The sequence below is a fragment of the Phoxinus phoxinus genome (genome assembly GCF_949152265.1).
Source record: "Phoxinus phoxinus genome assembly, chromosome: 17".
Lineage (NCBI taxonomy): Eukaryota > Metazoa > Chordata > Actinopteri > Cypriniformes > Leuciscidae > Phoxinus > Phoxinus phoxinus.
In genome coordinates, this window is record NC_136892.1 from 23776550 (window position 1) to 23833437 (window position 56888).

The window sequence follows — 56888 nt, forward strand, 5'->3', positions numbered from 1 at the left end:
GCTCCATGATTCCTTTACGGAGCCTCTGTCATATTCTTCCAAAGCCTTGTAGTTGTTGCCATACTTCTGTGCAGCATATTGGAGTATGTCATTTTTAATTTCGCATCTGACACAGTCAAGTTTTGACATTGCTTTGGGTCGCCCAATCTGTTGTGCAAATACTCTTTGTCAGTCTAAATAATGTCACCAACTGGCTTGTCACATGTGTCTCTTCTGAATTCCATCCAATCGTGTACTTCATTATACCGCACTGATGGCAACAGATGTGAAATATAATCTGTGTGATAGTGAGTGGGTTTATCTCCAAATAATAACTATCTATCTGTCCGTCCGTCCGTCTATCTATCTATCTGTATGTTTGTCTGTCACAATACATTTTTTTCATTCTTGTTTCCTTCTTTAGATGTTAAGATGCAATTCAGAATATGCATATATGTGTCAACAGACCCTGAAGCAAAGTCGGTCTTCTCGAAAGTCACACCCATCCACAATAAGTCAATCACAATCAGTCATCAGGTGCATGTCAAATAAAAACAGCGTGGGTCAAATTATTCAGCTGAAATAAACTACAGGCAGCACTTTGCATCCATTGCTCAAGATGATGCCTGGAAAACAACAAGCAGGCAGGCATGATAAAGTGCATTGGATTTGACACTTTATAAGTTGATCGATAGCACACAAAAAAGGGCAGATAGGTGGATAAAGAAAGAGGGAAAGGGGAAACCAAAATTGTTGTACCTTTTATTTTCTGTTCTTTTAATATCTGCATCTGCCCTGTACAATTATCTCAGTTGGTGATCACACAAAAATTTAGACTTTTCGAAAGTGTATTAGCCTGTCTGGTTTAAGTTTGAACAAATGTCTCTGGATCAAAGATACTCAAAAGATTTTCTCCCTATGTGTTTCTCTATGTGCACATTTTTCCAATATAAATAATGATTGTGTTTGATATATATTCCAGCTAAAACAACGTAGACAGATTGTATATGCGTATTTTGTCATCTGTTATACAAAGTGACCCACAAAAGACTTTGTTGTTCACAAGTAAATGAATGTGAAAAGAAGTTTAACAGCAGTCTCTCTTACCTCAGAACAGAAAAAAAAACAGGTTTTTAAGATGTCTGGAGTAGATAATATACAATAGCATCTGTCAAAAATGATTGATGGCTTTTTCATTATTGAGATATTTTTCTTTAAAAACAAATCTGACGGACAGGAAGTCATGAGGGTTATTTTTCTTTAAAAACAAATCTGACATACATGCTTCATCCACATTCCAGAGCACAGATTGAACAGTGGAACTGTGAATAAGAAGTTTTCTAATAATTACATATATTTCACACTAAAGTTGAAAAAAACATTCTGTTCTTTAAACGAAATGTAAACGAAATGCTTATAAAATAAAATATATAATATTAAATAAATATCTTACTAAAAATCTACTCATCCAATTATTTTAGTTTTAGATAAACAAAAATAAATAAAATCATCTTACATTTTTAGAGAGTTGAACAAGTAGCTCCTAACATACACCGTATGAATGGGTTTACAAAAATGCACTGAGTTTAAATTTGTAATACAAAAGATCCTGAGTGTTTTCCTGAAGTGTTTCTCTCTCACACCATCGTTTGACCGTCATGAGACGTTGCAAATGTTTTGTTAGTGCTACATTTATTTCAAAGTATAATCTTAAAAGTTTAAATTATATATTGACTTGACTTGACCTTAAAGTATATTTTTTATTTATCAGGGTGCATGTAAAGAACTTTGAAATTTGGGGGTCTCACAAGTCATCTCACACATTGTGTGAAATGTTCAATAATTTCTCAAGTAGTATCTGTGAGAAAATCACCACATAGGCCTACCTTTAGTGAGAGAGCAACAATGAAGACATTTAGAATATGTCCTTCCGATCACCACCACATCTTCAGAGAAATACGATACTTGACAATAATGTTAGCTTCAGGATATAGGGTGACAGACCAGATGAGCCTCTGTGCATCACGTAATGTTAGTCTGCTAATGCCTTTCCAGAGCGAAAGTTTTGTTAGACTAAATTTATTTCAAAGCATAACCATAAAAGTTTAAATATGAAGGGCTATTACACAACTTTACATCTAAATAGCATTTGAAATCATTTAATATTTTTACAAGATTAAATATTTCAAAGACCCTTGCGCTACATTCAATGTCCACTTACCGCCCCAAAATATAATTATAGTAATAAACTAGGATAATATACTATTTAAATGACTCATGTAGAAATATTGTGGTTTAATGCATATCAAGTGTTGTATACAAGCAAAGAGATGCCGAGAACACCAAGAGCTTGCTAGCATCACGCCGAAATGTAGGAACCATAGTTTTCCTGACAAAGTGGGGAGGGGAGACGACAAAGGCAAATATTCTCTCTCAATCCAGTAATGATATTTTGATTAAAGATTATTTAATTGTTTAAAATTAAAGGGGTGAATTGTTTGCAATACGTTCCGTAAAAAGCATTTAGAAAGTAGCTAGGACGTATTTCATTTCGTGCTGGCTTTAAGTTAACTTTTACCAAATATTAAGATGTTAAAGTTCAGTTATAGAGTTCAGTAGATTTTTACAGAACATAATGTTTTTTCAACTTTAGTGTGAAATATACGTCGTTATTAGAAAACCTCTTATTCACACTTCCACTGTTCAATCCCCTGTGCTCTGGAATGCGGATGAAGCATGTATGTCAGATTTGTTTTTAAAGAAAAATAACCCTCATGACTTCCTGTCCGTCAAAGTTCAAAAATCAATACCATTATACTCACAAGGTCATAATCCTATTATACTATTATCCTATTATCCATTTACACACAAGGTCACCGCCGGGGCAAGGTCATCGAGAGGGCAAGGGCAGGTCAAGGACATGGCAAGGTCAACCCAAGGGCAAGGGCATCTGTCAAACCCACCAATCATCATTAATTAAAAAGCCATCAATCATTTTTGACAGATGCTATAGTATATTAACTACTATCAGGAACCAATGCAGGAGAAATGCACTGGCATTCTGTCTTCCTGAGAAATACAGTATTCAGCATTAGTAAGAGGTTGGTTATTTCAAAATAATAAAATTAACTTATTTTCATTGTCCTATATGTAAAAATCAACTGCTCACCATCATAACCGATAAAGGGACGTGTATTGGAGCAGTATGCATACCATATCCCATTACAGGTGCTGGTCATATAATTAGAATATCATGAAAAAGTTGATTTAATTCAGTAATTTTATTAAAAAAGTGAAACTTGTATATTATATTCTTTCATTACACACATACTGATATATTTCAAATGTTTACTTCTTTTAATTTTGATGATTATAACTGACAACTAATGAAAATCCCAGCACTCAATACTTAGTTGTGGCTCCTTTTGCCTGAATTACTGCAGCAATGCGGCGTGGCATGGAGTCGGTCAGTCTGTGGCACTGCTCAGGTGTTATGAGAGCCCATTGCTCTGATAGTGGCCTTCAGCTCTTCTGCATTGTTGGGTCTGGCGTATCATCTTCCTTTACACAATACCCCATAGGTTTTCTATAGGGTTAAGGTCAGGTGAGTTTGCTGGCCAATTAAGTACAGGGATACCATGGTCCTTAAACCAGGTACTGGTAGCGTTGGCACTGTGTGCAGGTGCCAAGTCCTGTTGGAAAATGAAATCTGCATCTCCATAAAGTTGGTCAGCAGCAGGAAGCATGAAGTGCTCTAAAACTTCCTGGTAGACGGCTGCGTTGACCTTGGACCTTAAATCCAGAGTCAACGCAGCTGTCTACCAGGACATTTTCAGAGCACTTTATGCTTCCTTCATTTTCCAGCAGGATTTGCAACTGCCCACACTGCCAGAAGAACCAAAATCTGGTTCAATGACCATGGTATTACTGTGTAATCACTGTGTGATTTTATGTAATATTCGAATTTTCTGGGATTTTGATTTCGTGGGTTTCATAGGCTATAAGCCATAATCATGAAAATTATAACAAATAAAGGCTTGAAATATCTCACTTTGCATGTAATGAGTCTATATAATATATTAGTTTCACCTGTTGAGTTGAATTCTTGAAATAAATCAACTTTTTGATGATATTCGAATTATATGACCAGCACCTGTATACATATACACACACGTTGTCCTCCATAATTCATCCCTGGGTTATACCAGTTCCTGAAGTCTTTCTCTTCCCCCTTGAATAAATCACTGTCCTCTGGAGTCCAGTTCCGACTGTTCAGATCATCATAGAGTCCAATCAAGGCCAAATCAATGAAATCGTCATTCACTGTGTCCAATAACTAGACCGTCTGTTGTTCATTCTCAATGGAGACCTGATCAGTGTATTTATACAGTATCTCTGAGCTTCTGCTCAAGTCTTGGATTCATTCAGAAAGACATACTGACGTGTGCCACTAAAGGTGAAGGTGATAAAACCTGTTTAAGAGGCACATTTAACATATTATTTAACATGATGAATGTGTTAGACTGTATTTTTTAGACTATGGAAATAAAACATTTTACCACCAGAAGCCCAACAAAAGCCAAATCATGCTTTTAGAGTATAGCAAGCTGTGATGATGAAACACTTTATGAAAATGTTTGGCTACCAGATAATATAATCAGTGGAAACATAGCTGTGAAGTAAGATATATACGTTTTATACAATATACATATTGTAGTACAAAATACTTTTTTATATGATTCCTTGTGTAGGTTTGTATAAAGCATCTAGTAGATGGATACATTTAAAAGTACAATAATAATAATACATATTCTTTAATAATCTTTTATATAATAATAAAATGTATTATTCCAAAATGTATCATCCAAGTGGATGCTGCACATTGGTGGTGGTTGAGGAGATTCCCCCCTTCTATGTAAAGCGCTTTGAGTGTCCAGAAAGGCGCTATATAAATGTAATGAATTATTATTATTATTATTATTATATTTTGTCTGTTTTCTGGCCAGATTACGTCACTGTCTTTAAATTTATAATGGTTTGCAAAGAAGGGGTGGATTATTTCTTTGAACACTCATGACATCATGAAACTTGGATCACAAAGCTGCCCTATCAAATGTACTCCTTGAGAACATTGTGAGTCTACAGTAACAATGGTTAAAGAGGCTTAGTGGATGTTCCGTTCCAGTTCAAACTGGTTACCGGTATATCTTATACAGTAATGAAAAGGATTTATATTTTTATCCATGCAGTTGCCTACATCAAACTATGTGATTTACATGTATTTGGAACTTCTGGATCTGTGGTTGCACAAAATTGACCTTCTTGAATATTCAAATCGATATCAGACAATGATTAAATAAACGGCAGACAATAGACTCCATCAGTGCTAATCAATACAAGTTAACAGTTTTCAGGATGCACCAAATTTCCAGCTGTAGATACTCAATACCAAAATGTTTGACAAAAAATAAAGCTGCATACAGTATGTGTAATGATCCAGATTTCATGTGATTTAATGTCTTGCCGTGTGTGAAAAACAGTTCCATAATCTCCAGATCCACAGATTAACAAATGCGCATGGGAGTCCTGAAATACATGCACCAGATCCTACTGAACGATTTCATGTTTTTGAATAAATTGGTTGAGTAAATGATTCAATAACGCATTCACAATGGAAATCATATATTTCATTACTGAATTATGTTGAATATGAGAATGTGCATTAAAAATTGCGCTCATCTGAGTCGAATAGATTTTTTATCTGATAAGAAAACATGCGCGTAAATTATAATATAAACACATTTACTAGGGATGACCAGAACTGAAAATTCTCGATGCTCTTGGCCGAAAACCCAAACCGAAAATGCTTTTTAAAAATGAGCTTTTTTGTATAATTGTATTAATATTAGACTTTTTAATGAAATTCTGTAGTTTTAAACATACTGAATACAATCCAATTAAAAAAAATACAATCCAATTAAATAAAGTAACCACACTTTTAATGAAAGTAACACAATACAATTGGAAAGAAAATAGGCTTCATGTTGAATATTATTAAAAGCAGTGACGGGCTGTGCATTTCACACCTAGGCCTTCAGTGATGTCCACCCTGAATTAATAACTTTTAATAGTGTTGCAGCGCACGCACATATATGGCGTAAGTGTTATTGTATATATGGCTCTGGTTATTGTACGCCTGCTAGATGGCCCTGGTGCAGTCAACTCGAAATCTGATTGGCTGATTAAATCTGACTGATTATCTGATTGGTTAAAGCAACAGTTTCATTGCCATTCATTTTAAGCTACAGGCGCCCGCACTATCCATTCTGAAGGCCTCGAGGCAGATATATATGACCCTGGCAACACATGATGGCTGAAATATGATTGGATAAAAGCGCTAAAATAAATATACACTACTGGAAGCAGCGCAACCAAGAGAAAAGCTATGAAATTAAGAGAACGGACTATTGGGAATAATTTAATACTCATTCATAAAAAAATATATATTAAAGTGCAAATCAGTGATTCTGATAGTGTTTAGGCCAGCAGAGAAGGCCTTGCTGGCCCTGACGGCGCACCACTGATTAAAAGGTTATGCAACAGAATTAGATTTAACATATTTATTTTTTGACCAATTATTCAAACAATGCATAGTAATATAAAGCTAAGCTATAGGTATTATCAGAGCATGTGAGCTGAGCGTAGCAAGGAGTGGATCATTCAACAAAAGGGTACAGCATGGCTATACCAGGACAATTGCAAACAGAAATAAGTATATACTACATAGAAATTTCATGTTGGCACGTTGTTTGAGCAGACTTTTCCATTTTCTACTGTAAACCTTTCCTTGATCAACCCCAGTGGACTTTAGAGGTCCATAACTAAGAAATAAACTATTTTTTTTTTGTGATTATTTATTGTTGTGATAAACCTGTAAATAGTACCATATAATATCACATTACCATGTGATGTGTAAATCACGTCAGATGTCTGTTTTCATGTGGTTGTTCCACTGTATGTTGTTGTACTGTATCATTCACTGTACTGTATTGTGCTGACAACAAAGACCAATACAACTGTATCCCTGAGGTGGCAAAACATTTTTATTTATTATTATGCTTGGTTGGTGACTAATAAATTAACAAGTACATTTTATCAGACAGATTAATTAATCCAACCATCTATTCTCTAAATTGATTGTTCTATGTAGGGTCACTGAAGCCTATCCCTGTGTCTCGGGCCAAATCAACAAATCATTGCAAGACAAAATGACACAAAATGTTTGATTGGTTTGATTATATATTTTAAAAAAAGTTCTGACAGTATGAGTACAAGCAACCTAATCATTTTTTAGTAAAAAAACACGGTAACACTTTACAATAAGGTTCATTAGTTAACATTAGTTAACTACATTAGTTAACGTTAACTAATAATGAACTGCACTTATACAGCATTTATTCATCTTTGTTAATGTTAATTTCGACATTTACTAATACTTTATTAAAATCTTGTTAACATTAGTTAATGCACTGTGAACTAACATGAACAAACAATGAACAGCTTTATTCATATTAACTAACATTAACAAAGATTCATAAATACTGCAACAAATGTATTGTTCATGTTAGTTAATACATTAAATAATGTTTAATAAATGAACCTTATTGTAAAGTGTTACCAAAAACACATTATACAATACAAGAGAATCATGTGACATTCAAAATGTATATAATCAATAGGACAAAGAACATGCAAAATGTAGAAACACAAACCCTAAAACCATGTTCGTGTGTGCACAAATTCTGTTGTTCTCTCTCATGGTTTGATTTTACGATAGTTTCTCAAATGCATTGTGAAGTTGCTGGGAAGTCCTCGTCTGATAAATTCTTCCTGGAGCTGAAACATGGGATATATTTTCTGTGAGATATTTTTGAGCTAAATATATTACAAATATCTGTAAATAATAATTATTATTATTATTGTTATTATTATTTCTGTCAGGATCACAATTAGCATACAGTTTGGATTGGCGATATGGTTCTATTCTGGGCAAGAACTCCCTGCGCATCCCTGCAGCCTATAGCATGGATAAGAGCAGGGAGAGCAGCAATAACAGCAATAATAATAAATTAATGTGCAGATAGTTGCAGATATCATTAATTCAAGATTTGAAGGTACAACATAATTCGAGAATTTAGTCTGATTCAAAGGGTAATCAGAATGCCAAATCCTGACTGACGAGAGGTGGAGCTGGGGATGGAGGAGGGTAATTCACTCCTGATAAACCACGAAAGCTGCTGATAATTCTGAAGGAGCTTGTATATAGGCTTCGTATTCAGGTAGATGTGGATTATTGTGCTGTATTTGTGAAGTTGTTCTAAAGTAATTTATTTATTTTGCATGTGTTTATTGTTTCTTTTTGTGCAACAAAAACTATAAGCATTATGAGTGTTTTGAACTGTTTCTTACCTGTATAATCACAAGCTCTTCAATCTGAGACTCTGACAGATTTTCCGCACTTGTAAGTTCCACTCTCAGTCCCGTCACTGATCAGTAAAAACAAAACAAAAAAAGAACACTGGTCAGTAGTGCATGAATACAAACAATACAATCTGGTAATGTTGATGTATGTTGAAAAACACTCATTTTGGATTGAAAACAGCACATATCTCCACAAACATACCATATACATCTGAATTGATGGGTCAATATGATGATCATCATGTTCACCAGAAAGCAAATAGAAGACAGAGCTAGCATTAGCATAAAAGTTTGTGAATTAGACACATAATAATAGCATATTAACATCAACAATTTATTGTAATAAATTTGCTTGTTTTTTCCCCTGATGCTTATTATTTTATTTAATTACAGAAGGTACATTTGCTTACCACTGTAACAGAAGAAAGGCAAACTGGCAAAGCATCCTTCATCCGTCCACTGACCAGAGTATTTTAAAGACACAGCTGTGCAGTGTTGATTTCCCCGCTGTCCTTGGACATTTGCACCATTATCTGGTTGTGCAACATCACCTGGTGTATATGGCAGCCAATATGTGAAGGAAGAGCTGCTCTGATCTGACCACAGTCTGTTTCTGTGCAGACCAATCCATACATTATATCCATTATAACCATTACCATAACCATAATAATAACGTGTAACATTCAGTATCTGTTGACGCTCTGTCTCATTTCTCACACTGGCCAGGTCAGTGTATCTCTCTCTGCAGTAGCTCTGAGCTCCAGTCCAGGTCCTTCTCTCAGTTACCAAAACATACTTCTGAGAGGCGTTTTCTCTGCCTAAGATGAAAATATACATTTAAAATTCAGTCAGTTCATTTGTTAATTAGTCAACCTTAAATGCATACAGTTATATCTACAATCAATTTACATTTAGAATTTTAATATTACAGTATAGGCTACTTGGGTTTTGATCCAAGCCAACTAAGCTAAGACTGTTCTAAAGATCTTACCACTATACTGACAGTAACATTTGAGACTTTGACTTAGTGATTAAGGAAGGAAACTAAATGTATTTATATCAAAATAAATGTTCAATTGGAATGTCTTACCATCATAGCAGACAAATGTGTTATAATTTTCACATGATGAATCATACCAGTTTCCATTAGTATCCATGTAAACACACTGTTCAATCCCAGCATTATTTGGTTCATGATACCAGTTCCTGAAATCTCTCTCTCCTTCCTGATAGAAATCATTGTTCTGCAATGACCATCTCCAGCTGTTCACATCATCATACTGTCCAATCCAGGCTGAGCCATTGTAACTCCCATTAACTGTGTTTATCAGACTGTTCATTTCCTCCATGTTATCAATGGTGGCCAGATCAGTGTAATTCTGTTTACAGTATCTCTGAGCTTCAGTCCAGGTCTTAGACTCATTCACAAAGTGATACTCCCGGGATGATGCTAATGCTGGTAAGGTGGGAAAAAAGGGTGAGGATAAAAGTTAAGTGCATCATAAAGATTACTAGTAAGGACATTTTGGATTAGAAATTAATTAACTTTTGTAGAATGTTTGTTGACTAAATAAGAGTATCCAACTAACTTTGGTAACACTTTACAATCAAGTGCCATTAGTTATGTCATGTTTGCATTAACTAACATTTGTTAACATCAACAGTATTGATCTTTGTTTACGTTAACTATATGTAACTAACGTTAACATAGATCAATACATTAATGCTAGCTCAGGTTCATTGAAATATATTTTTTATAATAATATTTTTTTTAATAAATGTTGAAATTAACATGAACTAAATGCTTTAGAAGTATTTTTCATTGTTAGTTCATGTTAACTAATGTAGTTAACTAATGTTAACAAATGCAATCTTTTTGTAAAGTGTTACACATATTTTCGAAAAATATTTTCGATAAATCTGGCAATGTTGAATAATATTTCTAAATCAATTCAAGTCTGTCTGCCAGAAAGTGGTGTACACTTAAAAGTAATAGTATTATTACGGTAATACTCACCACTGTAGCAAATGAAAGCTAATGCAATATTGCAGTTTTCATCTGTCCAGTTCCCAGAGTCTCTGAATGACACTGCAGTGCAGTTTTCACTGTTTCCAGCATTATCTGGCTGTCCTGTCTTCCAGTTACTGAATGAAGAGTTGCTCTGATCTGACCAAGATCTGGTTCTGTACAGTCCAATCCAAATATCGGAATAATACCCAAATAATGACCGAAGTTTGAGGTTTTCAGTCTCATTCCTGATACTGATGAGGTCTGTGTGATTTTCTCTGCAGTAATTCTGAGCTTCAGGCCAGGTTTTGTACTGGTTAACAAACACGTAACTTGTACTAGCATTCACTCTTCCTGCGGAGGAATAAATGTGTATGTGATATATCATGGTATCATAAATATATTGTTCTAAAAACTTAAAAAAGCCAACAGGAGTTCTCACCATCATAGCAAATAAATTGACGTGTATTGTAGCAAGGGATTTCACGCCATACTCCTGAATAATATGACATGTACACACACAGACTCTGTCCACCTGAGTTCACTGGTTGCTCGACATACCAGCTTTTAAATCCTCCCAATGATGTTGCATTATCCAGAGACCATTTCCAGTTGTTCAGATCATCATAGAGACCAATCCAAGCTTTGCCATAGTAAGTCCTACGCAGTGTTTTAAAGAGCCTGTTCATTTCCCCCATGTTATCAATGGTGGCCAGATCAGTGTAATTCTGTCTGCAGTATCTCTGAGCTTCAGTCCAGGTCTTGGATTCATTTACAAAATGATACTGATGGGTGCATGAAGATTGTGTGCAGGTTCCTGTAAGTTTAAAATAAACAGAGAAATACATTTGATTATTCTTTACAATCACCAATATATCATGAAACTACTGTATTACAGTTTTTTACAATAGCTATGACAGTTTTTTCAATACATTTAACAAGTTTCCTAAACTCTTAACACGGTTAGCACAACATCCATCTTTGTAGGCTATACAACACATGTCTTGTTGTTTTGACACAATCAGCATACAGTTAACACAAATCGCCACCTTGGAATTATAAGGTTCTATCTGCATTCTGACTGGTTTTGAGATATTGAGCTTTAAAGTTTTTGCATTCCATTCGACTGTGTAGAAATAAACTTTTTATTTTCTAAATAAAAAGTTCCAAATTGTACACAACTTAAAAAACAACATCACATAATGTAAAGAAGTGGTCACAGAATAACAATATGTGAATAACTACATTTTTACAAAAATGTCAGATAGAACCTTATAATTCCAAGGGGACAAAATTTAAAATGCTTGAATTTCTTTTACACAATACAATATACAGTCTATTATATAAGGGAGACCTGACACATAACATAATGCAGTTTCTGTAATTTCAGCTGTTTTTTTGTCATTGTGTTATGATTGACTAAATGTTCCTGTTGGAAGAGAACATGTGTTAGTGTTTTGAATAATTATTTGATTTTGAAACATATTTGCAGTGTTTTAGACATAGTGTATTATTGTATTTTGAAAATTAGTTTTGGAGTTTAGTTTACAATGTGTGATTTTGAGCATGAAATTAACCGTTTGCCAATTGTGTGTTTTAGGTGTGTTGGTGCGTTAAGAGTTTAGGAAAATTGTTAAATGTATTGAAAAAACTGTCATAGCGATCGTAAAAAAATGTAAAATGCATGGTTTTATTGTGGAGGTTTTTCCAAATGTAATAAAATATATATGTATATATTATATTAACTGGAAAAACAGCGTTTGCATGGTGACAATTAAAATATCCATGTGGTAAGTTATTGTTTCAAAATCTATATAAAATATAATATAAATAATATACATTACAAAATAAAATATTCAGATTAAATACATTGACTTCTAATAACACTTTTTGTAATGTCTATTAAAGTTTTGGCCTGCGTAAAAAGAAGAGTAAAAATAAACTCACTGTTGTAGCAGATGAAAGGCAGGCTGGATAAGCAGTTCTCATCAGTCCATCGGCCTACATGGCTGAATGATACTGCAGTACATTGCTGAGAAAACCATGGATAATAATAATAATATTGACCATTATCTGGTTGCTGTGGAGAATATGGAATTTGTGGCCTCCAGTCTTCATATTTGGTAATCTGACCGTTTGACCAAACCCTGTTTCTGTACAGGCCGATCCAGGCTCCTCCACCTGCTGTCTCAAGGATCCTCTGGTTCTCAGTCTGATTTCTCACATTGGCGAGATCTGTGTAAAGATCTCTGCAGTATCTACGAGCCTCTGACCAGTTTCTCCCATCAGTGATTCTGATGTAACTCTGTGTGGCATTCACTCTACCTGTGATTTTAAATATACGACACATTTAATACAGAATACTCAGAACTACTCTTCGCACAGAAATACTCACACACACAAAAAAAGTCCTTACCATCATAGCAAACGAATTGCCGTGTGTAGTCACATGACAAATCATACCATTTTCCATTATTTTCCATGTAAACACACAGATCCTTCCCCCCACTGTTGTCTGGTTCATGAAAGAAGTTCCTGAAATCTCTCTCTCCTTCCTGATAGAAATCATTGTTTTCCAATGACCATCTCCAGCTGTTCACATCATCATACTGTCCAATCCAGGCTGAGCCATTGTAACTCCCATTAACTGTGTTAATCAGACTGTTCATTTCCTCCATGTTATCAATGGTGGCCAGATCAGTGTAATTCTGTCTGCAGTATCTCTGAGCTTCAGTCCAGGTCTTAGACTCATTCACAAAGTGATACTGACGTGATGATGTCAAAGATGACACTGTGGATAAAGTGTCAGATTTATAGCATTAAAATTTGTTGACAGTATTGGTCATTAAGACAGATTTCTACTCACCAAGGTAGCAAATGAAAGGAAATGTATAGTTGCAGTTTTCATCTGCCCATTTCCCAGAGTCATTGAATGAGACTACAGTGCAGGATCCTGCAGTATCTGGCTGTCCTGTCGTCCAGTTACTGAATGAAGAGTTGCTCTGATCTGACCAAGATCTGGTTATGTACAGTCCAATCCAAGCATTATAATAATAATAATAATTCTGGGATAAAAACTGGATCTTCTGGTTTTCAGTCTCGTTCCTGATACTGACGAGGTCTGTGTGATGTTCTCTGCAGTAACTCTGAGCCTCAGTCCAGGTTTTGTACATGTAAACCCAAACATAACTAGCACTGGCATTCTGTCTTCCTAAAACATTTAAGTAAATCAATGAGCATTAGTGAGAGCTGATTATTTCAGAATGATGAAATATAATCACTTTTTTTTTATTGTCCTACATACATATTAATGAAACTGCTCACCATCATAGCAGATAAAAGGACGTCTATTTGAGCAGTAATCTGTATTCCATATCCCACTGTACATATACACACACAGACTTTGTCCTCCATAATTGCTTGGTCCTGGGTTATACCAGTTCCTGAAGTCTTTCCCTCCTTCCTTGAAGAAATCACTGCCTTCTAGAGTCCAGTTCCAACTGTTCTGATCTTCATAGAGTCCAATCCAGGCCAAATCAATGGAACCGTCATTCACTGTGTCCAATAACTGGACCGTCTGTTGTTCATTCTCAATGGAGGCCAGGTCAGTGTATTTATCTCTACAGTATCTCTGAGCTTCTGCCCAAGTCTTGGATTCATTCACAAAGACATACTGAGGGACACTCAAGGTAAAGGTGATAAAACCTGTTAAAGACAAGTTTATTTTTCAAAGGAGAAAAGAAGGACCAAATGGGTCAGTGCAATCTGTATTCTGACTGTATTCTCTGACAGTGTACTCTATTCTCAAAATAAAATAAAAATTACTGCATTATCAGTCGCCAGACAAATGCTAAATCACACTCTGATACAAAATGTCAATTTACGATGTTGATATAAAATATATTATGGAAATCTTTGTCTTACCGGATAACAGAAGCAATGGAAACATGGCTGTGGAAACATATTAAGCACATTTAAAACATGTGATAAATAAAACAATCAATTAAATGATTTGTTCTGTTTTCACTATTTATTTATTTATTATACTTTAATGTTTTAAATGTCGGGACAACAGTTTACCTTTTTGATTTGAAGCCTCTTCCTTTGTCTTGCTCTTGCTGTTTCTGTTTAGAATACCTGACTGTCTTAATACTTATAGCTTATGGGAGGATCACTTTTCTAAACTCATGTGACACAAAGAAACCTGTTGAGTCACATAGGTGCCATTATAAATGTACTCTATGAGAATCTTCAACATGTTATTACATGAAACTAGTGCTTTAACAACCGTTGTTGTTTAGCAACATCTTGGTTGGTTTGTGGACATAATATATCAACAAAATATGTGATGCACTGCAACACTTAGCTATGAAAATATATTTTAGTGTTTGATAAAACTGCACACAGTGTCAAAGTATTTCTCATTATCATTTTTAAACCATAAAGCAAAAGAACAAAATTAAATGTCTAAATACCTAAAAACTCAAGACTAAATAATTTATTCCTGCAACTCATGTTTTGATCAAGGCGAAGAACATGTGAAAAAAGAGCCTATTCCTGAATTCACAGTGAGCTTATTCATCAAACAGTAGAATAGACAACATGCAACATTCACTTAACACAGTTTGTCAACAATACTTAAGAGTTCAGTGATAGTACAAAGAAAAACTAAAACAATGTATAACAAAAACCAAACCATCGTCCAGGAATGCTGTCCGTCCCACTTAATGGACTGGAGTTCGTCATTTATCGTTAGGTTTTTAACGTGCCCAGTCAAGTTAAAAATATGTATTTTAAAGATTTAAAATAACTGATCTAAAGATGTAACGTTAGCGGTCTTTTCCATCCATTTGTACTTTGTTTGTATTGCGCGCTCTCTAGAGTGAATGCAGCCGTGTCTCTGAGCTGCCTATTCAAAATTGGCGCGTCCAGCTAACATTATCATAGTAGCTTACGTTATGCTGAGCGTCAACGAAAATCATACCATAACAAACGACCAGTACGCATGCGTAACAGCCCGTCTTAGACATTTTGAGTAATTTTACTTAAATTACGCTAGTTATGGGAGCTATATTTTCGAATATTTCAGCAACAATAGAACATTTTTAGTAAACTCAACATTTTGGCTAAAATCAAGTAAACTTACTAGTATTTTTATAGTAAGGAATACTATTTGATTTTACAGTAGTACAAAGAAAAACTAAAACAATGTACAACAAAAACCAAACCATCGTCCAGGAATGCTGTCCGTCCCACTTAATGGACTGGTTTTATGAAATGCATTGTAAAGTTGCCGGGAAGACCTCACCTTATAAATTCTTTCAGGAGATGAAATGTGATTTGTTTCACTTTACACATTTTCTCAACACTTCACGGTTGAGTGATAGTATAAAAATAAAACAATGTGTAACAAATAACATATCCCAGGAATACTGTCCATTCTTTATGGACTGGTTTTATGAAATGCATTGAGTTGCCGGGAAGACCTAATGTGATAAATTCTTTCTGGAGATGTGATTTGTTGTTGTAAGAAAATTCTATCTTCAACTTCTTTTTTTAAAAACACTGCAGTGTTGAGCTCCCTGCTGTCCTGGTAGAGTTAAACCATTACCTGTTTGTGCAACATCACCTTGAGTACATGGCAGACAATATAACCAAAAGGCTGCTCTGTTCTGACCACAGTCTATATCTGTGCAGACCAATCCATACTTTATTACCATAATAATAACACTATCTGTTGACACTCACATATCTCACACCATGTCTGATCTCACTCATGGTCCAGATGACTGATGTCATTTCATCTCAGTTCAAATGATTTGAATGTCACAGTATGGAAGAACTTGAGGCTGATGTGTGATCAGACTTTGGTGTAGATTAAATGAGACATTCGTTTTTACAGTCGCTAGGACACATTTCTCAATACTTAAGTCACTTTTTCAAAACTCTTCACACAGTTCTTCTAACCAACTTTCAGCTTGGCACAGCAGTTCATTTCACATTCAAAATGCACCAAAAACTACCAAATCACTTCATACATGTCTCAGATCAACACATTCTTCCATAACACTAGCAAAGGTTGACAGACAACAAACACACTTTATCACCCACAAAACAATGACCTAAAAAATACTAACAACATAGTGCATTCAATGACTACATCTTTCATATTACATTAATTATTTTCTCACTTCGACACAACAACCGCCAAAACTCTGTGTACCTACAGGCCAATTTGCACATGCTTACATACTGATTTCAAAACTGTTACAGTTTTTTTTTCAACTGCTTACACACATTTTCAAAACTATGTCACCTTTTTTTCAAAACTCCACACACAATTCCCAAAACTACACACACAAATTGCAAAATGCATCACATCTCCTTCAAAATGTAACACTGCATTCAAAATGCCATAAATGCATGTTAGAATGAAGCATTTGCATCAAATGGCAAACATTTTTTTCATGAATAATAGTACATTTTTGGATATACCATGTAAACACTGTTGTTCTAAATCTAAAGCTCTTGGTCTTTCATAGGCTTATATCTACATTTCAATACAATGTTCTACTCGTGAAAGTAATCTACTGAGAGGGATAACAAGTATCACTGTAAACACCAATGCAATGTAGAAACAGAAAATATGTATTAGGCCAAACATTACTGTTGTAGCATACAACAAAACCATAAACATATGTAAACCAAAAGTATATTCTTTAAAATACAGTAAAGAACACAATTGTGTGGGGGGGGGGGGGGGGGGGGGGGTCTATGTCCATTGTTGGCATCCATTGTTCAAAACAGGAAATCTGACCTTTGACCTATTTATAGGCCTATACTACAGTAAAGCAGTGATTGGTTAGTGATCAGTAAAGCAATTAGTGTTTGCACATGTAAGGAGTGTGTGTGTGTGTGTGTGTGACCTGGTGAATAAGTATAGCATTTTGATTGGTTGTGTTTGGAAAAGGAAAGCAAGTTAGTTCCTGTTAGATTTTTGTGTTTTATCCAATCCGATCCAATCCAATCCAATCCAACTTTATTTCTGTAGCACATTTCATAAACAGAAGGTTTCCAAAGTGCTTCACAGAAGGTTCCACATACAGATCAATTTTAGGTAGAGAATTGTGTGTAGTGTTTCGAAATAAGTGTTCTATGCAATTGAAAACTGAGTCAAAGGCTGAGAAATAGCTTATGGTTTTGGAGATTTGGTGTGTCGTTTTGCACTTTGAGTGAGAGGTTTCAAAAATCGTGTGACATGAAAAGATTTTGTGTGTAAGCAGTTGGAAAAAACTGTAAACTTAAGTTCAAAACAATAACATAATACAAAACTGTATACGACAGCATTTTGCCACATTTCTACAGTATATTGTAATGAAATATATTTAGAATCTAAAAATTAAATGGTATAAAAACAATTGGACCAACCACAACTGATTCCTGTATCTGTGTCGGTGGATGGTGTGTAGACAAATGTTTGTACTTTGGAATTTTGAATTTTTTTGCATATAAAAAAAATACATATAATATAGAAAGTATTGAAGCATATGCATCATGTCTGATTCATTCTAGTAACATTATATTGCAGTGAATTCTAAACAGTAGAGAGGTAGAAGAAAGAAAGCATTTACAGCAGAAAACATTGTATAATGCTCCTGTTGTTCGTGTTTTTTAGGTCATTGTTTTGTGGGTGATAAAGTGTGTTTGTTGGCTGTCAACCTTTGCTAGTGTTATGAAAGAATATGTTGATCTGAGACATGTATGAAGTGATTTGGTAGTTTTGGTGCATTTTGAATGTGAAATGAACTGCTGTGCCGAGCTGAAAGTTGGTTAGGAGAACTGTGTGAAGAGTTTTGAAAAAGTGACCTAAGTATTGAGAAATGTGTCCTAGCGACTGTAAAAAACTGTAATAAAGAGGAACTGTAGGAGCATATAATAATGAGGAACTCCTTAGCCTTTATGGCATAAAGGCTAAGGCGACTTCAAATAAATCATCATATTTCATTCATTCTTCACATTTCATATGTCACAGGGGACTGAGCATGGGAATGTGCACACACAACAAACTGTTTCCACCATTACACATACACACAAACTAAATGCCTTCAAAATATACCATCCTTATGTAGTTGTATGTGTGTAGCCCTGATTTTTGTGTTGTAACATCCTATCAATTGTCCCATGTTGTTAGTTTCATTGTTTTGTCTGTTGTGTTTAATGCTGTGATGTGATTAAGGGCCCTATTTTTAACGATCTAAAACGCAAGTATCAAATGCGTAACGCAAGTAACTTTGTGGGCGGATCCCGGGCGCTGTTGCTATTATACCGGCAGGATAAATGACTCTTGTGCCCGACACAAATCTAAAAGGGGTTGGTCTGAAGTAGCTTCATTACTCATAGGTGTGGTTTGGGCGTAACGTGAAATAAACCAATTAGAGCGTCCTCTCACATTTCCTTTAAGAGCAGGCGCGCTTGTTCCATGGCGGATTGCTATTATAACGGCGAATTTGCCAGCGCACGCCAGGAGCGGTTCACAGCCGAGGAGACCGACGTTCTCGTCAGGACCGTAAAAGACAGAGAAGTGACAATGTATGGGGATGGGAGAAACCCACCCAAGTTAGCTTCGGTTAAACAGGCGTATAATAATTTGGGAAAATGAGTAATCTAGATTTATGCCTATTTTTTCACATCTTCATGGACACAACAATGATTTCCCTCGTGTTTTAATATTTTTCCTTGCAACAATGTATGATTTGCAAAAATGAAAACTGCTGCATCCGTTTAGATTAGAGAATCAAAGTGTATGCGTGTTGTTCACACGCTACATAATGGCCAAGCATGAGCCCTTAAAATAGCATATGACTATCGCGCAACTGTCTTTAGACTAGGTTTTACGCTGCACGTCAGCTGGGACTCTGGAACGCTGGACAACACGAGCTCTGGGCTGAAGAGAGGTTGAAGAGGGGAATGGTGTCGGGGCCCATATCGGCCACGTCCTCTCTTGCGGCCTCCACGGGTCCCAGGGAATATGGCTAGGTGGGTTCCCTCAAAGGATTGCTTGTAGACGGGGGTATCTGCTGAACAGGGATCCGTTCTGCTGACGAACGGGAGTTCAGGGGAGCTTCTAGAAACATTACTGGATCTTTCCCTTCCAGCTTGACGGCTGGCTGCTATGGTCTTCTCAGTCCTTCGAGCACACATGGCAAAATACTCGAACAAGGTCACATAAGTCCCTGACTCTCCTTCAGGTAGAGAAACATCAAGACTGGGAGAAGCAGGCAAAGGGGCAGGCCGGACAACAGACAGGCTGGTGGGTAAGTCATTAAGAAAACAATCTAACCTATCCTTGATAACATCAAGGTGGGGTACAAAATGGCTCACCCAAGGTCTCTCTTTAAACCAGCGCTGCTGTGTTGAAATGCTCTCCAGGATTGGAGCATGCTGATCAGGTGTAGAGGTAGCCAAACATGCCACAGTCTGATCAAACTGTGCAACCCTCTCGGAAAAAAGACGCCTCTCTGCTGGGTCCATGATGTTCAGGTCATTCTGTCACGAATTCAGAGAGTGTGGTCCCAAATGCAGAGATGGAAGGCGATGTGATGAGCTTGAATATTTATTAAACAAAAATCCATGTATAAAAATCCATTTATCCAACAAAAATCCATCCACCAAAAGGTGTCCAAAAACAGCAGGCAAGGTTATCCAAAAAACAAAGGAACCACGGGAATAGGCAAAAACAGGCAGACTAATACACAGCACTCCGACAGAAAATATAATGACCTGACAACAGACAAGGGGAACACAGACACTAAATAAATGAATGGCGAATAAGCTCTCTGTGCATGATGTTCTTCGTCAGATCATTGATCAAGATTCTAGTGACGAGGATGAAAATAGTTCCCTTTCGAGAACGGTCACTTAGTATTGCGTAGCTAATTCACAGTGGGGAAACTCCCTTCCTCAGATTTATTGAAGCTTTTATGTAGAACACATTGCTGCACAGCGAGCACAGAGAGTGACTGGCTCACTCATTGGCTGTGCTGCAGCAACGGCAGAAGTAGCCCGAGAAAAGGAAGAGCAAGAGGGGTAGCATCGCCATCTATAGAGAGAGCTAGCCGTGTCTGCAGCACCGAAACAGGCATGCTCTCGCAGAGATGCGAGAGCACTTCCAATACAGTGAAGGCGCAGTCTGCTCTGTGATGGCTCGTTCTGGCAGAATAAGGCTTGTTTAGCGATAGCTTCAATGTTTCCTGAGGATATAGGGACGTGAAGTGTCGCTGAAGAAGAGAAAATCTGCTATAATGGTGAATACGGGCTCCCTTTATAGACGCAGCCACGCCCAATTCGGCAGTCTCTGACATGTGTTGAAAGAGACCGCCGAATTGGGCGTGGCTGCGCCTATAAAGGGAGCCTGAATTCGCCATTATAGAAGATTTTCTCTTTTTTTGATTGACTAATGCTGCGTTCACACCAAACGCGAATATGCGTCAAAATTCGCGCCTGCCGCGTCTGGTTATTCGCGTGACCACTTTGTGTTCATTCGCGCGTCAAGAGCGGAATTGACGCGTGTAAAAAAAAAAGTTTGAAGCGAAATTTACGCGCGTCACGCGCGTCAAGAGGCGAAAGTCAGTTTCGAGACCCGCTGGCGGCCATCTTTTTACAAGATGTCTGATGAGCGATCATTTACCTTTATATACTGTCTATGTCATTTACCGAGAGAGTCACCGCACTGTATTTACTCTGGAGAGCAGAACAGCGGCGTAGGGATCATCGTCGCCGTATTTGGGTCCACCAGACCCTTCGGAGGCGAACCCAGTTTGGCGAATTTCACCATTTGCTCCAGGAGCTGCGGCTGGATGACGGCCGGTTTCAGCGGTACTTCCGCCTGTCCCGCGCCCAGTTTGATGACCTGCTGTCCCGCATCGGAGCGAGGATCACCCTCCAGGACACCAACTACAGGCGCTCTATCCCAGCTGCGGAGCGCCTGTCCATCTGTCTTCGGTTAGTAAATGTATATGCTATTTTAAATACAGTATTTGCTATGCTATCAATATTTTTTTTTAAACTGTGGTACGGATACCACTGTTGGCGCTCTTTCTAGTGATAACGTAAGTTACTCCGTTAACTGCTTTTAACCTAACGTTAAGTTAGACATCAACCTAGAAATTAAAATATTATATTGGCAGACGTGATACTGTCGTGTCTCTGTAATACAGTGATCTTTCTAGTGATACTGAGTTAGCTATAACCTAGACATCAACCTAGAAATTAAAATTCTATTGGCAGACGTGATACTGTCGTGTCTCTGTATAAACACAGTGATCTTTCTAGTGATACTGAGTTAGCTATAACCTAGACATTAACCTAGAAAGTGTCATGATTCTCTGTATAAACACAGTGGCCTGCCGCCACAACATCAAGCAGGCTCCTGATTGGTTAACGCGGCGCGAATTTGACGCAGAAGTTCAGATTTTTCAACTCGGGCGGCAGACGCGAATTCGCGTCAAACGCGTGAATGCACAAAAAGCACAATTCGCGCTTAACGCGCGTATCGCGCCAAACGCGCCAAACGCTCAATTCGCGTCATTCGCGCGAACTAGACGCGCGAATGAGGCGAATTCGCGTCTACCGCGCCGCGCCAAACGCCTCATTCGCGCCGCAAGAACTCCAGACGCGCGTGAACGCGCCTTACCATTGACTTAACATTGAAATCATTCGCGCCTGACGCATATTCGCGCTTGGTGTGAACGCAGCATAATGTTTTTTTTTTTTATGTTAGCTATGCATCTTTGTAAAAAGCTGTCATTTTGCGAAGAGAAGTGTCATGAATTGCGTGGAAGCAAAGGCGGTAGTCGGATCTAAATGCAGCAGTAGACTTTAATAACTCAGAACGGGAAAACTCAGAACAGGAACGTACTTATATTCAATAACTGACAAGGAACAAAAGAGCACACAGGGTTTAAATACACAGAGGGGATCAGGGAACGAGACACAGCTGGGGCAAATGAGAACAACGAGAGGGACCATACAAACTAACAAGGCAACACACCTGAAACAAGGGAACTACTAATTAACATGACTAAGGATAACAGAATACAATTAACAAGGCAGAGAAACAAGGTACAAACTGAATGAAAAAAACCAAAGACAGTGAAACCACAAACCAGAAACATGACACAATAAACAACACTGTTACAAGAAGCATGTTCCAAATAATCCTGCTCATTTTTTTATAACTTTGTCTCCTGCTTTACTGCTGCTTTCTGCTATTTCACGGCGATTCTTCTGTCAACCATTCAGGCTATAGACCTCAAATGCCATGTTCTCCGCTAAAGTAAAAGCAGGTGTAGGATAAACATGTCGCCATATTTGATTTACTCCAGTCACAGTCTCAATGATAAGATGTTTACAGCTAGTGTGAGAATAAAAAAGTGGATTGACATCAGTTAGGCCTACTTGTTCATGCAGTTTTTAGTCAAATACTGAACATGTAAAATGCTGTGAAAATGGAGTAGTTTGCGAGTCACACCCGTTATTAAATACGATTGTATTGTGAATGTAGTCAAAAATCTGTGTCATTTAAAATGTTTGAATAAATAATTTCAACAATTTGTGCTTAACAAATAAATGTTGATTGATTGATTGATTGATTGAAAAGAAGGTGCCAGGATTACTGTTTTAATCATATTTTCATTTATTCATGTTTTCAAAATCACCATCTTCCATAAATCATATTCAGATCAAAACATCACATTCATGTCAACAATAGTATAATGAGTACATTACTGTACTGTTTTATAATTTTCCATCTCTGACTGAAAATCAAGCTACATTGTATATTGTTAGTATTTTTATATAACCCCTTCACTGATTTAATATCCATTAAACAACACATGCCAATGACATAACATTTTGGAAAAACAAAATCTGGATCATTCATTTGTAAAAGTCTTCATAGATTATAGTATAATTTCATACTAGATTAAGTATTGAGCCCACAACTGCATTTATTGGAAACGTCAAACCACTGTCCTCCTACGTCAGGGATTGATCTTACGATAGTCTCTCAAATGCATGGTCACGTTGTTGGGAAGTCCAAGTCTGATCAGTTCCTCTTGTAACTGAAAATATATGAGCTTTATGACAAACCTACCATGTGCTGACATGTTATTCAGTCGTATAATCATTAATTTATTAAATTTTTAATGTATTTATTGCACTGTTGGAAGATTACAGTATATAGAAAGTTATATGTGGTCAATTAATAATATATATGTTATACAATGCTTATGTAAAAATAAATTTTTATTCATGTAGGTAAATGACTGTTTGACTGTTGAGTTACTTACCTGTATAATCACCAGCTCTTCCATCTGAGACTCTGACAAATTTTCTAGACTTGTAACTTCTACTCGCATTCCCATCACTGATGAATAATAATAATAAAAAACAAGTCAGCTGTCATAATACATACATTTATGTACTACAGTTTACAGTTTTTTTAATTCACTTTGGTGCTATTTTCAAAACTCTTAATGCTAATATCACAACAGATCATCAAAAGTGCACTTTTTTTTCAAACATTTCATCATGTTTTCAATTGTGTTAATACAATACTCAAAATCGCTAAGTATCCTTTTCACAATACAAAATAACTGTTTAATCAATATAAATGTTTCATTCACAGTAGCTGCCTTTCATAATGCCATTATCAAACATTTGATTTGCATCTCTTCTTGTTCATTTTAATACATTTATCTATTATTTAATCAAACTGATCTTAATGGTTAATCAATAAATAATTTGGTACACCTATAAATAAAGAAGTTATAGATATAGTTTCTACTTTGTTTGCAATTTCTGATAGATAATAACCAAATGTAATGAATTCTTTTTACATTATAAGTGATTTTTCTTAGATTATAACCACTATGTTTAAAGTGTTTTGGTGTGTGTGTGGTCTGTGTCCTGGTAAACTCTACATTATGGGGACAAAATGTCTCTACAAAGATGGCGATATCCGAAATATAAACTTTGTATAAACTAAAAAAAGATCATACAGTGTTTCGGTGATTAAACCAAATGTCCTCATTACATATTGCAATAATCTTGTGTTAGAAACAATGTTTATGTGGACTGAAATGTGTTTAACTGTAATGAAAGCATGAGATCAGGTTTTGAAAGAATGACTAGCTGTGTTACAAGTGGGATCAGTTTGGATTTTTGTACATGTTACTTGTGAAAATAGTACCAAAGTGAATAAAAGGGTAACAATTTACATTATGTTTTAAGATTATTGATAATTAAAGTAACAAACGGATCACATATCTAGACAAACATACCATACTCTTCTGAAATGGTGTGTTGATTTGATGGTCATCAGGGTCACCGAAAAACAAACAGAAAGCTTGCATTAGCAAAACATTAGCATGTTACACTTTTGATACAATCTTTCTATTATTCTTATTTTACAGAATCCACATTACCATCCACATTTTCTTGTTTTAGTGTGTTATAGCCTGATTATTGATTTTTTTTATAGAAGTTATATTTGCTCACCACTGTAACAGAAGAAAGGCAAATTGGCAAAGCATCCTTCATCCGTCCACTGACCAAAGTATTTTAAAGACACAGCTGTGCAGTGTTGAGCTCCCTGCTGTCCTTGGACATTTGCACCATTATCTGGTTGTGCAGCTTCATATGGAGTATTCGGCAGCCAATAAGTGAAGGAAGAGCTGCTCTGATCTGACCACAGTCTGTTTCTGTGCAGACCAATCCATATATAACCATAGCCATAATAATAACTATAGCCATAATAATAACGTGTAACATTCAGTATCTTTTGACGCTCTGTCTCATTTCTCATACTGGCCAGGTCAGTGTATCTCTCTCTGCAGTAGCTCTGAGCTCCAGTCCAGGTCCTTCCCTCAGTTACCAAAACATACTTCTGAGAGGCGTTTTCTCTACCTAAGGTAAAGATTTACATTTAAAATCAAGTCAGTTCATTTGTTAATTAGTCAACCATATTTTACAGTTTTTACCAACTGCTTACACACAAAATCTTTTCATGTCACACGATTTTTGAAACATCTCACTCAAAATGCAAAACTACACACCAAATCTCCAAAACCATAAGCTATTTCTCAGCCTTTGACTCAGTTTTCAATTGCATAAAACACTTTTTTCTAAACACTACACAAAATTCTCGATCTAAAACACAAAAATCTAATGGGAAGTGACTTGCTTTCCTTTTCCAAACACAACCAATCAAAATGCTACACTTATTCACCAGGCCACACACACACTCCTCACATGTGCAAACACTACAGTAATTTTCTGTTTCAACATTGCATTGGTGTTTCCAGTGTAGATAATTCATAAGGTTTACAGTGTACTTGTTACCGCTCTCAGCAGATTACTTTCACTGTAGAACGTTACATTGAAATGTAGATATAAGCCTATGAAAGACCAAAGAGCTGTAGATTTAGAACAACAGTGTTTGCATGATATATCCAAAAATGTACTATTATGAAAGAAGTGTTTGCCATTTGATGCAAATGCTTCATTCTGACTTGTGTTTATGGCATTTTGAATGCAGTATTACATTTTGAAGGAGATGTGAGGCAATTTGCATTTTGTGTGTGCAGTTTTTGGAATTCACCTTTGGCTAAGCCCCGCCCCCCTTAGTTACGGTTGCTACCTCCGACAACTTCATCTGGGCTCTGGTTTGGTATCAACATGGCTTATGCTGTGACGGCTCTTCCTGCTGAAATTTTATCAAACTTTTATAAAGCAGCAAATAAAGTGTCCGATAGAAGTAGGCAAAAGTGTCTGCAGTGTGCGTTTGAAGGCTTTATTCAAGACAAACGGTGAAACGCAAGCAACAACAAGGCATCCAAATAGAGGCAAAAGCATAACGGTCACAGTCAAACAATGAACACAGCATATCCTAATTGAGACGGAGGCTGTGACTCATGTAAGAACTGATTTTCCTGTTAAAATAAAACTCACCCTGCAATATAGCCATAAAACGCACCCTGGACAGAAGATCGCAAAGACAGAGCATAGGACATTGTCCTGTCCAAACACTTTTCCCTTATCTCTGCATCCCCCTCTCCCCCTGAGTCAAGTCACCAAAAGTTCACTAAGAATGCCTATATTTCACATATGATGTATCTTGTAAATCTATTGTTTTTCCTTTTCATGTTTGGTATCATTTTAGATGTCTCAGTGCGATTGGTAAAATGGTCTTAATTTCATTGCAGTCATTGGTAATATTAGAAAGATTAAGAACTTAGGAGAATCCTGTGTTCCTCTTTGGGTGATGTCTCTTCAAGATATCTCCCCACTCCCCCGAGACCAGGTGCTACCCCCTGGGGTACAGGAACTGACCCAAAACAAACTCTGAAAATATTGGCACAACCCTTTTGTTCTGGTCTGGGTATTTAAGGCTAGGTAACAGAGCTGTCTTTGGGATCCTGTAACCAGGAAAACCCCCATACAGTGCTGTGTCAGTGTTCTCCCGTTGGAAAACACTCACACACCGCTGTGTGTCTCTGTCAGGAATGCTTTGCTTACTTTTAGAGTCATCTTTGAGAAATTTATGTCATGCATCTATTATTTCTGAATTGGCTTTTAATTACTTGTGTAATTGGCATGATACATTTATACCTGACAAATAAATGTTACATCTTGATTTATTCTGAAGTTTTCTGAAATCATTATTTTAGTAGATTATAGGAGGCTGATGCTACCGCAAATCTTGAAGGATAGGTCAAACTAAAGGCGCATGTATGAATGGAGCAGTAGGCACGTCATCTTGAAGACCTTTTGATTTCTGTCTATTACTGATTTAGCAAGTTGTATGGAAATGGCTAAAATCAACTACACTCTTTTGTATGAGTGAGCAGTAGGCAACCGACTTAAGAGGTATTAGCTAACCCTACATCCTCTGACTAACTTCAGAACTGACAAGTTTTGTGTCCGTGAGAAACACGACGTGGCCGACGTGATCTCTGTGCGGCATTGGGTCCATAATGAATAAATAAATGAAAGATAAGAAACTCTGAATAAGATCTAAATTAATTCATAATCAATATATATGACTATTTTCTAATAAGAAACACAATCTAAATTTGATTATCAACTGAAACTGGAGTCAGATTTAGCGTAGAGCTAAAGTAATATTCAAACTAAATTCTAATAAATTAAGTGAACTTCACTGGAGCGCTGGAAAGATATACACGCATTATCCCTTCGCCCACCCCGTTGGATTCCGTCGTTGGGCCAATGGGTGGTCCTTACACTCACAATATCAGGAGAAACACTGTTCATGCAAAGCTGGGTAGGTCTCTATTCACTTCTATAATCGTTATTATTTACAAAGCAAACGGACTACGCGAGTATAAAGTTGTATTTATTAGCAGCGTGTGCTAGCGTATCAACAATTAGGGCAGAGAACCGAAATCATAACCTAAACCAGCATAAAACTGTCTAACTAGTATAACTTCAAAGTAAGGTTAAAAGCTAAATGTATCTTAGAGCACAAAAGTGTGCTTGTTGATCCTTGAGGGGTTTCGCTGACTGAGGACGTCCACACAGTTTAATCCAAAGACGACACTTGTCAGTATTTAACTTCGGTTTTGGGAAGGGGAAAAACGGACACCCCCCTCCAACCTCTCTGGGAAACGTGTATCAAATGCTTCACTGTAATTTGTGTTACAAATGCCCCAGGCACAACGTTTAACCATATTTTTTATAAAACGACGACGTAATAGCCTGCCGAGACCAAAAATATGAGCCTCCTGCGTTGATTCAATGGAGCGCCGTGAAAAAGTGTCGGAGCCTCTGTGGGAGCTCGTTCTTGGCTGCGCTGTGATTGGTCAATCTACATTCTAGGGCGTGGCTTAGCCAAAGGCGAATTGTGTGTAGAGTTTTGAAAAAAGGAGACATAGTTTTGAAAACGTGTGTAAGCAGTTGGAAAAAACGTCTCTGGTTACGTATGTAACCTTAGTTCCCTGAGAGGGAACGAAACGCTGCGTTTATGCAATGGGAACACTTCCAAGTGTCTCGTCATGAAGCACATGTTTAATCAGTCCAATGAATGAGCGGGACGTCAGGTGACGTCATAGACCAGGAAACTATAAATCACCCCTGAACGCAGAGCGTGACAGCTTCTGAAAAACCTGAAGCAAGTCGATCAGGGCATGCAGGAAGTATGGCAGGCGAACGCAGCGTTTCGTTCCCTCTCAGGGAACTAAGGTTACATACGTAACCAGAGACGTTCCCTATCAAGGAAACTCCCGCTGCGTTTACGCAATGGGAACCCCATACCCACTACGCCATAATGACAAGTGCCCGTTCTGTGTGAAGACCTTGCGCACACTAGAAGCAAGCAACCTAGCCCCAGGAGTGGAGAGGTCTAAGTCATAAAATTTGACAAATGTATGCGGCGAGGGCCAGCCTGCCGCATCACAAATGTCGTGAAGGGAAACTCCCGAAATTAGAGCCATAGAGGCAGCCATACTCCTCGTAGAATGGGCCCGGACAGCCAAGGTGAAGGCTGTCCGGCCGCTTCATAAGCAAGAGATAGCCTCAACTACTCGCTTGCTCATTATCTGTTTAGATGCAGGGCAACCTAACTAGTTAACCCAAAGCAAACAAATAATTGCTCTTATATACGCCACAGGGCAGCTCTGTGGACATAAGCATCCAAAGCCCGGACAGGGCATAACAGATTAAGTTTTTCCTGATCTGGGGTATTAGGTGGAGGACAGAAGGCCTGCAGCACAAATGACCCGCAATTTTAGAAGGGACCTAGGAATACAACCCGGCCTGGGGTGAAGAAAGACTATCACCCTACCAGGTGTAAATCCAAGTATGTGCAGGCCTCAGCCTCATGTACCACGGAGAAAACGAAATTAAGGATCTCTCCTCAGAGATAACCCAGCAAAGAAACATTAATTGCAGAAATCAAGTATTGTACCATCAGGGCAGATAACAAGATTCAGAAGGTATTCTCCGCACCAGGCAGAGAACAGTTTCTATTTCAATGCATATTCAGTATTCTCGTGGAGGGAGCTCTAGACTGGAGTATGGTCTCCACGACCTCGGTCGAGAGACCTGAATCTATGAGCTGGGCCCCCTCAGAGGCCGAGCCCACAGTATCCATAACTCCGGAAGAGGGTGAAATATTGTGTCCCTGATTGGGACGCTAAGTCCCTCCTGAACGGAATCTCCATGGGAGAGCCATCCAGAAGGGACAGTAGGTCTGAGAAACACTCTCGGGCCGGCCGGAATGGGGCTACTAATAATAGATGAGCCCCTACCCGGCAAACCCTCTCCAGAACTCCCGGGAGCAAAGATATCGGAAAATGCGTACAGGTGTAGCCTCAACCACACCTAGTACATCGTATCCAGTCCAAGCGGAGCTGGATGCATCAGGGAGAACCACAAAGGGCAATGCGTAGTATAAACGATGCAAAAAGGTAGACTGAGTTTACCAAAGTTCTCCCAAAGGAGCTCCACCACCTCAGGGTGAAGTGTCCATTCCCCGGGCCTCAGCCCCTGCCTCAACAGGATATCTGCTCTGATATACGAGACCATCAGTGTGTTGTCCGAAAGGACAGGCACATGGTGACCTCTCGGGTCTGAAAGGAAGTATTGAGATAATCGGAATACCAGCCATCACTTCTAGCCAATTATGTGCAAAAAGGAAGATGGTCCTGCCAAAGACCCTTCGCCGAGTGACCACTCATGATCACCCCCCACTTGTGAGGGAAACATCTGTCGATAGCATTATGCGTCGACAAGAAGCCCCCAACACTGGGCCTGGGCGAGGAACAAAGGTTCTTCCACATGACGGAGGCACGTAGGCATAGCCGCGTGACCTTGATCATGTGAAAACGGATTTCCCCTCGGAGAAAACCCCTTGGTCCTGAGCCACCACTGCAGGGGTCTCATGTACAGAAGGCCAAAAGTAATTACGTTGGACGCAGCTGCCATGAGACCCAACAGTCTGTAACTGCTTCACAGTGAGTGACTGGCCTAGTTTTACGCCATTTACGGCGAATCGTTACAGCATACCTAGAAAAGTGGTCCTCTGAGCTGGGAGGAGCACACTCTTCTTGGTGTTGAGTCGCAACCCCAACATCTTAAATAAAACAGGACGACATCTCGATGCCGAACTGCCATATGCTCAGATTGAGCTAGGATCAACCAACCGTCGATATAATATAATACGTGAATGCCCTGGAGTCTCAGAGGAGCCAGAGCTGCATCCACGCATATTGTAAAGATGCGGGGTGATAAAAATAGGCCGAATGGAAGAACCCGATACTGGTATGCTTCGCCCCTGAAAGCAAACCTCAGGAACCTCCTGTGATGAGGATGGATAGATAAGTAAGCGTCCTTCAAGTCTATTGTGACAAACCGGTCCTCGGACTGAATCTGTGCACAATCATATTAGCCTAAGCATACTTTGAACTTGAGATTCTGAAACCTGCCGTTTAATTGACGCAGATCTAGAATAGGACGCAACCCTTCATCCTCTTTCGGAACAATGAAGTAACGGCTGAAAAACCCTGACTGTCTGCTGGGAGGAGGAACCCCTTCTATAGCTCCTTTTGCAGAAGTGTCAGCACTTCCTGCTCCATAACCAGAGCCTGCTCGAGGTCCACCACTGTGGGGAGGACCCCTAGAAATCTGGGCGGACGAGAACCGAACTGAATTCTGAAACCCTTCTATAGTGAGCAGGACCCACTGAGAAATATGTGGCAGTAGTAACCACGCTGCCAGAAATTCTGCTAAGGGCACCAGTCTCTGGAGACTGGCCTCTGGATTTGGTTGAACAGTCACTTCGGTGCCCTGAAGCGGCGAACCGGTAGGAAACAACCGAACTGACAGCGCTGCGACCCTCCTCAAAGAGTCGCACCCCAGAGGTCGCCGAGGAGAAACGATTTCTCAAAACCGTCCCTGCCCCGGAGGAACCTTCAGAAGCCTGATAGCCTCAGCGTCAGGACTTCTTGTCCAAGTTTTATTAGAGATAACGACAGTCCTCAGATCTTGCCTACCTCTAACTCCTAGTTCCAACGACCCTCCTCGGAGGATTGTTGGAAAAAGCAGGCACCTCGGTACCCTGAAACGGCGAAACGGCAGGGAAACCGAACTGACCGCTCTACGACCCTCCTCGGAGGATCGTTTGGGGACGCTGACACCTCGGTGCCCTGAACGGAGGACCGGCAGGGAACAACCGAACTGGCAGCGCTGCGACCCTCCTCAGAGAGTTGCACTCCAGAGGGCGCCGAGGAGAAATGATTTCTCAAAACCGTCCTACCCCGGAGGGGACCATCCTCAGAAGCCTGCAGCCTCGGCGTCATTGAGTTTAATCCAAAGACGACACTTGTCAGTATTTAACTTCGGTTTTGGGAAGGGGAAAAACGGACACCCCCCTCCAACCTCTCTGGGAAACGTGTATCTGTGTTACAAATGCCCCAGGCACAACGTTTAACCATATTTTTCGAATATGATTTCTCGAAACCGTCCCTCCCCGGTATAGTTTGTCTGTTGCGCGACGCCATTCTGGAATGGCGTCAGCGCTGACATCCTCACATTCATCCATGCCCTTATATATAAATATATATATATATATATATACTTTACCAACCAGCGCTGCTTAATAATATTGATCTATTATTTATGATGGCTGGTGGGTAGCGTCGGGGTTATAATGACGCCGACTCAGGATAGAGATAGCTTGCAAGCGTCTCTTTAACCCGAGGCTCTGTCATACCATGATACTAAATACCCATAACATTACTATAGTAGAAGTTTGGGGATTTAAAACACATAAATAGAAACCGGTTTATTCCACGATCTCGACACCTCAGTGCATATAGAGGGGGGGGGGACGGCAATCCCCGACGAGGAGGCTGAGATATAGAGTTTATATATATTCATTATATTCTCACCCTCAGATTTTTCATCATTATATTCTCACTCTCATAATGTTGGCTGGCCAGTAAATATTAAACTTAGCAACAGCACTAGATAAAACCTCCTTTTATAAGCTCCTCTTTATTCAACAGAGTTATGAGCAAACTTATTTATTATAGAAACTCATAAAAATCTGCCTTATTATATATATATATATATATATATATATATATATATATATATATTCTTTATATATATATTCTTTATTGTTTTGTTCTCTCTTTCTTAACAAAACATTTCGATACCAGTTCCTCGGAACTGGATATCGCAGCATGAGTGTCTCATCGCGGGGAGGATAAACGCAGCGCGTGCTTCTCCCCGAGAAAAGCCACTGGATCTGGCAGATGAGAGCCGAGATAGGGCGCGGCCGTCTCAACCCCCGCTGTCAGATCCGTTTGCGAACCCCACGAAACGAGTCCCCGCCGCGCCTCAGCAACAGCGGGACCCGCGCCTCGAGGAACGCGAACCGAACCGTCATCCTCGAAGAACGGCCGGCGGGAGCAGAGCGTCCTCACGGACAGCTTCTAGCAATGCTCACAGGCAGTCCCCTCGAGAACTGACTGTTAAACAAGCTGATGTGTGTGTGTCCCCGCTCGTAAAATAACGTGGGCAGGGAACAACACAACGCTTGTTTGCTCTTTTTTTGCCATAAAATATATATTGCAACTTGACAGACAACAATAAATAAGACAGACAGAATCAGACCGATTCACACAGAGAGCGCTTCGCTGAAGAAACAGAAGCTGTCACGCTCTGCGTTCAGGGGTGATTTATAGTTTCCTGGTCTATGACGTCACCTGACGTCCCGCTCATTCATTGGACTGATTAAACATGTGCTTCATGACGAGACACTTGGAAGTGTTCCCATTGCGTAAACGCAGCGGGAGTTCCCTTGATAGGGAACTGTAAATGCATACAGACAGTTATATCTACAATCCATTTACATTTAGAATTTTAATACTAGTATACTTGGGTTTTGATCCAAGCCAACTAAGCTAAGACTGCTCTAGATATCTTACACTATACTGACAGTAACATTTGAAACTTTGACTTTCTGATTAAGGAAGGAAACTAAATATTTATATAAAAAGAAATGTTCAATTTCTTACCATCATAGCAGACAAATGTGTTATCATTTTCACATGAAGAATCATACCAGTTTCCATTATAATCCATGGAAACACACAGTTCATTCCCAACATTATTTGGTTCATGATACCAGTTCCTGAAATCTCTCTCTCCTTCCTGATAGAAATCATTGTTTTGCAATGACCATCTCCAGCTGTTCACATCATCATACTGTCCAATCCAGGCTGAGCCATTGTAACTCCCATTAACTGTGTTAATCAGACTGTTCATTTCCTCCATGTTATCAATGGTGGCCAGATCAGTGTAATTCTGTTTGCAGTATCTCTGAGCTTCAGTCCAGGTCTTAGACTCATTCACAAAGTGATACTCCCGGGATAATGCTAATGCTGGTAAGGTGGGAAAATTGTAACAATACAAAACCAAAAATTTAGTCACACATTTTGAAATTATGTGTCCCTTTTATTTTTGTGATGTTCTAATATACTGTATCTTATTCTCATTTGTTACATTATTAAAACATTTGTAAAGGTTGTGATTATTATTTGCTTCTCACCACTGTAGCAAATGAAAGCTAATGCAATACTGCAGTTTTCATCTGTCCAGTTCCCAGAGTCACTGAATGACACTGCAGTGCAGTTTTCACTGTTTCCAGCATTATCTGGCTGTCCTGTCCTCCAGTTACTGAATGAAGAGTTGCTCTGATCTGACCAAGATCTGGTTCTGTACAGTCCAATCCAAATTGTGTAATAATTTGAAAGTAATGACTGAACCCTGTAGTTTTCGATCTCATTCCTGATACTGACGAGGTCTGTGTGATGTTCTCTGCAGTAACTCTGAGCTCCATGCCAGGTTTTGGACTGGTAAACAAACACGTAACTTGTACTAGCATTCACTCTTCCTGCGGGGAATAAATGTGTATGTGATATATCATGGTATCATAAATATATTGTTCTAAAAACTTCATAAAGTCAACAGGAGTTCTCACCATCATAGCAAATAAATGGAAGTGTATTGTAGCAAGAGAATTCACTCCATACTCCCCAATAATATGACATGGACACACACAGACTCTGTCCACCTGAGTTCACTGGTTGCTGGACATACCAGCTTTTAAATCCTCCCAATGATGTTGCATTATCCAGAGACCATTTCCAGCTGTTCAGATCATCATAGAGACCAATCCAAGCTGAGCCATAGTAAATGCCACGCACTGTTTTAAAGAGCCTGTTCATTTCCTCCATGTTATCAATGGTGGCCAGATCAGTGTAATTCTGTCTGCAGTATCTCTGAGCTTCAGTCCAGGTCTTAGACTCAGACACAAAGTGATACTGGTGAGTGCATGAAGATTGTGTGCAGGTCTCTGTGAATTGTTTAACAGCACAGAAAAATAATTTGCAATCTTCTGGTCAGTGATGTACCAACAAACCATACTGTACAAACTTTCATTGTACTAATAGTTGTCAAATAGGCTACTGTTATACATGTAAGTCACACTTACTGCTTGTCAAAAGATAACAATATAGAACCAGCTTTTGATGAATTTTTTTACATAATTAATTTGTTTAAAAATGTGCGTGGTAAACCGCACACTTAATGAAAGTGAAACACAATAACTACAACTGACTTCCAGCCACAGCCTTAGATGAAATCAACTGAAGATATCTGAAGACATTAAATCTCTCAAGATCTCAGCAGAGGAGGATTAAACAACTCCACAAACTCATTTCCATGTTCACTTATTACTGATCAGATTGACTTTATTTCTGCCAGACATCTAAAAAAATTCTTATTGAGAATTAACTGATGTTGATTTAGATGTTGATGTCTGATGATTTTCACTGACAATTTTTTTGTTGGCACATACCAGACATTTGGAATTTTGAAATGCATTGTAGGATTTTTTTTAGATGTGTACAGAATCAGCATATTATTGTATTTAATTTTTTGTGTGCTATTTGCATTTACTTGTTTTATGGTTGACTTTTAAGGAATTAATTGGATTAATTCTAACTCAATTCTCATTTTTTAAATTTAGTTAATATTTATTATAATCTGTTGCCACAATTTTATATAGTGTGTTCTTTTTTTCTTTACAGTGCTCAATTAAATTATTACAGCTAAACTAGTTATGTTCCTGCCAAGATGCATACCAAACAGAATAGATTTCAAAATAGATTTTTTTTTTAAAAGAAAGTTAAACTCAAGGTGATTTTGTATGACCAACTTAAAAAAAGTACATACGAAGTCAAGTTTGTTGGTGTCATAGATCGCTCATCATCAGTTTCTCGCTCTAGTCGTCAAAGAACTCCCTCTCCTGAATATTGAACAACATCTTCCATTTGTCCCATTGTCTGTCGGAGTCTCACTCCTAATCACCTGCACAGGTGCAGCCACTTCTCCCCTCTATGTAAGCTGCTCTCTCTGTGCTCGTCGCGAGGTCTTGCATCTGCCACGTTCAAACGCTACTGTGGATTTTACGTTCTCTGGATTTTACGTTCTCTGGATTTTACGTTCTCTGGATTTTACGTTCTCTGGATTTTACGTTCTCTGGATTTTACGTTCTCTGGATTTCCCTGGTTTATCTACCCTTGCCTTCCCTCCTGGGCTCTGTGTGTCTGCTGCCTCCCCCGACCCTAGCCTGGTATCGTTGCTGAGTTTGGATTTGCCCCTTGAACCTGTTCTACTATGGCAAGCCGTTTTAGTATTTATTCATTTCCAGGATATGAATTCTTGATATCAACAATTAAATTTTTGATATCAACAATTAAAGTTACAAAATTACAAAATTGTAATTGTTGATATCAAAAATGTAATTGTTGATATCAAAAATGTAATTGTTCATATCAACAATTGAATTGTTGATATCTGTAATTATATTTTCACTAGTGAAATGTCACCATAGGCTGCCATTCAAAATCAATTGTTGATATCAAGAATTGATTTCTTACTAGTAGAACATTTTTTTATATCAATAATTACATTGTTACTAGTAAAAATGCGAATTACTGATATCAAGAATTCAATTGTCACTAGTTGAAATGTATATTCTTGATATCAACAATTGAATTGCTACTAGTAACATTTTTCATTTTTGATATCTGAAAATGTATTTATGATATCAATAATATTTCAGATATCTAAAATGGCTTTCTTACTAATAACAATCACATTCATGATATCAGAAATTAACATTGTCACTAGTGAAAATGGAATTATTGATATCAAAAATGAACATTGTTACTAGTAGCAATTCAATTGTTGATATCAAGAATAGACATTTCAACTAGTGACAACTGAATTGTTGATATCAAAAATAAAGGTTTTTACTTGTCAGAATTGTATTTTCTGATATGTGAAATTGATATCAACAATTGATTTTGAATGGCAGCCTATGGTGACATTTCACTAGTGAAAATGCAATTACAGATATCAAGAATTAAATTCTTGAAATCAAAAATTTAATTCTTGATATCTAGAATTAACATTTTAAGTAGTAAAATTTGTTTATTGTTGATATCAAGAATTAGCATTGTTACTAGTGGAAATGTAATTCCTGATCTCAAACATTGCCATTGTTACTAGTATAAATCTAATTCCTGATATCAATAACTATCATTTTAACTAGTGAAAATGTAATTGTTGATATCAAGAATTCATATCCTGGAAATTAATAAAAGCTAAAGCGGCTTGCCATAGTTCTACACTGTTTCCACTCTGTGTGCTTTTCTGTTTAATAAAACTCACTGCACATGGATTTGCACGACTCTGCTTCTTCGTTACAGTTGGTAACTGAAATTATGTTGTTTGGAGTCAGAATAATAAAATGCTTGGACCCCCAACATATGCTTTTATTATATTTACTGTATTTGGTGATGTTTTGTTGTAAAAGTTCTGTTTTAGGTCACCATTGAGGTGGTTTCCTTTATTTATTTTTTATTTAAAAATCACAATATTAAGGGTTTTCAGAGTTTTCAACGTGATGTTGATCTTTCATGTTGGAGACACCATGGTGTTAAAATCTTTCTCATTCCTGCCAAATAAAGGCATCCATCAAAGCAAGTGAACTTACTGCTGTAGCAGAAGAAAGGCCTGCTGGATACACAGACCTCATCTGTCCATCGGCCCGAATACTGGAATGAAACTGCCGTGCAGTGCTGATATCCATTTTCGTTACCTTGATTATTTCCATTATCTGGTTGTGCCGGTAACCCAGGAATTTGTGGCCTCCAGTTTTGATAACTGGTAATCTGACTGTTTGACCAAACCCTGTTTCTGTACAGGCCGATCCAGACTCCTCCACCTGCTGTCTCAAGGATCCTCTGGTTCTCAGTCTGATTTCTCACATTGGCGAGATCTGTGTAATGATCTCTGCAGTATCTACGAGCCTCTGACCACTTTCTCCCATCAGTGATTCTGATGTAACTCTGTGTGGCATTCTCTCTACCTAAGATATTAAATAATATTTGACAAATATTCATATTTTTCATATTGACAAATTAGGTCTCATTGAAAAAAAAAAAAAAAGAGAAAAAAAATTATATATAAAACCAACTCAATGTCCTTACCATCATAGCAAATGAATGTTATTGTGTCGTCACATGACATAGCATACCATTTTCCATCATTATCCATGTAAACACACAGTTCTTTCCCCCCACTGTTGTCTGGTTCATGATACCAGTTCCTGAAATCTCTCTCTCCTTCCTGATAGAAATCATTGTTTTGCAATGACCATCTCCAGCTGTTCACATCATCATACTGTCCAATCCAGGCTGAGCCATTGTAACTCCCATTAACTGTGTTAATCAGACTGTTCATTTCCTCCATGTTATCAATGGTGGCCAGATCAGTGTAATTCTGTCTGCAGTATCTCTGAGCTTCAGTCCAGGTCTTAGACTCATTCACAAAGTGATACTCCCGGGATAATGCTAATGCTGTAAATACAGTAAACAAATGTTTCTAAAATAAAGTTGTTGTTTTTATCACCTGTAGCCTATTTGTGATAAATTCAATATGGTCCAAAATCTGAGAATGTGCAGATTTAGATTTTTTTTTCCTTCTCATTCAATACAGCTTTTATGGTTATGATCACCATTAAAAAATAAGTGAAACATTAATTGAAAAATGAACATGAATATTATCTAGTATTTGGTTTGTCTTTCTTTTCCTTGTGTCACAAATTTGCTTATTTGATCAGTGACTTTTTGAACCCAACTAAACCCATCTACTCTTTCTTGCAATAGATGTGACCACTGAGGCAGTGTGTGATAGATTTAATTGATTAATCTAGAAAAGATAATAAAGGCATAAAGAATAATTCTGTCATGATTTACTGACCCTCATGTTATACCATCACATTCATTCTCCTGTGGAAGACAAAAGAAGATGGTGCACTTACATGTAGGCCTACTTACATAAGAAAGTACTGGTTAGTAACTACATGGGTTAAGATTAGGTTTAGGGGTAGGTTCAGGGTTAGTACCTAGTTATTACCCAGTTATAGTTATATCAGTACATAGTACGTACATGGGGAACAGGACTGTAAACATAAAGTGCTATCTTTTTTTTACATAGCTGAAGTAACACTAAAACTTTTAATATTCTTCAAATATCTTCTTTTGTCTTCAGCATAGTAAAGAAATGCATACAGGTCTGGAATGATACGAGGGTGAGTAAATTATGACAGATTATTCCTTTTTAGGAGAACTATCCCTTTAAGATCTACTCACCACTGTAGCAAAAGAAAGGAAATGTATAATTGCAGTTTTCGTCTGTCCATTTCCCAGAGTCACTGAATGAGACCACAGTGCAGGATCCTGCAGTATCTGGCTGTCCTGTCGTCCAGTTACTGAATGAAGAGTTGCTCTGATCTGACCAAGATCTGGTTCTGTACAGTCCAATCCAAACATTATTATAATGATTCCGTAATAAATACTGAATCTTCTGGTTTTCAGTCTCATTCCTGATACTGATGAGGTCTGTGTGATGTTCTCTGCAGTAACTCTGAGCTTCAGGCCAGGTTTTGTACTGGTAAATGAAAACATAAGTATCACTGGCGTTTTCTCTTCCTGAAATATATTAATATCATATTAAGTTCAGAGAGAGGTTGGTTTGTTTTCAATTTTGTTTACTGTCTTAGACATTATATTGGAACAGCTTACCATCATAGCAGACAGTAGGATAAAATGCACTGGAGCAGTATTTTGTATACCATTTCCCCATGAACATAAACACACACACACTTTGTCCTCCATAATTGCTTGGTTCTGGGTTATACCAGTTCCTGAAGTCTTTCTCTTCCTCCTTGAATAAATTGCTGCCTTCTAGAGTCCAGTTCCAACTGTTCTGATCATCATAGAGTCCAATCCAGGCCAAATCAATGGAACCGTCATTCACTGTGTCCAATAACTGGACCGTCTGTTGTTCATTCTCAATGGAGGCCAGATCAGTGTATTTATCTCTACAGTATCTCTGAGCTTCTGCCCAAGTCTTGGATTCATTCACAAAGACATACTGAGGGACACACTGCATTAGGGCAAAGAAACCTGTTGAAAACACAAAAGGGAATTTGAAATCACATGAAACTATTTCTGTTATCTCCCTGTTTAGACCATGTCAGATTCATAATGGGTGACTGCAGAAAGGTGTCCAAAATTTACCATACTTATCTATAAGATATACAGAAATGCTGATAGCCACTGACTCTCATAATGTCCTGTACATTCAAAAGAATACATAAAAAAGGCCATACAGTGTATAGACAGAAACAATATTCAGAAGTAAATATTTTTCTTTAACTTATCAAAGCGTCCAGATATGAGGCCAAATCTCCCCACTTTTTTTTTATTATTTCCTTGAGGAGTTTTGTCTATAAATCTCAGATCACACATTTGCCTTATCTTATTTCATATAATTATAATACATGACAGCATGACAGCCATAACATGAAATATAAATGTATTTATATTTAATAATATGCCTTTTAGTTCATATGTGTTATCAGTTATGCCGTTTGTGTGCTAATGCACTGCTAAAGTTGATCAAATTAACTTTTTGATATACACATTTAAAGAAAATATATAGTGTGCCTCGCTCACCCGAATAAATGTGTTGGAAACTGGAAAATGATATAAACTGGAAAAAATATAAGCTGAATAATATAAATCCCACATACTTCCAGTTTGCATTATCACAAAAATATTTTAATGAGCAAAGTTTCAGTCAATCCACATTCCTCAGCCTGAAGAATTATAAAAATTACATTACTGTCTTGGGTGAAATAAAATTGAGTGCAGAAACTAATCGCAAGCAGTTTATTTACAATGAACTCAAGAACTAAGAACATAAACTGAACGACCAATGTAAACGCGAGGAGAACTGACAATGAACAGAAGGAAACAGAGCACTGAACAAACCAATGAACTAAATGAACATTACAAACGATAATCAAACAATGAGTAACTTAAACCCTGGAAAATGAACAAAGGAAAAAGAAAACAGTGCAAAAAACAACTCAAAGTAAAACTTAATCACAGATAAAAACAGGACATAACCGTGAAAATTACATATAATTTCACTCACCTTGAATAATAATGGGGAAAAACCCTGATCCTCCTGTCTTTTTAAATGTCTGTGTCTGTATTTAATTAAGATGATTGATGCATGTACAACTTAGGTGTAACTGCTCAAATGGTATTTTGATACATTTCTTGGCAAAAAAATGTAAATATCTCTATTATATAGGTATTTGTAAGATTATCAGCGAGAACAGTTCAAATTAAAGGTACAATATGTAAGAATTTTGTAATATAATATCCTAAAATCACTTGCACAGTGTGATTTATTTCCTGCAGTTGTATACAAAATCCCCAAAGTCTCCAAAGATTTTTTATTTCAGAGAAATTACAATTTTAAATAATGGCTCGTCCCGGAAAAAAATTACACTTGTTAAAGGAACACTTCACCCATTTGCATTAGACTTTGTATCTTTAGAAACCCTGTCACATTTTCGAATAGTCATGGTGTATTCCCTTATTTTCCCATGAGATGGGAGAAATAAGGATTTAAGTGTTCCACTTCCTGCTTTTTATGACGCAAAAATCGTCATTTTGCGTCATAAAAAGCAGGAAGTCCAATTTCTTTGAATACGGGTAAGACTACAAACACTAGCTCATCATTTATCCAGTAGTAGGCGCTGTTCCGCATGTTTTCAACCCTCGCCCATAGAGGGAGGGATCTCACTCACAGAATGTACATATAGTGTCAGCCATCTTTTATTGGAAGCTAAGCAAACAGTTTCTTATTCTGTGGAGAAAGCTGAGTAGTAGGGGTTACCATCCTCTTTTTCCCGGACATGTCCGGCCGTCGAGATCGTCCAAAATGTCCGGGATTCGGTTTTTGCTTTCTGCAGTCGCCATTCATTGTTTACTTGCACACCTTTTGTTTAAATCTAACTGAATTCATTCCGATCGGTGAATCTGAATGTAGTGTTTACATGAACGCTAAACAAGTGATCGGTTGATGTGTGTTTTAACATTGCTAAGAAAATTCAAGCTCCTCCGTGAGAGATACGAGACCGATGCGTCTCACAGGCGCCGGCGCCGCTCATCAGTAATCACGCCACCGGCCTCGCGTCGTTCTCCCGCGGTCTCGTTCCTGCTCGTCACAGTATAACATGATGAATGGCGACTGTAGAACGCAAAAGCCGAATCCTGGACATTTTGGGCGACATCAAAATACCGGGCAGACTCACGAAGACTCACTAGTAGCATAGCCTTGTTTACTGCGATCTCTTACCGGTAGGCGTGGCCTCCTAGGGCAGCGAAGCAAGTGCATTCTGGGAGTTGTTGTCTTTCATCCCCATAAGCCAAAAAAACATTTTCTGGCTTTTCTCAGTCTAGAAGGCTCCAAATTCAAAAATAATTTCACATTTCTTCTACACAAATGACCCATTTTAAATACACATTCATCTTTCCAGAGGTGAAGTATCCCTTTAAGGACGCAGTATCCGCGTTATCCTCGGTTTCCGCTCGTACTGCCATAGCCATGACGTAATGCTGACAGACGTGGACAACTGCGTAGTGCGTAACGTTCAGCGGCACGCTGTTCTTATTTCGTTCAAACATTATGGACCATGGCAAGCAGACTTTGGGACAAAAAAGGAGAACTAAAATGAGGCTCAATATCGGCGTGGCGTTTTCAAGATTCTTATATGTCAAAAGCTCAAGGAAACTTTGATTTCACAGTTCATCACCTTTTTAAACAAATAACATTATCACATGAAATGAGGAACATGTAAGATTCTGCACTATTTTAGATCACTAATCAAATTAGCACATTAATGCCACAAGATTTTAAAAAGGTCTGGTTCTTTGTAAAAAAAAAAAAAAAAAAATCCATACCTGAGAATAGTACCAGTGAAAGCATGGCTGTGGAGAAAAATTGTGCATGTTTAATTGAAAAAATAATGTGTACATTTGTTAAAAAAAGTAATTAAGCACCAGTTTTGTCAAATATTTAGTTTACCGGTAGGATCTCAAGACTTCAAGCCGTGTGTCTTGCTCGCCAGTTTCTGTTTGGCTTTATTGCAGCTCTTTTTATACAGCAAAATGTGGGTGTGACTCACAAAACCTGATGGGTGGCCTAAATTAGCTACCAGTATGGTTTTGTTCAACAGAAATTTACAAAATATAGATATAGAACTTAACATCAATAAACCTACCTTGTTAGAAATATACAGTGAGAGTAAACTGAAGAATATTAATTAATTTTTCTCTTCAGCAGCTTTCCATTAAATTTACACTAGCTTTATATAGCCTACAGATATATAAAAAAAAAAATTAAACTTGATAAAATACACTCTAAAAAAAGATGACTTTTTAAAGGTACTTTACACATAGTAAGTTCTATTTAGAACCCTATCACCCTAAAGAGCCACTTTATGGTAACATGGTGCACCTTCTTTTTTTTTTCTTTTTTTTATTTATCTGTAACTGTCAAAAAATCCTCTCAAAGCCACCTCATTATAGATTTTCTGGAGCTCAACCATCCAAAACTCTCTCAAAAGGTATGATGTCCTTCTTAAAATGTCTATAAATGTTAACTTTTCAATTGTCACTGGTCTGCTCAATATCTAAAGATACATTTAAATATCAGTCTGTGTGTCGTGGATATAAAGAAATATTACACATAATGGCTGGAATTTGGACTCTTCTAATAATGTTTGAACAGTTTTAATGTTTCAGAATGTGTCCTGTGTTCTTGAACTTAGTGGCAAATGTATCTAACCTGCATGCTTTACTAAAACGGACCAGCAATTAAAACGTTTTTGTCATGAAATCATTATTATTATTTGCAATATCTGGAACATTAATAATAATGAAGCTTTTCTTTTGCCTTTGTTTTATATATTGAACTTTCTACAACTTTGCGGTCATACCCACCACTTTCCTTTGCATTTTGTTTTTACAGATATTTTCTGACTGGTCTGTAAATGGTGATTGTACTGTACAATGGTGATTATACATGAACATGATAAATTATTATTGTGGCTGAATGTTTTTTAAAAGAGAAAGCAGCCATCTGTATTTACATAATGCAGAACCAGACAAACAAGTTACTAGAGTGTTTAAACAACATACTGGCTAAACTGATAGTGAGGAGGACACAATAGAACACCTTTGATTATCTCTGTTCATAATCAAAACCAGCTGCATGACATTTGCCTCCTCAATCTGAATCTTTAAGACAAGTAAAATGTGCATAAAATACTTTTAATCTAAAAAAATATATCTAAATATGTTCAATACATTGTGAATTGAATGAGTTTCCTCTCTCCATTTCAGTTATGGATGACTTATACTTCTACATTGCCAAACGGCTATAGCCTACGCTTTTATGAATCATTATGTGTAGCCCACGCTCATATGTACAGTATGAACAACCATTTGTGAGGTGTTAATTGCCAGAGATGTCTGAAGTTTACTAACAAAATAAATGTAAGATGAAATATCTTAGCTGATGCTCTGAGATAATGCATGTGTCATCAATCTTACTAGTCACACAATTTTTTTTTATTGTTTTATTTGATTATTTTCTTTATTAAGGCATGTAAACGTGTTCACATACGTAATTTTTATTGAAATGTATATAACATTATTTACAAAAATCATGATGTTAAAGGAACGTTTAACCGCTTCAAAACAAGTTTGGCTACTAACAGCTTGTGGCAGTTTCGATTGTCACAGATATGATATGATATCTGACTGACATGTCTCAAACAGGATTCAAACAATGGTAACAATGCAAATTATGTATTTAGAAGGTTTAAGAACACAAATGTGCAGGTTGTATTTTTATTAAAGCTTTCCAATTATTTGATTCTTCCATCGTTTATTTGATTTGTGCAAATCATCCTTTTAGTAGCATGACTGCTCCTCTCATTGGACCTTACGTACTTGTAGGACGGGACCATGACTTACTTGGCCTGAATAAAATTAGACATGTAAAGTATCACCATTATGGACTCTTATTTTTGATTTTCTGTTTTGTTTCCCTTAGTTCCTATATTCCTGCTCTGTTTAGTTTCGGTTTCCTTCATTTCTGATTATGTTTGTTCCAATGGTTATATAGCCTATACTATCTGCATCTATCTGTCATTATGTTTGCCTTGTATTTACTCCCTGTTATGTTCACTTCTTTGTCGGTCCTCGTATATGTTTAGTGGTTTGCGTTTTCTCCTATGTTTTCCCTGTGTGTTCTTGAGTGTTGTAAGCCCTAGGTCCAATGGCGGTTTCCAATAGGACGGGAGGTTTCTGCGCGTTACTGTCTTTCCTTTCACGCAACACAACAAGATTAAATTAAATACATTTTCTCATATAACCTCGTTATTTAATCTGACTCCATAAATGGTTTTTTAATGATATCTGAGTATCATTAAATGTAGGTGAATGTTTGATTATTCTATTCACTCTTTAAAGCGCTATAAACAGTAAATGCCTCATTCATTCATTCTTTAGCCTACTTTATATTTGACCCGCTCATATGCCGCTTTAAGGTCATCACGCTGGCCGCTTAACGCAGGTCTCACGATCACAAGCTCATCAGTTTTGGTCAGTAAACTGAGGTGATTGGCTTATATCTTAGACGGTCTTATATCATAGACAAATATTTGTATATAGCCTCTTGAATTAAAATAACATTTTCTTCAGACAGAGGTCATGACTACATATATAAGCAGACCAATATTACTTATCTGATAATAGCTTCGGTTTGGTCATGCCGTGGTTCCCTTTCGAACGGTCACTTCGTATTGCGTAGCTAGCTATACGCAGTGGGGGAACTCCTTTTCCTCTATTTACTGAAGCCTATAATGTAAAACGCATTTTGTAGCTGCAGAGCAAGCACAGTGAGTGTCTGGCTCACTCATTGGCTGTGCTGCGGCAACTGCACATCCAACTGCGGATCCAATCTGCACGAGGCCGATGGACACACGAGCTGGATCTTATGCCTGGGAGTCGACCACGCCGAGACTGCACTCTCTGCCTGCGGCTGCTCTGTCTGTGAGAGCATGCCCATCTCTGTGCTGCGGACACGGTTAGCTCTCTCACGAGACGGCGACGCCGCTTCCCCCTGCTCTTCCTTTCCCGGCTCTACTTCGGCCGAGGAAGAAGAAGTGCCGCAGCCAATGGCAGCCTGAGAGCATGGAGATTAGTGAGCGCATGCCGGCCATCTCCGGTCATGTTCGAGGGAGATCAGGGCGGCATCATGTCAGGCAACCTGTACGCCATAGCGAGATACCTTCTCTTGTGGGCACAGACCAATCTGAGTTCTCTGAGGGCAGCGCATATCCCTGGCATTCAGAATCTGGGTGCGAATATGCTCTCACGGGGCAACACTCCCCTAGGCGAGTGGTCCCTGAACTCACAGACGGTCAGTCTGATATAGAGTGTGTTCGGCGAGGCCGAAGTCGACCTTTTCGCCTCGAGAACCAACACACACTGCGCAGTGTTCTTCTCAAAGAACAGGGACGGGCTGGCCCATCTCTGGCCCAGCCGCCCCCTTTATGCGTTTCCCCACGTTTCAATGATCCCCCAGGTCATAGAAGGGGTCAGGGAGAGCGGATGCCCAGTCCTCCTAGTGGCCCCCCTCTGGGAATCCAGGCCGTGGTTTCCAGAGCTGGTTCAGTTATCGGACAGAGTCCCCTGGTTCCGCTGAGGGGAGACCTCCTCACACAGGCCAACGGGACGATATGGCATCCGCGACCCGACTTATGGGCCCTCCATGTCTGGCCCCTAAACGGGTACCCAGGGACCTTCCTGAGAAGGTCTTGAACACTGGCATCCGCCTTACAGTGTCAAGAAGTTTGAAAAAAAGAGCATTCTGAGTTCCTACTCCGTCTCGTTGTGCGTGCTGCAGACCAAACTGCAAAGTAGAGTTATTATAATTAACTAAAAACTATTAAAAACATTTTTTTGTTAAATGAAATAATGCTGGAATATTACATAAATATTTTAAATATATTTCAGTCATGACAACTTTTGGTCATGACAACTCTCAGAGTGATTTATTCCACCATTATTTCCAATACATAAGCTTGATTTTGGTGTACGCGATCTGCTTCACTGTTTGCGGCTGAGCAAATAGAAGAATTGATGAAGTATAGTCAAAATAACAAACATAAAAGACAAGCTGCTGCAAGAAAATGGTAGAACCATGTAGCAGATGTCTACAGATGGTGCTGGGGCGGAGGAGGAATAGACAAAAGTTTTCATAATTGCTCAACTGGGCAATCGGAGCCTAGGTTAGGGTATGAGATACATGGGCCGCATGCGTCCAGAATCTTAAAAATGCTGCATCGGAGGATGCATTGAAAGGAAGAAAGACATCAAGGATTGTCGGAATCCAACATTTGCTTGACTTCTTGTCTCTTGAGATACCTTCATTTGATAGATTTTTGAATGTAGCATAGATGTATCCTTCGCCGCCTTTGATATCCCACAATCCTGTGCTTTCCGTTCTGTGGCAGCTGAGCTAAAAAATAAATATGGCATCTGAAAGTTGTGGTCAGTTTGTGTGTAAATAAGTTTTTGACAAACGGTTTCCACTTGTTATTTCTACCGATAAAATTCGAATTTAAGTTTAGAACCTAATTTTTAGGTTTCAGGATTTTCTTTTTAACCAAAATTTGTATAAAGATGGTTCTCAACTATGTTATGAAAGATATAAACGGAATTAATTGATACACCATTTTACTTTATGCATTATGTGGGTAAAATGGCCATAAATGCGTTTTTCTATTCTAACATAACATCCACAGAATAAATTCCTCAATGCACATCAAAAAAGAAAATTAACTTTGCATTGGGACGGACGGCATAACTGGACCAACCAGCCGTGGACTGATGTCGTTGCTCAGCATCTAATGCTGTTTTTGTTATTCTGAAATGCCTGAGCAAAGTGTGTTGTCAAAGTTGTGCTGTAAACTATCTTTCAGAAATGTCTTATACGGCGATAACATGACCGTGTTTATTGTGTTTCATCTGCTTGCTCTGAGGAGTAATATAAGGCCTGTAAGTTAAATATGCAACTTTTGATGAAAATGTAGTGTGTCTGGACAAATACAGAACAACAGAGTTGTTACAAACAATGAAGAGTCATAGATTCGAGGACTGTAACTCAAAAAAGTATATGATTTATAGGAGACTTATGTAAATAAGTATAATCTTGTTTGTAGTTTACAGACTATGTTATTAATAGCCCTCCATTTGGTTGGTCTCTGTGTAAATCATAATCCTGATATTATACTGACTGACAAGATTTTTTTATTTTCCAACTTTTCCTTGATCAACCAGTGGACTTTAGAGGTCCATAACTAAAGAAAGAAAAAAAAATTATGTGATTATTTATTGTAGTGTACGATAAACCTGTAAATAGTACCATATAATATCACATTACCATGTAATCAAACAATATATACAAAATGTTGTGTCATATGTGTAAGTCACGTCAGATGTCTGTTTTCATGTGGTTGTTCCACTGTATGTTGTTGTACGTATCATTCCACTGTATTGTATTGTGCTGACAACAAAGAAAAATACAACTGTATCCCTGAGGTGGCAAAAAAGAAATGTATTTATCATTATGCTTGGTTGATGACTAATAAATTAACAAGTAAATTGTATCAGACAGATTAATTAATCCAACCATCTATTCTCCAAATTAATTGTTCTACTGTATGTAGGGTCACAGGGATCCTGAAGCCTATCCCAGGCTCTCGGGCCAAATCAACACAAAATAACACAAAATGTTTGATTGGTTTGATTATCAAAAAATAAAATAAAAGTTCTGATAGTAAGAGTACAAGCAACCTACTTTGTGTTAATCATCTTTTACTAAAAAAAAAAAATCAAAAAAGCCTGCAGCTTAACTATCTTATATTTGTTTTAAAAAAAAATGAATACAATACAAGACAATAATGTGACATTCAAAATGTATATTATCAATAGGACAAAGAACATGCAAAATGTAGAAACACAAACCCTAAAACCATGTTCGTGTGTGCACAAATTTTGTTGTTCTCTCTCACGGTTTGATTTTATGATAGTTTCTCAAATGCATTGTGAAGTTGCTGGGAAGTCCTCGTCTGATAAATTCTTCCTGGAGCTGAAACATGGGATATATTTTCTGTGAGATATTTTTGAGCTAAATATATTACAAAGATCTGTAAATAATAATAATAATTATTATTATTATTATTTCTGTCAGGACCACAATTAGCATGCAGTTTGGATTGGCGATATGGTTCTGTTCTGGGCAAGAACTCCCTGTGCCTATTGCATGGATAAGAGCAGGGAGAGCAGCAATAACAGCAATAATAATAAATGAATGTGCAGATAGTTGCAGATATCATTAATTCAAGATTTGAAGGTACAACATAATTTGAGAATTTAGTCTGATTCAAAGGGTAATCAGAATGCCAAATCCTGACTGACGAGAGGTGGAGCTGGGGATGGAGGAGGGTAATTCACTCCTGATAAACCACGAAAGCTGCTGATAATACTGAAGGAGCTTATATATAGGCGTCGTATTCAGGTAGATGTGGATCAGCTGAGAGTCAGCTGATGCGAGCTTGACTAACGTGACCTGCGAGGACTGACGCTGCGCTTGATTTATTATTATGCTGTTGTTGTAAAGTTGTTCTGAAGTAATTTATTTATTTTGCATGTGTTTTTTGTTTCTTTTTGTGCAACAAAAACTAAAAGCATTATGAGAGTTTTGAACTGTTTCTCACCTGTATAATCACAAGCTCTTCAATCTGAGACTCTGACAGATTTTCCGCACTTGTAAGTTCCACTCTCAATCCGGTCACTGATCAGTAAAAGAAAAAGAAAAAAAAGAACACTGGTCAGTAGTGCATGAATACAAACAATACAATCTGGTAATGTTGATGTATGTTGAAAAACACTCATTTTGGACTGAAAACAGCACATATCTCCACAAACATACCATATACATCTGAATTGATGGGTCAATATGATGATCATCATGTTCACCAGAAAGCAAATAGAAGACAGAGCTAGCATTAGCATAAAAGTTTGTGAATTACACACATAATAATAGCATATTAACATCAACAATTTATTGTAATAAATTTGCTTGTTTTTTCCCCTGATGCTTATTATTTTATTTCATTACAGAAGGTACATTTGCTTACCATTGTAACAGAAGAAAGGCAAACTGGCAAAGCATCCTTCATCCGTCCACTGACCAGAGTATTTTAAAGACACAGCTGTGCAGTGTTGAGCTCCCTGCTGTCCTGGGACACCTGCACCATTATCTGGTTGTGCAATATCACCTGGTGTATACGGCAGCCAATATGTGAAGGAAGAGCTGCTCTGATCTGACCACAGTCTGTTTCTGTGCAGACCAATCCATACATTATATCCATTATAAGCATATCCATAACCATAACCAGAATAATAACGTGTAACATTCAGTATCTGTTGACGCTCTGTCTCATTTCTCACACTGGCCAGGTCTGTGTATCTCTCTCTGCAGTAGCTCTGAGCTCCAGTCCAGCTCCTTCCCTCAGATACCCTGATATACTTCTGAGAGGCGTTGTCTCTACCTAAGATTTTAGTGGATGTAAATCAGTCCATTTATTTGTTAATAATTGTTATTTGTCAAATGTATAGCTATGATAAAATACATTTTGAAAACAAAAAACATTACTAATTAGTCAAATAAAAAAATAAAAAATAATTTTTCTCCCAAGAGAGGTTTAAATGTGGAAAAATATATTGATCAGGATCTTTCAGGAATGAAAATCCCTTCTTTGGCAAATCTCAAAGCAAAAGAATATATATATATATATATATATATATATATATATATATATATATATATATATATATATATATATATATATATATATATTACACACACACACACACACACACAATATATGCACAGAATTACTTACAGAAAAATCATCAACAAATCAAAACAATTTAAACATACTTACCATCATAGCAAACGAATGGTAGAGTGTAGCCACATGAAATGTCATACCAGTTTCCATTATAATCCATGTTAACACACAGTTCATTCGCTCCATTGTTGGGTTCATGATCCCAGTTCTTGAAATCTCTCTCTCCTTCCTGATATAAATCATTGTTCTGCAATGACCATCTCCAGCTGTTCACATCATCATACTGTCCAATCCAGGCTGAGCCATTGTAACTCCCATTAACTGTGTTAATCAGACTGTTCATTTCCTCCATGTTATCAATGGTGGCCAGATCAGTGTAATTCTGTCTGCAGTATCTCTGAGCTTCAGTCCAGGTCTTAGACTCATTCACAAAGTGATACTCACGGGATGATGCTAATGCTGGTAAGGTGGGAAAACGGGTAAGGATAAAAGTTAAAAAGTGCATCATAAAGATTACTTGTGAGGACATTTTGGATTTGAAATTAATTAACTTTTATAGTATGTTTGTAGACTAAATAAGATGATCCAAGTAACTTTGGTAACACTTTACGTTTGCATTAACTAACATTTGTTAACATCAATGTATTGATCTTTGTTTACTTTAACTATATGTAACTAACGTTAACATAGATCAATACAAAAAATATTTTGGTTTCACTTTATTTTGATGGTCCCTTTAACACATTCTGTTGTCTATAAATAACATTGCCCCTTCATGTCTACTAACTATCATTAGAGTGTTAGTAGAGCATTAGTAGACTGGTAGGGTTAGGGTTAAGTTGGCATGTAGTTGTAAAGTTACTTATAGTCAGTAGAGTGTCTGTTGGGGGACCATCACAATAAAGAGTTTGCAGATATTAAGCAGACAGTATACTAATACTCTAATGAGAGTTAGTTGACATGTAGTTGCACAGTTACTTAAAGTTAACAGAATGTTCAAAAGGGACCATCAAAATAAAGTGTTACCAATATTTTTTATAATAATGTTTTTTTAATAAATGTTAAAATTAACATTAAATAAATGCTTTAGAAGTATTTTTCATTGTTAGTTCATGTTAACAAATGCAATCTTTTTGTAAAGTGTTACACATATTTGCGAAAAATATTTTCGATAAATCTGGTAATGTTGAATAATATTTCTAAATAATTTCTAAATCAATTCAAGTCTGTCTGCCAGAAAGTGGTGTACACTTAAAAGTCAACCTTGTGCATTTCTTAACGGAGGTGCACGTAATACTCACCACTGTAGCAAATGAAAGGAAATACATAATTGCAGTTTTCATCTGTCCAGTTCCCAGAGTCTCTAAATGACACTGCAGTGCAGTATTCACTGTTTCCAGCATTATCTGGCTGTCCTGTCCTCCAGTTACTGAATGAAGAGTTGCTCTGATCTGACCAAGATCTGGTTCTGTACAGTCCAATCCAAAAATTGGAATAATACCCAAATAATGACCGAAGTTTGAGGTTTTCAGTCTCATTCCTGATACTGACGAGGTCTGTGTGATGTTCTCTGCAGTAACTCTGAGCTTCAGGCCAGGTTTTGGACTGGTAAACAAACACGTAACTTGTACTAGCATTCACTCTTCCTGCGGGGAATATATGTGTATGTTATATATCATGGTATCATAAATATATTGTTCTAAAAACTTTAAAAAGCCAACAGGAGTTCTCACCATCATAGCAAATAAACGGAAGTGTATAGTAGCAAGGCATTTCACTCCATACTCCCGAATAATATGACATGTACACACAAAGTCTCTGTCCACCTGAGTTCACTGGTTGCTGGACATACCAGCTTTTAAATCCTAATGATGTTGCATTATCCAGAGACCATTTCCAGCTGTTCAGATCATCATAGAGACCAATCCAAGCTTTGCCATAGTAAGTCCTATGCAGTGTTTTAAAGAGCCTGTTCATTTCCTCCATGTTGTCAATGGTGGCCAGATCAGTGTAATTATGTCTGCAGTATCTCTGAGCTTCAGTCCAGGTCTTAGACTCAGACACAAAGTGATACTGGTGAGTGCATGAAGATTGTGTGCAGGTTCCTGTAAGTTTAAAATAAACAGAGAAATACATTTGATTATTCTTTACAATCACCAATATATCATGAAACTACTGTATTAAAATGGTTTAATTCTGGAGTTTTTTTCCAAATGTAATAAAATATATATGTATATATTATATTAGCTGTAAAAACAGCGTTTGCATGGTGACAATTAAAATATTCATGTGGTAAGTTATTGTTTCAAAATATAATATAAATAATATACATTACAAAATAAATTAATCAGATTAAATACATTGACTTCTAATTACACTTTTTGTAATGTCTATTAAAGTTTTGGTCTGCGTAAAAAGAAGAGAAAAAATAAACTCACTGTTGTAGCAGATGAAAGGCATGCTGGATAAGCAGTTCTCATCAGTCCATCGACCTAAATGGCTGAATGATACTGCAGTACATTGCTGAGAAAACCATGGGCTATAATATTGACCATTATCTGGTTGCTGCGGAGAATATGGAATATCTGTTCTCCAGTCTTCATATTTGGTAATCTGACCGTTTGACCAAACCCTGTTTCTGTACAGGCCGATCCAGGCTCCTCCACCTGCTGTCTCAAGGATCCTCTGGTTCTCAGTCTGATTTCTCACATTGGCGAGATCTGTGTAATGATCTCTGCAGTATCTACGAGCCTCTGACCAGTTTCTCCCATCAGTGATTCTGATGTAACTTTGGTTGGCATTCACTCTACCTGTGTTTTTAAATATACGACACATTTAATACAGAATACTCAGAACTACTCTACGCACAGAAATACTCACACACACACACACAAAAAGTCCTTACCATCATAGCAAACGAATTGCCGTGTGAAGTCACATGACAAATCAAACCATTTTCCATTATTTTCCATGTAAACACACAGTTCCTTCCCCCCACTATTGTCCGGTTGATGATAGAAGTTCCTGAAATCTCTCTCTCCTTCCTGATAGAAATCATTGTTTTCCAATGACCATCTCCAGCTGTTCACATCATCATACTGTCCAATCCAGGCTGAGCCATTGTAACTCCCATTAACTGTGTTTATCAGACTGTTCATTTCCTCCATGTTATCAATGGTGGCCAGATCAGTGTAATTCTGTCTGCAGTATCTCTGAGCTTCAGTCCAGGTCTTAGACTCATTCACAAAATGATACTGACGAAAAGATACCAAAGATGAAACTGTAGAGAAAATGTCAGATTTTAGCACTACATGTTTGACAGTATTGGCCATTAAGACAGATTTCTACTTACCACTGTAGCAAATGAAAGCTAATGCAGTATTGCAGTTTTCATCTGTCCAGTTCCCAGAGTCACTGAATGACACTGCAGTGCAGTATTCACTGTTTCCAGCATTATCTGGCTGTCCTGTCCTCCAGTTACTGAATGAAGAGTTGCTCTGATCTGACCAAGATCTGGTTCTGTACAGTCCAATCCAAAAATTGGAATAATACCCAAATAATGACCGAAGTTTGAGGTGTTCAGTCTCATTCCTGATACTGACGAGGTCTGTGTGATGTTCTCTGCAGTAACTCTGAGCCTCAGTCCAGGTTTTGTACATGTAAACCCAAACATAACTAGCACTGGCATTCTGTCTTCCTAAAACATTTAAGTACATCAATGAGCATTAGTGAGAGCTGATTATTTCAGAATGATGAAACATAATCGCATTTGTTTCATTGTCCTACATACATATTAATGAAACTGCTCACCATCATAGCAGATAAAAGAACGTGTATTTGAGCAGTAATTTGTATTCCATATCCCAGCATACATATACACACACAGACTTTGTCCTCCATAATTGCTTTGTCCGTAGTTATACCAGTTCCTGAAGTCTTTCCCTCCTTCCTTGAAGAAATCACTGCCTTCTAGAGTCCAGTTCCAACTGTTCTGATCGTCATAGAGTCCAATCCAGGCCAAATCAATGGAACCGTCATTCACTGTGTCCAATAACTGGACCTTCTGTTGTTCATTCTCAATGGTGGCCAGATCAGTGTATTTATCTCTGCAGTATCTCTGAGCTTCTGCCCAAGTCTTGTATTCATTCACAAAGACATACTGAGGGACACTCAAGGTGAAGGTTATAAAACCTGTTAAAAAAATATATATTTTTCAAAGGAGAAAACAAGGACCAAATGGATCAGTGCACTCTGTATTCTGACTGTATTCTCTCACAGTACTCTATTCTCAAAATGGTATAAAAGATAAAATAAAAATTACTGCATTATCAGTCGCCAGACAAATGATAAATCAAACTCTGATACAAAATGTCGATTTACGATGTTGATGATAAAATATATTATGGAAATCTTTGTCTTACCTGATAACAGAAGCAATGGAAACATGGCTGTGGAAACATATTAAGCACATTTAAAACCTGTGATAAATAAAACAATCAATTAAATCATTTGTTCTATTTTCACTATTTATTTATTATATTTTAATGTTTTAAATGTCGGGACGACAGTTTACCTTTTGATTTGAAGCCTCTTCCTTTGTCTTGCTCTTGCTGTTTCTGTTTTAGAATACCTGACTGTCTTAATACTTATAGTTTAGTAAATATGGGAGGATCACTTTTCTAAACTCATGTGACACAAAGAAACCTGTTGAGTCACATAGGTGCCATTATAAATGTACTCTATGAGAATCTTCAACATGTTGTTACAACTAGTGCTTTAACAACCGTTGTTGTTTAGCAACATCTTGGTTGGTTTGTGGACATAATATATCAACAAAATATGTGATGCACTGCAACACTAAGCTATGGAAATATATTTTAATGTTTGATAAAACTGCACACAGTGTCAAAGTATTTCTCATTATCATTTTTAAACCGTAAAGCAAAAGAACAAAATTAAATGTCTAAATACCTAAAAACTCAAGACTAAATCATTTATTCCTGCAACTCATGTTTTGATCAAGGCGAAGAACATGTGAAAAAAGAGCCTATGCCTGGATTCACAGTGAGCCTATTCATCAAACAGTAGAATTGACTACATGCAACATTCACTTGACACACTTTGTCAACAATACTTAGGAGTTCAGTGATAGTACAAAGAAAAACTAAAACAATGTATAACAAAAACCAAACCATCGTCCAGGAATGCTGTCCGTCCCGCTTAATGGACTGGTTTTATGAAATGCATTGTAAAGTTGCCGGGAAGACCTCGCCTTATACATTCTTTCTGGAGATGAAATGTGATTTGTTTCACTTAACATATTTTCTCAACACTTCACGGTTGAGTGATAGTACAAAAATAAAAATAAAACAATGTGTAACAAATAACATATTCCAGGAATACTGTCCATTCTTTATGGACTGGTTTTATGAAATGCATTGAGTTGCCGGGAAGACCTAATGTGATAAATTCTTTCTGGAGATGTGATTTGTTGTTGTAAGAAAATTCTATCTTCAACTTCTTTTTTTAAAAACACTGCAGTGTTGAGCTCCCTGCTGTCCTGGGAGAGTTAAACCATTACCTGTTTGTGCAACATCACCTTGAGTACATGGCAGACAATATAACCAAAGGGCTGCTCTGTTCTGACCACAGTCTATATCTGTGCATACCAATCCATACTTTATTACCATAATAATAACACTATCTGACACTCACATTTCTCACTACCCATGTCTGATCTCACTCATGGTCCAGATGACTGATGTCATTTCATCTCAGTTCAAATGATTTGAATGTCACAGTATGGAAGAGCTTGAGGCTGATGTGTGATCAGACTTTGGTGTAGATTAAATGCGACATCACAGTTTTGTACAGTCGCTAGGACACATTTCTCAATAATTAGGTCAC

General features: G+C 37.5%; 2 protein-coding genes across 5 annotated transcripts; both read right to left on the minus strand.

Annotated features, from left to right (window-relative positions):
• Positions 1-7062: 7062 nt before the first annotated feature.
• LOC306984428 (macrophage mannose receptor 1-like) lies at positions 7063-14605 on the minus strand. Of its 4 annotated transcripts, XR_013794542.1 has the most exons (14): positions 14549-14592; positions 14393-14419; positions 13793-14173; positions 13335-13679; positions 12885-13259; positions 12416-12793; positions 10911-11285; positions 10478-10822; positions 9551-9916; positions 8871-9278; positions 8663-8732; positions 8449-8525; positions 7667-7875; positions 7063-7351 (listed from the first exon to the last, which is right to left on the minus strand). XR_013794542.1 is itself a non-coding variant. In XM_079585771.1 (13 exons), exons 2-12 carry the CDS (start codon positions 14415-14417, stop codon positions 8468-8470), a joined length of 3126 nt encoding a protein of 1041 aa, XP_079441897.1. In that variant the 5' UTR covers positions 14418-14419; positions 14549-14592; the 3' UTR covers positions 7063-7875; positions 8449-8467. The 4 variants fall into 4 exon arrangements, 2 of the variants coding, with proteins under 2 accessions (XP_079441897.1, XP_079441898.1); XR_013794543.1 differs by lacking the exon at positions 8663-8732 and having other exon boundaries at positions 8861-9278; XM_079585771.1 differs by having other exon boundaries at positions 7063-7875.
• A 7640-nt stretch (positions 14606-22245) lies between these two features.
• LOC306984536 (uncharacterized protein) lies at positions 22246-55598 on the minus strand. Its single transcript, XM_079586010.1, has 25 exons — positions 55555-55598; positions 55403-55429; positions 54792-55172; positions 54334-54678; positions 53887-54261; positions 53420-53791; positions 52715-53086; positions 52283-52627; positions 51075-51440; positions 50265-50678; positions 49842-49918; positions 46782-46895; positions 46349-46414; positions 46087-46243; positions 42952-42978; positions 39712-40095; positions 39280-39618; positions 38116-38484; positions 37620-37994; positions 34536-34910; positions 34104-34448; positions 33571-33936; positions 25028-25435; positions 23818-23894; positions 22246-23589 (listed from the first exon to the last, which is right to left on the minus strand). The coding sequence occupies exons 2-25, from the start codon at positions 55425-55427 to the stop codon at positions 23509-23511; spliced, it is 6555 nt and encodes a 2184-aa protein (XP_079442136.1). The 5' UTR covers positions 55428-55429; positions 55555-55598; the 3' UTR covers positions 22246-23508.
• Between the last annotated feature and the right edge of the window lie 1290 nt (positions 55599-56888).

Excerpts from the sequence above, each read along its gene's own strand:
- LOC306984536 (XM_079586010.1), bottom strand. The coding sequence starts at position 55,427 with ATGTTTCCATTGCTTCTGTTATCAG. Across the intron at positions 50,679-51,074 it reads ACCATTCGTTTGCTATGATG|GTAGAGACAACGCCTCTCAG; the intron begins GTAAGTATGTTT and ends CTAAAATCTTAG. Across the intron at positions 23,590-23,817 it reads AAGAGCTGGTGATTATACAG|TTACAAGAGGAACTGATCAG; the intron begins GTAAGTAACTCA and ends ATATATTTTCAG.
- LOC306984428 (XM_079585771.1), bottom strand. The coding sequence starts at position 14,417 with ATGTTTCCATTGCTTCTGTTATCCG. Across the intron at positions 9,917-10,477 it reads AGCTTTCATTTGCTACAGTG|CATTAGCATCATCCCGGGAG; the intron begins GTGAGTATTACC and ends CCACCTTACCAG. Across the intron at positions 9,279-9,550 it reads CACATTTGTCTGCTATGATG|GCAGAGAAAACGCCTCTCAG; the intron begins GTAAGACATTCC and ends TTTTCATCTTAG.